The 72,089-nt window shown below is 43.3% G+C and overlaps 1 protein-coding gene across 1 annotated transcript; it reads right to left on the bottom strand.

Annotated features, from left to right (window-relative positions):
- Window positions 1–15,904: 15,904 nt before the first annotated feature.
- On the bottom strand, window positions 15,905–53,240 carry CDC42EP3 (CDC42 effector protein 3). Its single transcript, XM_088477643.1, has 2 exons — window positions 52,912–53,240; window positions 15,905–18,287 (listed from the first exon to the last, which is right to left on the bottom strand). Exon 2 carries the CDS (start codon window positions 18,066–18,068, stop codon window positions 17,298–17,300), a length of 771 nt encoding a protein of 256 aa, XP_088333769.1. The 5' UTR covers window positions 18,069–18,287; window positions 52,912–53,240; the 3' UTR covers window positions 15,905–17,297.
- Between the last annotated feature and the right edge of the window lie 18,849 nt (window positions 53,241–72,089).

Here is a 72,089-nt window from a genome sequence, read left to right as displayed (position 1 = left end):
ACTGCGAGCCTGACATCAGAGTCCTGATGTCGGATCTCGCGAGAGAGCCGAACTCTCGCGAGAGGCAAGAGTTCGCCTCTACATAAGGCGCCAAGTCCCATGTGTCGGCGCCACTTCTCCTGCACGCTCCATACTGCGCACAACTCTGCATGTGGGCAGTCTGGCTGAGGGGGCACTCTGAGTTGCTATATAGGGGAGACACTGCACGCTGATGCTGCGCTATACTCTGCTAATTAAGTGCTGTGTCAAGGGACTCACAAGTGGCTGTGATTGTGTAAGGGGCTAGACTGACTGCAAGTGGCTGTGCGTAAAAAAATAAAATTAAAAAAGGAAATAGTTTAAAGTTTAAAAAGAAAAATAAAATAAAACTTTTTTGTTGCTGTACCCCACTGTGTATACAAACACTGAGACTCTGGAGGCCTTAGCCATCTGTGTATAAAAATACAAGCACCGTGACTTTGTGGGTGATAGCCCTCTGTGTAAAAATACAAGCACTGTGACTTTGTGGGCCATAGCCCTCTGTGTATAAAAATACAAGCACCGTGACTTTGTGGGCCATAGCCCTCTGTGTAAAAATATAAGCACCGTGACTTTGTGGCCATAGCCCTCTGTGTAAAAATACAAGCACTGTGACTTTGTGCGCCATAGCCCTCTGTGTATAAAAATACAAGCACCGTGACTTTGTGGGCCATAACCCTCTGTGTAAAAATATAAGCACCGTGACTTTGTGGGCGATAGCCCTCTGTGTAAAAATACAAGCACTGTGACTTTGTGGGCCATAGCCCTCTGTGTATAAAAATACAAGCACCGTGACTTTGTGGGCCATAACCCTCTGTGTAAAAATATAAGCACCGTGACTTTGTGGCCATATCCCTCTGTGTATAAAAAAACAAGCACCATGACTTTGTGATCAATAGCCCTGTTTATAAAAATACAAGCACCATGACTTTGTGGGCCATAGCCCTCTGTGTATAAAAAATACAAGCACCATGGCTTTGTGGGCCATGGCCCTCTGTGTATAAAAAATACAAGCACCGTGACTTTGCACTGCTGCTCTGACGCTTAGTAACCAGTCAGCTCACTGCAACCTTTGGCCAATAATGGTGACAACAATATTATAAGCTGTGTGGTGGTCTAAATTGACTGTAAATGACTGGAATTTAATGTTATCAAGGGTTAATAACACTCTAGGAAGAAAAAAAAAGCCCAATTTATGTGATTTTAGCTTTTTTTGTAAATTTTTGGAAAAAATCCAAATCCAAAGCCAGTCACCGCAGTTTGGCAAAACCAAACCCAAAGCCAGACGATGAATTAGAACCAAATCCAAATCTGGCAAAAATGGCCCGGTGCACACATACCTCCCAACATGACCCTCTCCAGGATAGCCCTCTGTGTATCAAAATAGAAGCACCGTGACTTTGTGGGTGATAGCCCTTTGTGTAAAAATACAAGCACCGTGTCTTTGTGGGCCATAGCCCTCTGTGTATAAAAATACAAGCAACATTACTTTGTAGCCGATAGCCCTCTGTGTATAAAAATACAAGCACCGTGACTTTGTGGGCGATAACCCTCTGTGTAAAAATACAAGCACCATGACTTTGTGGGCAATAGCCCTCTGTGTATAAAAATACAAGCAACGTGACTTTGTGGGCCATCGCCTTCTGTGTAAAAATATAAGCACTATGACTTTATGGGTGATAGCCCTCTGTGTATAAAAATACAAGTGTGGTACCCCCAAGTTTGTTCCCAAATAGGGGTCCCCCAATATTTTTTTTTATGTATGTACACACATATACTGCAGCCCCATTCCACATAATAGGCAGGTATAGTGAACTTTGACTGACCCTGCTCTCCCTGAACCCCACTGAGCATGTGCAGACAGGGAGGTAGAAAGTGCCCCTTGGTCAGCGACCCATTTAAGAGGGAAAATCCTGCCCCATTTATTGGTCGCCTAGGTGTCCAGGCAGAGATCCCTGTAGGCAGCCTGTTGCTGAGTCCCCCCTGTCCACTCATAGATGCCGGACCGACAGGGAGGAGATTGAGGGAGAGCTTATATAATACCTTCCTCTAGGCAGTCAGTGCTGAGTCTGGGAGGAATTTCTGAAAAATGATTGTCTGTGAGGAGTTGCTGTGGAGTGTCCCTAGATCTGTACAAATAGGGGTGCAGTAACCCCTCTCATTTACCCTGGATTACAAATACTGCACCTGGTATGCTGCCTGTAAGGAGTTGCCCTTGGAGCTGTAAAAATAAGGATGCTATAACTTTAATGTTGCCCTGGATTACAATTACCAGACTTCATATTAACCTGGTAGGCTACCTATCCAATCTGCCAGGAGAGGTGCTCTGATGCTGGATGTGAGTCCCTGGAGGAAGCTTGCCTGGGGATTTGCATAGAGCACCCTGCTTTGGAAGAAGCCCCCTCTGAATAAAGTGCCTGTTATCAGGAGCCATATTTGTAAATCTGCGCATGCTGCGAGAGAAGAGGAGCTGCCTGGGAAGGAGATCTCATCGCTCCATCGTCGCAGGTGAAGCCCCAGCTGAGGAAAAGGTCCCACCAGTTATGAAAACCCTGCTGGCACCCGCACGGGCAGAAGAAAAGACAGCCCCAGAGGAAGAGTGCTTCAGGACCCCTCCTGCTGCTGTGTGTGTTTTCTGGACAGAGCCCCTGTGGAAAGGGATTTTGCACCTGTTGCTCTTTGTAGGATGCCTGCCGGAAGTCTGCAGCTGGAAGCTCTGGTGCGGTGCCTAGCATCCCAGAGTTTCCCTGGAGATCATGAGAGGCTGAACAGCCACTGCCAGGGGTGAGATCATTCCAGAACCTCCCTATACTCTGTCCCTCCACAGCTCCTATCTTCCCTCCATTAAGGCCCTGCCCCTCTGTACACCTATCCTATCTGGGTCCCCTGGGTCTATTGTATTATCCTTTACCTTGTGGCTAACCATGATTAGGCTGGGAGACTAGGTTTTTGTAAAAGCTGGGACCAGTTAGTCTCCCACACAACTGGGTATAGAAAGGGGTCATAGTGTTTTAAATTAGATAAAGTGTGTGTGTGTAGTGATGAAATAGGGGGGAAGTAAAAGATAGGTCACCCCCTCTTTTCCCCAAGAGTTGCAATCGGTGGTCATTTTCTTTCCTGTGAACCTCTGGCTCATGTCCAGGAGGGGACGTGCCTTATGGGTGTCGGCTCATGTCCGATGCCACTGTGGGTGATGTACAAAGTATTTTATGTCTAGCTTTAAAGTAAATGTAATGCCATGCGATATGTATTTGGCTCTGTTTACTGTTTGACTCGTGTGTTAGCTAAAGGGTTGATAGTGGCCCTCCATGGCCGTTTATCTGTTATAATACTCTGTAAAGCTGTTCACTGCTCGCTGTGTTATTATTGTCAATGCTGATTAATATTTTGCTTGCATGAAATGTTTGAGTATTTACCCGTATTGGTGTTGATGTAAATTGATTTTATACACTATTTGGCCCGGTAACCATTTCAAAGTCCATTCATGCTGATGTAATGTATATTGCTTGTTTTAGCCCTGTGTAACCCCGGCTGGCAATTCTGGCGATAGTAATTTGTGGCATAGGCAATTAGGAAGACTGTTGTCCCTATTTTCTCAAGGCTCAAGGACTGTGTTACATTATTGCAAGTGGCCGGTGAACTACTGCTACCAGCATAGCCTCAGTTGTCCTTATTTTCTCAAGGCCCAAAGACTGTGTAAGTTAGTGCAAGTGGCCGGTGAACTGCTGCTACCAGCATAGCCTTAGTTGTCCTTATTTTCTCAAGGCCCAAAGACTGTGTAAGTTACTGCAAGTTGCCGGTAAACTACTGTTTTCAGCTGATGAACTGTATTTTTAAACTATTTGTTGTTACAGCTGGTGCACTACAAGAACCTATCCAACCGGCAGGTGCATAACCCTGCTAGCAGCTAATTATTTTGCATGGACTATTTGTTGTTACAGCTGGTGCACTACAAGAACCTATCCAACCGGCAGGTGCATAACCCTGCTTGCAGCTAATTATTTTGCATAGACTATTTGTTGATACAGCTGGTGCACTACAAGAACCTATCCAACTGGCAGGTGCATAACCCTGCTTGCAGCTAATTATTTTGCATGGACTATTTGTTGTTACAGCTGGTGCACTACAAGAACCTATCCCACCTACATGTGCATAACCCTGCTTGGAGCTAATTATTTTGCATAGAGTATTTGTTGTTACAGCTGGTGCACTACAAGAACCTATCCAACCGGCAGGTGCATAACCCTGCTTGCAGCTAATTATTTTGCATAGACTATTTGTTGTTACAGCTGGTGCACTACAAGAACCTATCCAATCGGCAGGTGCATAACCCTGCTTGCAGCTAATTATTTTGCATAGACTATTTGTTGGTACAGCTGGTGCTAGTGGTGCAGCACTGTACAAATCAGTCAGTACATCACACAAGCACCATGACTTTGTGGGCCATAGCCCTCGGTGTATAAAAATACAAGCACCTTGACTTTGTGGGCCATAGCCCTCTGTGTATAAAAAATACAAGCACCGTGACTTTGTGGTGTCTGTGCCGCTGCGCCGCTGCTCTGACGCTTAGTAACCAATCAGCTCACTGCAACCTTTGGCCAATAATGGTGAAAACAATATTATAAGCTGTGAGTGGTCTAAATTGACTGTAAATGATTGAAAATTAATTTTATCGAGGGTTAATAACACTCTAGGAAGAAAAAAAAGCCCAATTTATGTGATTTTAGCTTTTTTTGTCAATTTCTGTTAAAAATCCAAATCTGAATCCAAAGCCAGTCACCGCAATTTGGCAAATCCAAAGCTGGACGACGAATTAGAACCAAATCCAAATCTGGCAAAAATGGTCCAGCGCACACCTACCTCCCAACATGACCCTCTCCAGGAGGGACAAAATGCTCTGGTCCTGGACTTCCCTGTAAGAGGTGGGGCTGCAGCGCAGTTCAAAAGTCAAATAGGGGAGCCACACCAACTGTCATTTCACACGCTGCCCAATACCACTGGCTGGGACTCACTGGCAGTTGGCGCGACTCCCCTATGTGAATTTTGGACTGTCCTGCAGCCTCACCCCTGGAGCCACCACCAATCATAAATTACCAGGGAAGTCCAGGACCAGAGCATTGTGTCCCTCCTGGAGAGGGTCATGTTGGGAGGTATGCGCACATCCCTAATCTAAACTAAAATACATGAGAATGCAGTCTGTCAATCTACTAAAAGCTAGTACCTCAATAATATAAACCATTCCTCGTGAGTGTGGATGTGCCTTAGTGATGTTACTGTAGGCTAATAACTTAATAAGTTGCACACTAGTTCCACCCTCAAAATTGATTTATGCACGTGGCATAGATGACTGATCCACATTGTCCTGTAGTTTTTCTACTCTGCAGAAGAAATATTTTTGAAGGCTGTCATTTTTAAAGGAAATAATTTTGTGTATAAGATTGGTGTCTCAGCTGTGGTTTGGAAGCAGCATTTTAAACATCATTAAAATTGCCAGATATATGCTGTTAATTCATATTACTAAAGTCCATAGAGTATTCTCTTTTTTGGCACTCTGTTTTCAAAGCTTATAACGCTCATTAATGCTACATGTAGCATTTTCAAAAAACTGCCCTATGGAAATAAATGTAAAATCCTCCAGACTGATGCACACAAGCTGTAAAAAGGTGTGGAATTATAGAAGCAGCATTTTCCCACAGGCAGATAAAAGGCTCCCAATATATGAGCTGCTGTAAATGTGTTACTTGTATAATGCATGAGTCTGAGGTGATTGTGATGTGTACACATTAGTTACTCATCATCAAATGTCTAGAACAGTGGTTCTCAAACTCGGTCCTCAGGACCCCACACAGGTCACGTTTTCCAGGTCACCAAGCAGGTGCACAGGTGTAGTCATTACTCACTGACACATTTTAAAAGATCCACATGTGGAGCTAATTATTTCACTTGTAATTCTCTGAGGAGAGATGGAAAACATGTACTGTTTGGGGTCCTGAGGACCGAGTTTGAGAACCTGTGGTCTAGAATCTCCAAACCCCCAATATTTCTCTTACCATGGACAAGAATACACTCTCCATTGTTTCTTATGTATGCTGCCTGGGTGTCATCCCTTCCACCTTTATCTAGCTCACTCCCACATCTTGTCTCTCTTCTGTCCCTTACTGCTTCAAATCAATGCCAGGATAGAACTCTTTCATACCTTTGCTACAAAGTTACAGATGCTCTCATCATTTCCTGCTTCAGCTGCAACATTCTTCTGTCTGGCCCCCCTCTCACCTACCTCTCGCCACTCCAATCCTCAATACTATAGAAAGACTGATGTTCTAGTCTCACTGCTTCACTTCAGCCTCCTGCCAATCTCTAAATTGCCTTCTGTTCCTTACAGAATTGAACTTAAACTTCTCACCCACAAAGCCCTCAGCCACTTCTCCCCACTCCACATGGGAGATGTACTAATCCTTGAAAAGTGATAAAGTGGCTATTGGGCAATTTCACTGATTCTGGGACATAGATCTACTTTCTTTCTACACTGTCTCTGACACTGGGGTCTATGTACTAAGGACCTGATTCAGAGCCATTCGCTAAGGCGCGATAGGGCGATTGCTGCTCAGTGCGCATGCGTATAATTCGCAGTGCGCGTGCACAAGCCAGTCTCAGCGATGGGGAATTGTGCACTTGTAATACACAGACTGCCCGCTACTTTGAGCGACAGATTGTCATTTGTGGGTGTTAACAGGGGAAGGTGCTTGTAAACGGTGGAGTGGTGTTGCGGACGCAGGCGTGTCAGGTCGACAAAACGCTGTTTAAAGGGCGTGCATAATTAGCAAAGTAACGTCATTGTACACGTCACCTGCATGTATTTCAGCCAGCACTGATCGCAGTGCTTGCGGCAGGGTAAGGCTACCTCAAGGGCTGCGAGCAGCTACGATGGCTCTCAATATTACCAATTAATCCTACAATTCCAGATGACGTGTGTTGCGAGAGGAAAGGGGGCGTCTTTATACACTAGCGAGTGCTCAGTGCCGTAGCTCGCTAAGACATAGAGGGCATCCTTACGCCACACAGTGTTTAATTTAAATATCCGGCCCCTTTTTGCCAGCGAGCGGCCGCATCTTGCGAGCAGGTCTGAATGAGCTCCTAAGCCTTTGAGAGAGGTAAAGTGGATAAGATAAAGTACCAACCATTCAGCTCCTGTCACTTTACAGGCTGTGTTTGAAAAACGGCAGTTAGGAGCTGATTGGCTGGTACCACTCTCCATTTTATCACTTTTCAAGGTTTAGTTTGTCTCCCCACTCCACATCTTCAAACGCATTTTACTCCACAGTCCCTCCCACTCTGCCAATGATTGGGGCCTCAAATCCTTACTGAAAACCACAACCCACCTCCATGTCTTCTCTCATGATGATGTAGTGAATATGCCGGCGGACGGGATGCCGGCCGTCGATATACTGATGTTGGAATCCCGCCGCCCGGCAAAATGCAGACACCTCTGTCCCGAATGGGATCAGGATAACGGCGTCGGCATACCTACCACCGGAATCCTGAATGTAGGATCTGGGTAAGTATTCACCTTAGCCCTGGGAAGGGGGGTTTTAGGTTTACGGATCCTCGGGGGGAAATTAGGGTTAGGCAACCCCTGGGGAGAGATAGTATTAGGCTATGGGGAAGGGGGGTTAAGGTTAGGCACCACCTGGGGGAGGTTAGGGATAGGCACCCCCCCCAGGATAGTTAGGTTAGGGTGCGGGAAGGGGGGGTTAGGGCAAGGCACAATCGGGGGGAAGGTTAGGGTTAGGCACCCCCCAGGGAGGTTAGGACTAAGGGAGGGTTAGGATTAGGGGAGGGAGAGGGGAGGGTTAAGTTACTTACTGTCCTGTCTGGATTCTGCACTGTCGAACTTGCAGCGTCGGGATTTCATACCCAACCCCTCTCATACTTCTTCCCACTTTTAGGATACACATCTATGCCCAATAAGGCTTTAAATTAGCCTTTTAAGGTTTATCTGCTCTTTAGAAAACACCTACATCAAAATCTACCAGTCTCTCAACTAACTACTCTCACTGGCCCAGCTTGCTTCTGCCCACAATCTCACTTCATGTCGCCCAACCCTTTTGTCTCAGCTTCCCCCATCTCCATCACATTGTAACTCTCATGAACAGGAACCTCCTGTCTTTTGGTCTATTACCACCTCCTCTGCCTGTGCAGTCTTGTATAATGCCTTTTGTTGTATACTTACCTGTTATATTTTATGTACTTTATTATGCTTTCATTTCTTGCCACTCTTGCATTGATCCTTTCTGAATATCCTGTATTGCTGATATGGTTTGTATTGTACTTTGCCTGTTAGTCCTGTACGTCATTGTAACACGCTGTATCCCACAGTGCGCCACTGCTGAAATGTGTGACACTTTATAAGTAAATAATAACATGTGGGTGTGCTTTGTTTTCAGTCATTTTCTTCATCCTATTCTAGAGAACTTTAAAAATGAGTCCTGCTATACAAGCACGCCTCCTAATTCAAAGAGGGACTTGTTTTGTGGAGCAGTTCATGTTTGAACCCAACACCACATGTCCATCTTTCCTTTCAAGTTGTTATGATCATTATATACAGATTTGCATGGGTACACATTATGTAATAGGTGCTAAATCACTTCTTACCCCTCCATCACCCAACCCACCTGCTACTATCCATGCACAAGATCTTGCTTCCTATTTCAAAAACAAGATTGATAATATCCGAAATGAAATGGTATGCACTTCCTCAGCCAGGGTCTTGTTCAATTCCGTACCTGAACCCAGTGGCACGTTCTCACCATTTGACCCCACTAATGAAGATGAAGTAGCTACACTCTTCTCATCCTCCTACTCTACTACCTCTCCTCTTGATCCTATACCCTCGCAAATCAGTATAGCTCTGTCTCCTGTGCTCATTCCACACTTAACTAAAATCTGTAATCTCTCTTTCTCTACTGGTATCTTTCCATCACTGTTCAAGCATGCAGTGATCACTCCCATTTTGAAAAAACAAAATTCTGACCCTAACTCTCTCTCAAATTACTGTCCTATCTCCCAGCTACCTTGCCCCTCCAAGCTACTGGAGAGACTTGCCTACACTCGCCTCACACACTTTCTTAACACCCACAACTTATTGGATCCACTTCAGTCAGGCTTTCGTTCCCAACACTCCACTGAGACAGCACTGGCTAAGGTAGTAAATGATCTGGTCATTGCCAAGGCTAAAGGCCATTATTCACTTCTAATTTTTCTAGATCACTCAGCTGCCTTTGACACTGTTGACCACTCTCTTCTCATACAAACACTACAATCCATAGGTCTTCAAGACACAGCCCGTTCTTGGTTCTCAGCCTACATATCTAATCGCTCTTTCACTGTTCGCTTTTCTGATTCTACCTCCACTTCGCTACCTCTATCAGTTGGAGTACCACAAGGTTCAGTATTAGGTCCTCTGCTTTTCTCAATATATACCACCTCTCTTGGCAAACTAATCAGCTCGTTTGGTTTTCAGTATCATCTGTATGCGGACGATACTCAAATTTACCTATCCTCCCCAGATTTGTCACCATCTGTGCTGGTCCGTGTCACTGAATGTCTCTCTGCCATTTCATCTTGGATGTCATCTCGCCACCTCAAACTTAATATATCCAAAACAGAATTAATTATATTTCCACCAGCCAATAGCAGTTACCAACCTGATATCTCTATTACTGTTGACAACTCGACAATCTACCCCACCCCACAAGCTCGCTGCCTAGGTGTGATCCTTGACTCTGAACTGTCTTTTGTTCCCCACATTCAATCTGTCTCTAAATCCTGTTACATACATATAAGAAACATAGCTAAAATTCGACCATATCTTACACAAGACACTGCAAAAACTCTTATACACGCACTCATAATTTCCCGCATTGACTATTGCAATAGTCTCCTTATTGGTCTTCCCAAAAACAGGCTCTCCCCACTACAATCCATTTTGAATACAGCTGCGAGGTTGATCTTTCTCACCAAATGTTCAGTGTCTGCTGATCCACTCTGTCAGTCCCTCCATTGGCTGCCGGTCTTCTACCATATTCAATTTAAAATACTTACACTCACACATAAAGCTATTAACCAAACCACACCAACATACATCTCTTCACTTATCTCAAAATATCTTCCAACCTGACACCTCCGTTCTGCACAAGATCTGCGTCTCTCATCCCCGCGCATTACTTGTTCCAATGCACGGTTACAGGACTTTTTTCGGGCTGCACCCACCCTGTGGAATGCCCTCCCACGCACAATAAGACTTTCCACTAGTTTCCAAACATTCAAGCGGTCTCTGAAAACTCACCTCTTTAGACAAGTTTATCAGATTCCAGGACTGCCCACCTAACCTTTTATAGCTCCCTATCTAACTCTCTTCTTATAGTAAACACCTATCACATCTTCTCTTTCTTCAATTGAACATCCTCCTAACCCTAGGCCAACTTTCCAGTGTGATTGGATTATACAGCCCAACAAGAATATCTGCAATTGGGCTGGACCAATTTGCAATAGCACCTCTCCTTGTGTATCAACACCTATTTCCCTATAGATTGTAAGCTTGTGAGCAGGGCCCTCTTACCCTTATGTATGTCATGTATGTATGTCTTTTACAGCCCAGTATAATGTTAATCTTGATTCAAATTGTAAAGCGCAACGGAATTTGCTGCGCTATATAAGAAACTGTTAATAAATAAATAAATAAATACCAGGGCCTAGTTTCCATCATTAAAACATACTGTATATCATTACATCCATAGCCCATCCATTTTCAATATATAATTACCTAGCTTTCTACCAAGTCACAAATCATTTTCCAGCACCATTTGGATAAATCATATTTGTCACCTAAATCCTATTACCTAAATCTAAGCACTTACAGTATGAGATGATTTATCACATCCCCTCAGTTTATATAGCTTAAACCGTATTTATCCAATAGAAATGTCAGTATATTCTCAATTTTCCAAACACATGGTTTGGTTAATTTAGCAATAGATCCGAGTAAAAAATGCCATGTGATTTCCGTTAGTTGGCTAAATATTAAATGCTCTTTAGCTCCCAGCAATGCAGGAAGGTCAACTGGAAACAGCCTGCAATGAATGTGAAGCATTTTAACCATTTATTATGCTATGTAGTCAGTGTATTGTAAGAACATGTTGCTACAATTCTTGTTTTTAGCTTAGATGATGCCCATAAAATGACCTGCATTGTTAGGTTCAGTTTAAGAGCAAGGTATAGAGTTACATAGACTAAAAAGCAAATTATATGGAAATTTACAAAGGTCATTTAAGTGGTCTACTTTGGTGGCCTCTCCGTTCACAGCTGTTTCACATAATTGAAGGGAACTGACTGTGACCTAGTATTGACAGTTCCTCTGTATGTTATGTGAAGGGGAGTGGCACATCGTTATCTTAGACATGAAAAGACTGCAAATGGCACGGGACATTTCCTGAGTGCTTCAGCAGCCCGTGCTAAAGGCCAGACATTTCTTATTCTTTATGTATTCGTGATATGTTATCAGAAAATGTGAACATTGTTGAAGATTTGATATCTTAATTTGTAGTAATGTGTATATCATCATATTGCGAGCAAACGTTAAAAGAAAATCATGTTTTTATAGCTTGATATAAACGCTGTTTTTAGTGTACTGTAAAGAGAATTTGGTGATGTTACCCATAGCCGGATATTGTGAGATACTGCACATGAAAATGCAAGCAGACGTGTCTTTCTATTATCCTTTATACCTCACAGGAGGGTCTATGTTATTCTTTATAATGAAGCAAAAGTTTCTGATATGCAAATTAAACCATCATCATTTAAGTATTGTTGGCATAATCATTTTTTTTAACTCCTTAAAGGTAATATTTAGTAACTCGACATCCTCCAGATCCATGTATCCATGTATTGGCAAATGTTGTATATACAAGTGTGTATATAATATATATATTTATTTTAGGGGGGGGCAAAGGACTCTCTCTTAGCAGCTTATTGGAGACAAAATAATTTAATTGTAATTGAAGGGGTGATGAGATAGGCAAAAGAAGGTAAACAGAGTCACAACAGACTCCAGCTACAAAATAAATATTTTTTACTCAGATTTACTAATATACTTTTTTTTAATGCTGTGTGTAGTAGATATGTGCGGTTCAGTTCTTCAAAAATCCGAACCCACCTGAATTTCATGAATCCGGAGAGATCCGAGTCGCAGTTCTGATCTCCTGAGGAGATCTGTATAAATCCGAGTTGCGGCTCTGATCTTCCCGCGGTTCGGAATTCCGATTTTAAATCTGTTTTTTGGGTTTTGGATTGCAAAAATTACATGATTTTAGCTGGTTTTTTTTTTTTTTTTAAATTTACATTTTTCTTAAAAATCCCAGATCCAAAACCACTTGAGGGTGGTTTTGCAACTCCAAAACATGAATCCAGATCCAAAACCAAAACACGGGGGTCAGCACACATTTCTAGTGTGTATTGAACCAAGGGTCAGGAACTGTCAGGATGCCACTGACGCTGGTGATTCAGTAATTGCAGTATGCTTGTGGGACAAGAGCTTTAATTGTGTTTAGGAAATGCCCTCTGGACTGGGCCATGGACAAGAAGAGGTTAGTTATGTTTTGATTCTTTAATGATATGATATGAAAGCTGTTACAGATAGGTATACATTTGTGGTTCTTTGTGAAATGGTGAATCAGAGTTAAGGTAAGAAGTGGTGATTATTCTATTTAGGACAACCCTTGTGTATTTGTAAGTGGTATATTCTCTAGTTGCAGGAGAGGAGTAAGAGACACTATATGAATAACTGTGAAATATACTGTTATCTGTATTCCTCTCTGACATCATTTATCATAATATATATCATATATATGGGCTTATACAAGTAGTCATGCCAATCATGTATATTCCCTACAACAGGGGTTCCTACAGTACTGTATGTAATTAAGTACCCTTTATTCTATTAAACTTCTGTCTAATAATCCTACATACTGAGTGGGAACAGAGAGCTGATGGAGCCGCTTTTCCAAACCTCCTACAGATTTTGCCAACCACATACTTTATATACATTAGAAAACGCAGATTATATATAGGAGGAAACATAGGTTGCAACAATGCAATGAAGGTAACATGCTTTGTAAGAAAATGAATTGAATATTCTTCCACCCACAAAATGCTCTTTATGTTTCACTATAACTTCATAGCTGGTGGTATGATACGTCTTTGTGACCAGATCAGATTTTGCAGGTTTGCTGCAGGTTACATTGAGCAACAGTTTATAACTGCTTAATTGTATCGTGAAATTACTATTTTTCTTTATTTGAACGGCATTATACATGTTATACAGTTAAGTTTATCAAAGAATAAAAAACCTTTTATTAATTCTTCCCATAGTTACATAAACTCAGTGGGCCTGCTTCTGAATTGTACGCAATTTTACCGCATCCGTAGCCACACTGCATGCAAGTAAATAAATGCAAATATCCACCAGTATATAGATTTGGACACATATATGCGACCACACTGTCCCCATCCATCCGCTTGTGAAAGTAGCCGTCATCACTATAAGGGCTCATTTCCACCAGCCCTGGGCCTGATTCAGAGATGGACCCTAATGCAATCGCAGCTGGGATTTTGCACGGAAAGCAGCTGCGAAATATGCTAATAGTTCCAAAGCTTACCTGAGCATAAGGATGCCCACGGCTGCTTTCTCATATGGGTACGATGCCGCTAATCTGTGTAAATATCAGTAACATCGACACACATCGAGCGACAATCTTGCCATTGCAGCAGGTCTGACAGCCACAGACTCGGCAGCTCTCCTGACGTGCAGAGGGCTCGCGTGCTGCGTAGGAGATTGTAAGACATGTCTGCCTACTTTTGGAAAAGCATTTCAGGGAGATTGTGAAAGCAACACCTACGAGCACGGCGGTAAAGTGGACATGTACTGATATATCTGGGAGAAGTGCCATAAAACTGACTTATATCCAAATGTAAGCAAGCGCCAAAGCAGTCAGTAAGATCTATTTGTTGATGAAAACACAGGTTCAAAAGTCACGTTAATACTTTTCAGAGCTTGCTCATGTATTGTGTTTTACAAGGGGCTCCATATAAGTGTCCAAGGGAAACCTTTTAAGAAAATACATTTAGCCATAAGGATCATTTTGCCTTATAACCAATACAGGGAAATGGTACTGATTTCAATGTATAAATCCCTGATTTCTATATTTCCCCCAAGTTTAAAAAAGCTACATAGTGGGGGTAAGGTACAATCAGGGAGATTGCTAGACTGTTCAGGGAGACGGGGAGATTGCTGCTATTTCAGGGAGTCTCCCTGACAATCCGGGAGAGTTGGCAAGTTTGTTGTAAGGGCTAATTTATGCACGCTCAAGTAATGGCGTTTTTCTGACCACCCCCCCCGTTACCACCCCCAAGCACTGACAACCTGTCACTCACTTTGCGATAAATTCCTCTGTGCGTCCGGAATCGCAATGCGATCCCTGTGCAGGTGCAGTTTATATGCATGAGCAATGGCAATCGCTGTAGCGTAGTATGTCACATGCAGATACACCCGCAGTCACACACAGAATATAGGCATTTTATTCAGCAGAAGCTGCTTGTGCATTCTGTATGCATCGCTGTGCAAAAAGGACACATTTGAAGGGAAAAATTGCATGGAAAGTCCATCGGCGCTACCAAGTCACATGGCGCTCACGCGTTATGTGTAACGAACGAAGGTTAGATGTATGTGGACACATCTGTATTCTGATAGGCTACCTCAGGAAACAACTATGGGGGTCATTCAGACCCACTCGCGAGCGGCAGTACGCTCACAAGTGGGTCGATGGTCCCCACTGCGCATGCGCACGACGGAGGGAGCTCCGTCGTGCGAATGCGCGAGACCCGGCGAACGAAGGACTTTCCATCGCTCCGGGTCTCGCACCAAAGGGGGCGTGCTGTCGATGTTGATTGACAACACGCCCCCTTTGGTGGGCGTGCCTGCCAGACGGAGGCGTACCCATGGGAACGCCTACCGTCTGAAGCCGGCCCCACTGACATCACTAGTGATGTCAGTGGAAGTGATTTTGGCTCTGATAGAGCCAAAATCACTCCAGGGCTTGTGGTTGAGAAACCCGACCACAGGGTTTCAGTCGCAAGTCCGATGGTCGAGATGGTCAAGACCATCGCGACCATCTTGTTGGACGCTCGTATATGCTGTGGGTGGTGACCCACAGCTATACGAGCGTCCAGGAGAACGCTCCATTTTAAAGGAGGAGGGCCCTGATTCAGAGCGAGCGCTCTGGTCAGAGCGTCCGGCTCTGAATCAGGGCCTATGTGTTTAGAAAAAATATTACCAAATGTGCTCGGTCAGACTACATAAATAAAACGTTATTTCCAGTAGATCAGTCAAAGTACTAAAAAGTACAAACCCCACCTAAACATAAACAGGTTTATACCATAGATTTTACAGCAGAATTAATAACTGGGCTTTTTATATTTTTGATTTCAATTTAATGTCATTGACCTGGTAGGTTTATCTGAAAATAGCCAGCTAGAAAATAGACAATATCAGTTTCTTGCTATATACTATGAGGGAGATGTATCAAGTAGTGTAAAGAGTGGACAAGTGGAGCAGCAACCAATCCATTTCAAGGTAGCTTTTATCAAGTGCATTCTATAAAATGATAGATAGAAGCTGATTGGTTGCTTCGGGAAAATTCTCCACTTGTCCACTGCTTGATACATACAGTATTAGGCACATATTAGCTCTTGAAATAATAAGTATGCCAATTTCTTATATTTTATGCAAAGTCATTTTATTTTTTTTATATATTTAACATTTCCTAACCATAAGAAATGCATTTAAATCTATAATGCAAACAAAATTACAAGTGCTTTCATTTGTGTTCATAAAGTGGCAGAGTTAAATCCAACAAACACTATTTACTGTATTGCAGATGGACTTTATAAGATTGTTTGTATTCTTAAAGGGAAACGGAACCCTAAAAATAAATAAGACACCAGGCTGACGGCTGATGAACGCACAGTAAAGATGCCACTCCTCTTAAATTAAAAGTGGAGCCGTCCTATATTTCTACGATCTTCATTGCAAACATTGTAGAATAGAACCCTGCAAATAATGGACTATTGCTGAGTATTTTTTATCCAATAAAATTGTCCACTTATTCATTAGAGTACAGTTTCCCTTTAACTCCCTAAAATCTATAAATACTGATTTATATTTACATTTTAACCAAAAAGGTAAGCATTTATCATATGTACTGTATGAACGTGAGAAACCAGTGCTTTGTTAAAAAATGGATCAAAGAAGCTTTAAGCATCTGTAGATCTTAGATAAGTGAAAAAAAAAATTATGTAACACATTTTCTTGAACACTCACGAAAATATACAATAACCCTGCAATGAAAATCTGCAAGCAATAAAAATGGTGATGCCATATCTAGAAAATACAAACTTTGCTGTAAGTACAAAGGCACATAAAAGGATATTAAACAGAAATAAATTATCATCATTGCAATATTTTGTGTAGCTTAAAGCTCGGTATCAAATTGTTTATCTAAATAAAAAACACAAAGACACATTACAGAAGCTGATGAAGTTGGTATCTGGAAAATAGTATATAATAAAAAAAGCAACATTCCAGGACACTGATAGAAAAAATACAAGTAGGCAAAGCAGAACTATCTGCAGCCACAAACAGATATTAAAATTTCCTTCAATTGTATGACGTGTACTTTCTTAAACAGTCTAAATCTGGAAACCTTCTTGTTAATAGCACAAAAGTGTTGTCCGATGTCTTGTAAGGTGGGTGATGTTGCATATCTGGAACCCACACATAGAGGGACCAGACTGAAGGAATATGATAAAGTCTATGGAGTTCTTAGGTATACTGTCACATAGAAGCCCTTGGGAAATGCCTCATGTCTGTGGATCTGTAGTTTACCAACCAAGTTCCACATAAATTACCATTCACATAATCTCCGACAGCTTTGAAAAAGATACATTACCACTGTACGGTCTACTTATAGTAACTTCAAATGTACAAATGGATACATATTCGATATTTAAGTTTTACACTCCAGTATTGCTACTAACCATGAAATAAACTAAATATTCCAGGTGCAAAATAGATACCCCCAAAAAATGTAGATGAAAATTGAAGTCTTGCTGATTGCTATGGTTATTGGATGTTACCTGTGTACCATGAGCACTGTAAATAAACTGGTTTATGGCTTATTCTTGTCCATTACATGAAGGACCTCGTCCAAAAGAGAAGGACCCAAGTCAAGATGCAGTGTTAGGAGAGATCCGGCCAGGTCAGAAAGAGACTCCTCTGGTTTTAAATCAGTATTCTCAATTTCACATGGAATATGGCTATCTTCAAATAAGTCAATGCCTTGCCAGTCACTGTACTGTTCAGAGAGACTGGAGGAATGGCTTGACCTTCCATTTGTAGAGCATGATGCTGAACTGCTGACCTTCCATGCACTTCCACTGTCAAACTGATGCCGATTTCCATAAGGTTCACACTTCTCCAGCAACTTTTCTTCTAATACTGGCTCACAGCTAAGTCTGGGTGATTTAGAAGGGCTGTATGAGTCTCTTTTGGAATTAAAAGTCACAGCAGATAACAGGGGAAGGACTAATGCTTGTGATCCGCCAATTGTTGGTAGGGATATTGCATTTTTAAGAACAGGTGAAGATGTTTCAGAAAACATTGAGTCACAAGTGCTGTTTGCCCTAAAAAAATCATTGTGTCCATTCAAATGTCCATTTCTTGGTTTCCCTTGGTTACCAGGCAACAGCTCGTAATTCCCTTGTAGGAAAGAGATATCGCCAAAAACATCATGCTGCCCATCTTTTCCAATGTGTATCGTGTGCCGAAAATCTCCTAATGGTGGGCTGATCAAGTCTGAGGACAACACATCTCTTAGTTTAAATTTTTTACCCTTTTTGGTGTTTCCAGCCTTCAAGTAAATTGGTGTCTTAGCGGGCATCTTGATGAGGTCTGAGCAGACAACACACAGCAAAATGATCAAACTTAAAGATTCTGTTGCAGTAAGATCACATTATTGCCTTTGCTGCTTCTGTGTATAATCTCCCCAACATGCTTTATTCTTGTTGTGTAGTTTTGCCCTTCAAAAACTTGAAGCGATTCAGACTTTATTTGGGAACAATATATCAGTGACTTGTGGTGGCTTCCAAAATAAGAGAACCTGCAAAGGAAAAAAAAAGGTTATTATTAACAAGTTTTTCACAGGTCAACTGTTTCAACACAGTAAATAGTAACAGTACTGACAGTTCCAGTCTGCAGATTAGCCCTATGATGTGGACTCCCTCTGTTGAACAGCATTAAATTGAATGGTTTAACAAGGTCGTGTTGGCCCTTTTGTGACTTCACCATCTTTGAAGTCAATGTACCTTCTTTGCACTCCCTGGGCACATTTAATTAGTCAATATTACGTCTGCATCTTTGTTGTTGGGGCTTTATATTACCTTCAATGAATTTGTTATTAATAATTATACATTTCGACAAGTACACATCTATATTCATGTCAACAACAAAGCAATATGTGTATTTTAGATTTGCAAATCTTCAATTTAGCATAATAAAATGATGTAATCGTAACTGCAAAAAAATCTCCTGTTTTTCTATAAAGAGTAGACATTTCTGTTGCAGCTTTACATCTAGGTGTATAAGAAGTTAAATTATATACATATACAATTAATAGTAATAATGTTTTATTTGTTTAGGGAGGCTGACACAATAAGGACTACATCAAGCACTAAGAATGGTCAATGTTTCGCTGGGTACATGCCATGCGATGTGTGTACCCAGCAACGGCACGATGTGATGGAATGATATATCGTGCCATCCGTACACACTGCATGATGCGGTCTATGATGTGTGGTTCCATGTTGCATTTAGCAGTATGGGGTCATTCTTCACATCGTTCCATATGCTGTGCAGCACAGCAAATGGGACGATGAGATGAACGACCCGTGAACATGCGCACACTATGTGATCCAACTATACAGTATATCATTCCGATCCGCTTCGGAACGATAGATCGTACGAGGGATCGCATAGTGTGTATCCAGCTTGAGCTGCATTAGATACTTTAAAATAGTGGTTCTCAAACTCAACCCTCAAGTTTTCCCAACAGGTCATGTTTTCAGGGTTTCTGTCTGTGGAAGCAGGTGGGATAATTACTGGCCCAGAATAATAGATTAACTCACCTGTGCATGATTAAAAAAGTTCACAAAACATGAACTGATGGTGCTACTTGAGGATTGGAGTTTAGAACCCTTGCTTTAAAATATCCCTAATTTTTATGTGATTTTGATCATTTGCAGCAAACATGTTGTATGCACTGAAGCTACTAGTTAGCAACAGCTGGAAAAGGATTTTATACCAAGGGGGTGATTCAGCAAGGATCGCAATTACAAAGCAGCACGTAGGCAGCTTTCTGCAATTCCATCCTTTATGGAATGACATCCCCTGCTGCATTTGCGATCCCAGTACTGTGACGGAGATCACAGGCTGGGATCACCATCACGATCATCGGTGGTCGATGGTCACGATGGTAGATAGCGCCGGGCCGCCAGCAGCTGAGTAAGCCTCAGCTTACTCAGGCTGGTCGGCTTGCGAGGCCAGGACACTGCATTGGTCAACGCAGTCCCTGGCCTTGTCACTCCCGGAAATCGGGGCGGACATGTCCTCGTTTCCGGGAACGCCGACCAACACCGCACCGCCCTTAAATACCTTTGCCTGTCAATCAGACAGACACTAAATGGGCTGCTTGCGACTACGCAGGACCCATTCTGCACAATCGCAGAATGGGTCCTGTGCACATGCAGATTCCCGATAATCAGCCCCCAACTCATGTATATATCAATATTGGATGACCTAACTCATTGTAACGGCATAACCCAACAATGATGCTGTTTGTGGAAATGGACTGTAACAATACTTTAATACAGTAGCAGAGATGATATAACAACCAAGGTATGGTATGAAAGTGCATCACCATATGTTATTACAAACAGTTTGCCCTGACTAGTTCAATCCCAAACAGGGCTGTACAAGTTTCTAACGCAGGAGATGATTGGAGCAGCCGATGCTAGTGTTAGAAAGTGAAAGTATGCAAGTATCAAACTTTGAATAACAATAATAAATTATTGAGCTGCATGAAGACAACTGTATGTTTCTTCCCTTTGATGGTATAGCAACACGTATGTAAAACAAAAAATCAGGTGGAAACAGATGTGGGGAGTGATGTTCTTTGATCTCTTGTTTGTGAACAGGAACAAAAAAATAAGTTTTTCACAGTTTAGTGTACTTTATGTCATATGAGCATTTTTTGCCTTCAACATTTGAGAAAAGCTCATATGGTCAATTTAATCAACTGACCACATTTCTGTGAAAAGTACATTGAGCAGAGTTTAAATTGTTATACAGTATATCTTACTTGAAACCAAATCACTGTGGAATTTCATGGTAATCAGGTATTTTTAATGTTACTGCAGCAATGTCCTGCCAGTAAGTACAATGGCTGCAGTGCATACTTCATCCAGCATCTATAAAGTGATGTCTAATATATTTCCTCAAATATGCTCTGCAATATGTCTGTGAGATACTTTTATCATGTCCCCTAAGTTTCAAGAGAAGCTTTTCAACCTTTCTAATCACTCTGGTCTACGTTTCTCTACTGAAAATAAGCAACCCCCTGTCAAATACCTGCCCCCTCCCTTATAACATCTTTAAATATTCCCTATAATACTCCACATTATATCCCACCACCAAACGCTCCATTTCACTGTCTATACGTTATGTAGCCATGAAAAAGAACCCAGAAACCCATGAATAAGCAGTGACAGGCAAAAGAAAGTCTCCAGGACATCTGTGCTAGGGTTTGTTGGTGCATATTTAGTTCTGCGGGATGTAGTTATGAGACCGGCGGGCGCGATGCTGTCTGACGGGGAAAGCCCGACAAGGGACTTAAGATAGACGTTGAAATACAGATGCCGATCTTAATCCCGACGCCGGACCACAGAAAGAAGCCAGCCCGAACGAGGTAAGTCCAGGGTTCCCTTAGTGTTAGGCGAGCTGGGGGTGGGGGGTAGGTTTAGGTAGCATAGCGGGCTTAGCATTGTTTTGGGGGGTGTTATGGTTAGGCACCCCTAGGGAGGAAGGTTAGGCACCACTGGGGGGAGGTTAGGGTTAGGCACTAAGGGGGGAGGGATAGGTTTAGGCACAAAGGGGGGAAACGTAGGTTTAGGCACTAACGGGAAGGTTAGGGTTAGGCACTAAGTGGGGAGGGTTAGGCTGCAAGAAGGGAGGTTTAGGGGGAGAAGGGGGGAGGGTAAGTATACTTACCCGACCCCTGTCGGGATACCAACCATCGGGATGCTGCTGTCGGTATTTTGACAGGAGGCATCCCGACAGCCAGCATTACATACAGATTCCAGTTCTGCTAGGTGTACCAGGCATTCAAAAAGTTACACATGTAGCCAATGTAGAATATGTTTAAGATTACAGGAAACAAGTTTTTTTTTTTACATAATTTAATTACTATGAAAAATTAATATTGTCCACATAAAGCAATATCTTGTAACTACTTTGAATAAAAGAACTGTTAAAAAAATCACTGATTTATGGCACGCCAATAAGTAAAGTTTAAACACTGAAGTGTTTATTTGGGAATATAACATATATGCATGCTTGTGTATATATAAACGTGTTGTACTGTAATTGACCGACCATAATTGAATGGTCTAGGATGACATTAAATGTAGTCTAATTCTTAGGTAGTCAGTTATCTCCGCTACTGCTTCTAAATATTTCAAATTGAATCTCAAGCCTAAAGTGTGAAGCAGTCATTAAATAGAATTACACCCTGAAGGAAAAGAAATGGACTTCGGGTACATCCAATTTTGCAAAATAAACATATGGTATTAACAGTAGGATCCAAATGCTCTCTTTACTTACTGGAAACATGATCATTTAATGGTTTGGGAACAAATTCTCCATTACACATGCAGCCAATGTAAAAGTGGTGTAATATGGCAATATCAATATTATTTGTTTTCTACTTTATATAATTATGCTTTATTGTACAAAAATGAACATTGATCATGTCACAGCTGTATAGTGTAGCCACAGAATTGAATTTGAAATTCTATAGCAAGTACATGAAATGTTCTCTTCTATGTGTATTTATTGGACGTAGAGCTGTAAGATAGTGGTTACATTTCATTCCTGCATAAATATAAAGGTCAAGAGTAGAACTGCTGATGTTTCCAAATTTTTTACTAGGTCGCTTTCCAAAATAATTAAAATACTGGTATGAAAAAGACTGAAAAAAATGGAATAAAGAGCTGAAGCTGAAGATTTATCAGGGTCTTGCAGGTGCTCAATCATCAGCAGCCAATTTTTGTGAGAGTAGGATAATATTGTCTGAGATCCTGATACACATATTCTAATTGTTGGGGTAGTTATCAGCGTGCCAACCTGAAAACATGTTTAAGTAAGACAAGTCTATGTACTAAGCCTTGGCGAGAAATAATGTGGACGGAGATAGTTTTCAAACACAGCCTGTAACATGTCAGTTAGGAGCTGATTGGTTGGTACTTTATGCCCATCCACTTTATTTATCTCCAAGGCTTAGTACATAGACCCCAAAGGAGAAAAAATCTTTAAAAAACAGATTACATTAGCGTTCAGTATAAATCAGTAAATAATAATTGAACGGGATAAGTATTTAAATAATACATCAAATAATAATATTAAAATAACTGCAGCTATTCGGAAAGCTAAAAAGATGATTTAAGGGTGTTTCTGAGACAGCTGATCGCTATAATAGCTTCATAGAGGAAAACATGATTTGTGACAACAGTTCATTTTCTGCACAGACATTACGGTTGTCCCTGGGCAGTTTTCTGGTCAATGTGTGTACAAATGACAAGAGAGAACAACTGACTCACGAATCAACCATGACTGAAGAAAATTGAAAATGATGCATGTGACTGAAAACATGTGTCAAAGACACATGACGTTAACATGATAGCTTTGTAAACAATATATAAATGGACATATACAGTTTACATTGGTCACATTGAAAACAAAGCAAAATATATTATATCTATTTATACTTCCCTAGGAAGGGAGGGTGAAAATTTGGGCAATAATTATGCTCCCTCAGACCATAAAAGCCATTGCTTTCAATAACACTGTTACTTGTATCCTCTGAAATATCTATTTCACTGAGATAGAAAAGGGAAAATTAATTAATACTGACAAATAGGAAATTTTCCCCAAAAAAATATAGCATCCCTAAAATGCTTTTTATCCAGTTTCTAAACATCACCAAGCCAAGATTGATTATATCAGAACTGCTGAAAATAGATATTTTCTATTTTATTTTCTTTTTCTTTTTCTTTTGATTTTGATGACTGTCTTCTACTAATTTTTTATGTTATACACCGATTTTGATTTCTGTTTAATTTATTGTTTTGATTTTTTGAGCACCATATGCCTGTATAACCTTATGTAGTTTCCCTTTCTTTTTATCTGTATCCCCTTATTGTTTGAAAAAATTGAATAAAAACTATTGTTTAAAAAAATGCATTAATATATTTTATATTTCTCTCTATTTTGGCAATATCTGCACTTTTCAAGACATTACATTGTACAGAAGAGCAAAATGTTACATTTACGGGTCTATTTACCATTGGAGACAGTGTGACTATCATTATTTATCAATGCATTACATAGTAATACACAATGCAATTTACCATTCAGGGGTTCCTCTGGGGGCTCAATTATTCTGTCCCTGTCAGTGAAGGAGGCAGTTATGCGCATAGTGATTTGACCTATAGGGCATAGATAGGAAATATAACAACATCCTGAGAAGCTTTTTGCCACTTGATAAATCGACTTCCTCCTTCCCTTGTAGGGAACGACCAAAGAAATCGGTGATTTTTCTGGGTTTAACCTCTTGATAAATGGAGTAAAGTGATGACAGAGCCTTAGGCTCAGAGTTTGGACTTATCACCACTTCATATTGGTTGGGTACAGGATGCAGGCAGTCGGGGTCCCAACAGGGTTAGGATACCAACATCTGTCTGGTAAGTATCCTAACCCTTCCCCTACTCCTAGGCGCACCCTAAACATAACCTCCCCTCTAGTGCCTAAATCTAAATCTCCCAGCCTAGTGCCTAACCCTAACCCTCACCCCCTAGTACCTAACTCTAACCCTCTCCCCCTAGTGCCTAACCCTCAACCCCTAGTACCTAACCCTCACCCCCAGGTGCCTAACCCTAACCCTCACCCCTAGTACCTAACTCTAACCCTCTCCCCCTAGTGCCTATCCCTAACCCTCTCCCCCTAGTGCCTAACCCTCACCCCCTAGTGCCTAACCCTCACCCCCTAGTACCTAACCCTAACCCTCACCCCCTAGTATCTATCCCTCATCCCCTAGTACCTATCCCTAACCCTCTCCCCCTAGTGCCTAAACTGACTGGTGTAGGGTTCCGATGCTGTCATTCTGAGCGTCGGCATCCCACACGCCAGTATTTCAACTGCATCCTCTTCATATAGACCACTCTGAACTACTCACCTTGACCTTCATAGGAATGCTGTCCCATCTCTAGACAAAGTCTGTAGATTCTGCAAGGTAGAACTGGAACACCCCTGAGCAAATCACAATTTTGCAGCTACCTTGCTCATGTCTAATTGTTGGCATGCTGGTATGCTGATGATCACTGCTCATTTTTTAGTTTATTCCAAAAAATGCAGCATAAACATCCTACATATGGTAAATTACAATGTTCTTTTGGGCAGGTGATTCAAATTAAAAAAATCTTTTAATAACTTTACTTGGCAAATGTTGCCAACTTCTTATGAATAACAATGACTATAACTACTGGCATGCAGACAAGCAGAACTTCAATTGCTGCTTTATTTTAAATACTACAAGGAAGTGACTCACATTCTAGTTTCCATCTTCCTAATTCATTCATATTAAAAAATAAAACACTGTAAATGCTCTACTGCTTATTACACAAGGAGGTAAAACAATGTTTGGGTAGGATGATTAAAGTAAACTTCAATGTAGGATTTAGGTTATATAGTAGAGCCTGCAGATATTCTGCAGATGATTTTGGGAGCAAAGTTAGTAAAAGGAAATGGTCCAGAATCTCTAATGAAATGTGAACCAATAGTCTAAAAAATATTTAAATCAAGCCTGGGCAAAATTATGGGTTTCTCTATCTATACAGTGGACCTGATGGCAAAAGAGTACTAAAGAGGTTGGCATGGGGGTATCTTGCAAGAATTTGCACTGAGTGTGTGCATATGCAGATTTACATGATTATGGCACTTACACATGCCTACATTTGAGTAGGTGGGATGGGGGTGTTCTAACATAGGCTATGGAGTCTATGGGCTCGATTCAGACCTGCTCGCTAGATGCATTCGCACGCAGCCAGTGTATGCAAATCTGGTGAAATCACAGCAAGGCAGGTGATCGCAAGGCATTAGCATGCCCACTATGTCTTGGCGTGCGATCGCGATGTGTATTTAGATGCCCACTAGCCTGTCTTAAGATGCCCACTTATGCATGTCATCTCCAGGAAGTGTATGAACCCATCGGTAACATAAGAGTACCATTGGATGCATACACAGAAAATTGTGGTTGACCATACCCTACCGCAAGCACTGCGAGTGCTTCAGTGTTTAATTCAACCATGTGACGTGTACTATGCACGCCTCTGAAACGGCGTTGAGACGCTCAGACACGCCTGCGTTCGCACTTCCACTCCCCCATTTTCAAAGACCAACTCCTGTCACCACCCGCAAACACCTCATCCTGTCACACAAGCTAGCTAGGCGCCTATGCACAAGGGACGATCGCTTGGCGATCGCATGGACTGGTTCGCGCACGTGTACTGCGATGCGTACGCATGCGCACATTGCAAACATCGGCAGGCTGCGTGCGAACGCATCCTAGCGAGCGGTTCTGAATCGGGCCCTATGTACTAAGCCTTGGAGAGAGATAAAGTGGACGGAAATAATGTACCAATCAATCAGCTCCTAACTGTCACTTTACAGGCTGTGTTTGAAAAATGAAAGTTAGAAGCTGATTGGTTGGTACTTTATCTCTGTCCACTTTATCTATCTCCCAAGGCTTAGTACATAGACCCCACAGTAACGGTGTGTTCCCGCAATCGGAAACACGTGCAAACCAAGTAACAGATGCAATTATACATGAAAGGAACATATTTCAGAGTGGTCAGGTGATGATAACGGTGAAGGTTGTTAGTTTGTGCTACTTGGCGATTTCTTTTGTTGTTTAGGTTTAAATTATATAGTTGATTGTGTGTTTAAGCAGAACATTTTTTGGAGAGCAACTGTAGAAAACTCTGCAATAGTCACAGTAGGCCTGATTCAGGGGTGGATGCTAATGCAGTGGCGGCTGCGTCTTTTGCTGCAGAGTCTTTATGCTAATGCCGCAGCCGAGGGGAAGCACCATCGGCCGCACATTGTTCGGACCATCGAACATTGCACCAGCCCTAAGGAGGCATAGATTATTTGTTTGAACATGGTCACCGAAATCAGTGCAACTGCGGCAATAGACGTAGTTGCTGAACGCGACACGTGCTAGCCACTCAGAAATGCCCAATGAAATTACCTCACCCTGCGACTATATTAGTTCTGTGGCTTTCGGCAGTAACCATAAGGATTCAAGCACACTGTGGCTTGGACGCATGCGCCAGGGGCGTATCTATAATGGGTGCAGGGTATGCGGGTCCCCGCACCGCACACCCTGCACCCATAGCACACTTACCTCTCCGGAGTCCAACGTCGAAACAGGGGTCCGGTGCTCTAAAAACGACTGGCAAATGGCCACCGCGGCCATTTTCCCACCATTTGCGCATGCGCAGTACAGGGAAAATGGCCACCGTGGCCATTTTCCCGGTGACCTGTGCTTACTCTATACACTCTGGGCGCACTCTAGTGCCCAGAGTCTATAACTCCAGCGCTGGCCACGCACAGCTCAGTGCGCTGCCAGACAGAGAGGAGGGGGCCCGTGTCGGAGACTGCACACGGGCCCCCTCCTCTCTAGAAACGCCCCTGGCATGCGCAGTCTGGAAACATCAGCCGTTAGCGTGCGCATCTGAATCAGGTCCAGTATGTTAAGTTACTGTAGGAAAATAAAATAAAATTGCACCCGATTCACTAGACTCTAGCAGAAAAATACCCAGTGAAGCCTAAGGTGCACATTCCTAATTCTGGGCTGGGTAAATCTACACATTCATTGTAAGTGCTAAAGGAAATCATTCTTTCAGGATATGATTGTATTAGTAAAACTCCACAAACTTCCTCCACTAAATACAAAGGTATACTGACAACCTTATTAGATATTTCACCATTAGTCAATGCTTGAAGCTCCTTTTTCTGCTGAGCAGCCAGGAAATGACCAGTAACTTTGTATACAAGTGACCATTACATGACTCAGCCTTGTGCATTGTCATTACAGAAAAAGAAAATACGAATTAAATGACTTCCTTTCCCCCAGGACCACTAGCTTCTCTGTCAATTTAGGGAACAGGCTTATTTTGGGATTCTTTATGTATTTGCAAATCTGTGCTACTTGCAGGACTGATTTAATGTTACATGCATAATCCTTATTTCAAAATAGTTCAATGGACATGCAACATGGGAAGCTTAAGTCACATAAAATACATTTATTAGGTAAATACGAAGAATTAATTACTGAACATAAGCCTTTGTATCAAACAAATGTAAAAATTAAAGGGAAGGTTATATTATCATTGATAGCTATCAAATGGTTAAGGGGTCTATTTACTAAGCCTTGGATACAGATAAAGTGGACAGAGATAAGGTATCAGCCAACCAGCTCCTGTCATTTTTTAAACACAGCCTGTGACATGGCAGTTAGGAGCTAATTGGCTGGTACTTTATCTCTAGGGCAGCACAGACGGTGTAATGGTTAGCATTACTGCCTCACAGCACTGAGGTCGTGGGTTCAATTCCCACCACGACCCTAACTGTGCGGAGTTTGTATATTCTCCCTGTGCTTGCGTGGGTTTCCTCCGGGTACTCCGGTTTCCTCCCACACTCCAAAAATATACTGGTAGGTTAATTGGCTCCCAACAAAAAATTAACCCTAGTGTGTATGTGTGTGTGCATGTGATAGGGAATATAGATTGTAAGCTCCACTGGGACAGGGACTGATGTGAATGGTCAACTATTCTCTGTAAAGCGCTGCGGAATATGTGTGCGCTATATAAATAACTGATAATAAATAAGAAATAAATCTCTGTTCACTTTATCTCCACTCAAGGCTTAGTAAATAGACCCCTAAATCCTTTGTTTCCTAGGTTTCAACCTACAGCATGGAGGATGATTTCTAAAACGTTGCAGAGGCTTGCAATTGCAAACCACTAAACTGCATGCAGTAAGCAGCCTATTATGTCTGCCACTAACACAGGGAGACAAACGGGGAAATGTAATTGGCTCTGATTATGGAAATACCATCGGCCGGCTCAGTGACCTATGGGGTATATCTGTGACAGACGTCATTCATAAATGTATCGTGTGTACACGTGAGCCAATGCACTGGACGGTATATCATTCATCGGCTGTACGAACAATATCTCATCCAGTATGCACCCAGCAAAACACATTTCCTAAAGTTACATTTTGACTGACGTTGAATATATTAGAAGCTAAATAATATATTGAAAGCAACTGTTAACATAGTAATGTAGAGCAATATAAAAGAGAAAACCTGATCCGTGAGATTTGCCTTTTGCATGATAAGCATATCTCATTGTTTAAATATATTATCCAGACTGAGCAAATGACATAATGCCAAAAAACTGTCAATGTCTGGCTAAGGAGGTCTCCACTCATTTCTTTTCTAATCAAATCTTCCAAAATATTAATACGGTTATATGAAAAATCATTGTTAATGTTTCTGCTGTCTTACGATTCGAAAACAAAATCTAAATACATCAGGTTTTAGAGCGGTTAAAGGAGCCCAATGGCAGACTCTACAGCCAACATTGACCTGCAATTTCCAATAATGATCAAAGTTGAGAGGGTTGTTAGTCAGTACGAGGGAGAAAATGACAGCTTTGACCTGTGTATGGTCATGTTCTGTCAGTAGTAACAGGTTGCAGTAGAGCCAAAAATGATCTAGACGATCAGCTGGAAGATCTAAATGGATACATTTTAGCCACCCACAGAAAAACTATGACTAAGGCTGAGTACACACCTAAAGATTTTCTGTCCAACCATCCAACTAGTTTTGGTTGGAATGAAAATCTGGTAAGGTATGAAAGCAAATGACAATCAGCAATTTGCTCCCAAACGCCGGAAAATGGACAAAAACTGTTGTTTGAACTAACTGTTTAGATCAAACATTGAACAAACTTGTCTGACGACCATTTTTATCTGTTTTCTGGCAATTAGGGGCAAATTGCTGATCATCAGTTACTCCCATACATTACCAGATTTTCATTCCAACCAATCAACTAGTTGGATGGTTGGACAGAAAATCTTTAGGTGTGTACCCATCTTAAAACTGAGCACACATCAGGCAATTATAAACTCGATCAACAGATTATCAGCAAATCGGGACGATATTTGCAAAGTGTATGGCCGTGACCAATCAGCGAAGATCTGACAGTTGGGCATGAAAAATCTTCCAAAATACCCGACTGATCCAATTAGTTGGCCGCATCTGATAGTGTATGCGCTGCCAGGGCTGACATATCCTCTGTTCCTTCACAGGGGAGAAATAAGGAAATGTACCCTCCCGGGGGGAGAGCTGCAGATATCGTGGGCTATACACTGTGAAATATCTCATAGTGGGTGGGATGTACTATCATCAGTTATGCGGTTGCATTTCTCATATGCACCAAACTTTGGAAAGCAAAGGTTTCCACAGCTTGGACCCGGTGGGCAACACCATCCAAAGATGGCGTTGCCCAATAGAAGCCTATGGCCTTCTTATCACAGTCTCCTGTGAGAGGGTTCCAATCAGAACCCTCCCTGCACCCCCTGCAGCACGCGCATCACATGAAACACTGTGTACCTAGCTGTTCAAGTCATCTTATCATTTGGAGGAAATAAACTTAAAAAAATATGAGATATGGTAAGAACTTACCCTTGTTATCTCTATTTCTACGAAGTCCATAGGGTTCCACAGGATACCTTGGGGTATAGGTGTGACGTCAGTCGCAGGGCACCAAAGAGTTAAGCTTTCAGCCTCCCAGGATGCACTAGGTCCCCCTCCTATACCCCGCCCCCAGGCCAAGGCACCTCAGTTAGTTACCAAGCCATAGGCCGGAGGAGGAGAAGGAAGAGAGAGAACAAAGATCTGGACACATACAAGAATCACATTCTCACCAGAGGGAGACGGAAAACCGGTGACCAGAGCAAAGCCCATCTGCAGCACAGGTGCGACAGGGCGGGAGTCCTGTGGAACCCTATGGACTTCGTAGAAATAGAGATAACAAGGGTAAGTTCTTACCATATCTCATATTTTCTACTTCAGGGTCCATAGGGTATCCACAGGATACCTTGGGGATGTCCCAAAGCAGTATCCTTTAAGGGTGGGGACGCTCCTGTGCAGAAAGGAGAATCCGCCGCCCGAAGGAAGCATCCTGAGAGGCGAAGGTGTCAAACCTGTAATACCTCACGAAGGTATGGACAGAAGACCACGTAGCAGCCTTGCAGATCTGAACTGCCGAGGCACCACGTCAAGCTGCCCACGAAGGACCCACAGACCTAGTGGAATGAGCCTTCAGAGAAGGAGGGACCGGTAGGCCTTCATGAAGATAAGCTTCAGAAATAGCCATACGGATCCAGGCTGCCAAAGTTTGCTTTGAAGCAGGCCAACCCTTTTTACAGAAGCCATAGAGGACAAGAAAGCGTCCGACTTCCTAAACAAAGAAGTGCGGTCCACATAAGTCCTTAAGGCCCGCACAACATCCAAAGAGGCCTCACCCACGGAAAGACCCGGTGAGTTAAAGGCCGGAACAACTATTTCCTCGTTAACCTGAAACTGGGAAACAACTTTGGGGAGAAACTCGGGCCGAGTGCGGAGCACTGCCCTGTTCCCATGAAAAAAACCAAGAAAGGGGGTCTACAAGAAAGAGCCCCTAACTCAGAAACACGTCTGGCTGAAGCAACGGCCAGAAGGAAAACAGTCTTAGCTGTTAGCCATTTAATATCCACTGAGCCCAGTGGTTCAAACGGCGGTCCTTGGAGAGTCCTCAGGACCACAGCCAAATCCCAAGGCGCCACAGGTGGAACAAAGGGCGGCTGAATACGGAGAACACCTTGCATAAAGGTGCGCACATCCGGGATTGTAGCAATCCTACGGTGAAACCAGACAGATAGGGCCGAAACCTGTACCTTCAAAGAAGCAAGGCGAAGCCCATGATCTAGTCCCGCTTGCAGGAAGGCGAGAATCCGAGACAGACGAAACTCCCGCGGTGCATAACCTCTCGGTCGACACCACTGGAAGAACGTATGCCACACGCGATGGTATATCCTCGCGGAAGACGGTTTCCGAGCTCGTAACATGGTACACAGCATAGAGCTGGCAAACCCCCAGGACCTCAGCATGGCCGTCTCAACAGCCACGCCGCCAAAGACAGCCGAGTCAGGTCCGGGTGAAGACAAGGACCCTGAGACAGAAGGTCCGGTCGTAGCGGCAACCGCAGAGGACTGTCCACGGACAGACCCTGAAGGTCTGAGAACCAGTGCCGTCTGGGCCACGCGGGAGCTATCAACAGGAGCGTCCCTCCTTCCTGTTTGAATTTCCGGATTACCCGTGGAAGAAGGGAGACCGGAGGGAACAGGTATGCGAACCTGAACGTCCACCGGACGGACAGAGCATCCACCAGAGACGCCCCTTCGTCTCTTGTGCGAGACCCGTACACCGGCAACTTGTTGTTGTGCCGGGACGCCATGAGGTCGATTTCTGGAAGACCCCACCTGTCCACCAGTAGTTGAAAAACGTCCGGGTGCAGGGACCATTCCCCTGGATGAACGTCCTGGCGACTTAGAAAGTCCGCCTCCCAATTGAGCACTCCCGGGATGAAGACCGCTGATATGGCCGGAAGATTGCGCTCCGCCCAAACCAGGATCCGAGAGACCTCTACGAGAGCCGCCCGACTGCGAGTTCCTCCTTGCCTGTTTATGTAGGCCACGGTGGTAGCATTGTCCGACTGGACCTGCACCGGGTGACCCTGGAGAAACCGCTGTGCCTGCAGGAGAGCATTGAAGACCGCACGGAGTTCCAAGATATTTATTGGAAGCTCCGCTTCTGTCGGTGTCCACCTGCCCTGGAACAAGTGTGGACCCGAAACTGCTCCCCAGCCTCGAAGACTGGCGTCCGTTGTCAACAGGACCCAATTTGGAACCCAGAACGGACGTCCCTTGTTGAGGTGGGTCATCTTTAACCACCACGCAAGGGACAGGCGAACCTCCGGGGTGAGCACAATCGTCTGGAACTTCAGAGACTGAGGCAGCCCGTTCCACTTGGACAGGATCAGGTGCTGCAGAGGTCTAGAGTGAAACTGGGCGTATTACACCATGTCGAACACCGACACCATGGAGCCCAGTAACCTCATCGCCGAGTGTAAGGACACCCGGCGGCTGTGCAGACAACTGCGCACCCTTGACTGTAAAGCAGAGATCTTGTCCTCCGTCACGAAGATCCTTTGCTGTCCCGAGTCCAATAAGGCTCCAAGATGCAGAATCCTCCGAGACGGGATTAGAGTGGACTTCTGCCAGTTAATTAGCCAGCCGTGCCGTTGCAGCAGTGCAATGGTCAGGTCCAAGTGGTGTAACAGGAGCTCTGGAGATCCTGCCACCAATAACAGGTCGTCCAAGTACGGCAACATGCGGACTCCTTGCAGCCGCAGAGAAGCCGCCATGACCGCCATAGCGTCCTGTATGTCCAATGACACCATGTAGTCCCCAGGTTCCAGCGCCAGAATGATGGACCGTAGGGTCTCCATCCGAAACTTCGGGACCCGCAAAGACTTGTTGAGTGCTTTGAGGTTGAGAATCGGACGATATGACCCATTGGGTTTCTGTACCAAAAATAGATTTGAATAGAAACCCTGGCCCCTCTGGGAGAATGGAACAGGCACTATAACTCCAGCCTGGAGCATAGTGTGCAATACCTTCCGCAGCTCCGTAGCCTTGTTCCGGTCTGATGGTAGACCCGTGGTGAAGAATCGAGCCGGGGGTCTGTGCCGGAAGGAGAGGGCGTACCCGTGAGAGACCACCTCCAGAACCCAAGTGTCTGTCGTAGTGAACGACCAACACCGGGAGAACTGCAGCAGGCGGCCTCCCACCCTGGGATCCCCCAAGGGGAGACCCGGACCGTCAGGCCGCAGGCTTGTCATCTGGCTTGGGGGCCGGACGTCTGGTACTCCATGCCTGTTTCCGGGGCTTGCCCGATTTCTTAGGGCCAGCCTGTCGAGGAAACGACTGTGGTTTGGGCCTGCCCTGGGCCCTAGATGACCGAAAGGACGATGGTCCAGAACCAGAAGGAGCAGCGGCCGACGGGAGACAAGCAGATTTGGCTGCCGCCAGCGTGGCCACAATCTTATCCAGATCCGGACCGAAGAGAACTTCTCCGGTAAACGGCAACGCTTCCAGACCTTTCTTGGATCTGCGTCCGCCTTCCAGGATCGCAGCCACAAGGTGCGACGAGCAGCTACCGCTGCTGAAGAAATTCTAGACACCAGAGTACTAATGTCTAGAGCCGCCTCGTTGATGTAGGTGGCCGAATCACGGAGATTGCCAATCAACTCCGCTTGTTCGGCCGGACAGTCGGATTCAAAAGAAGCCTCTAATGAATCCGCCCAGCGCTCCATCGCTCTGGCAACCCAGCAAATGGCCATAGCCGGCCGTGCTGCCCCCCCTGCAAGGGAATAAGCGGACTTCAGGCAGATTTCTACCTTGCGGTCCGTAGCATCCTTAAGGGAGGACATGGATGGCATCGGCAATGTGGCACTACGGACAAGACGGGTCACGTGAGAATCCACCTGTGGAGGGGATTCACACTTAGCAAAATAATTATCCGCGAACGGATAAGCCACCGCCAGGCGTCTCTGTGGCTGGTATCTTTTGCCAGGTTGTTTCCACGCCTCCTCTAAATGGTCCACCAACTGACCCGAAAGAGGAAAGACTGTGGCATCGCCCTTCACATCTTTGAAAAAGGCATACTTAGATTTAGCCGCTGGGGGAACTTCGTCCTCAATCACCAAGGCTGTGCGGACCGCCCGAATAAGTCCAGGAATATATACTTTGGACTTAGCATCAGCGTCCTTAGTATGGAAAGGTTCCTGATCGTAAGGATCCAGAATCTCCCCATCATCAGACGTCCCTTCGTCATCCTCATAAGGAGCGGACAGAGACGCCACCGGCCTTTTATGAGGCCGCATCACAGACTCCCCTTGCAATACATCCGACAAGTGCTGTAAAGAACTCGTCAGGGAGTTAACCCACGCTGGCTCCTGAGAACCCGGGAGCGGGGAAATAGGGAGACTGTGGGGTACCACCAATTGTCGTGGGAACCCCTGCATGGGTGACGACACCACAGACTGCTGGGACAAACCCATCGGAGTAAACGCGGGCTGCGGAGCTAACTGGCCCACTAAAGCTGTTAACGCCTGAGCGAAACAAGCCCAGGGCGGCTCCTGTACCGGTGCTGTAACCGTAATAGGCCGCGCCATGGACAACACTGCCGGCAAAGGCCCTCCGCGCTACCCTCCCCCTCCGCTAACGGTACTTTGCACGTGGTACACTGTAGCCGGAGGGGAAAATCACTTTCAGACATGATGGCACCACGTATGTGACCTCTCTCACCAATTAAGTATTAAATAGGCGAGAGACCACCCTGCAGCACCGCACCGCAAGGGCTTTAGCAGAAAGAACAGGGACAGTAATAAAGCTGACAGTTTAGTGAAGAATAGTTACAGGCAGCGCTAGCACAGTCACATACAATGCAGAGAAATAACAATTCCTGCACTAACAGCGCTGATCACTCAACTACACAGACACAGGGCCTGGTAGGACACAGCGCTGCATACACAGACCTGAGCCACAGCGGAGGAGAGGTATGCGGGGGGACCCAGACCACGATGCTTCCTTCCAGACTTCCAGCAGCGTTCACCATGCGTTGCAGAGAAGATGGCCGCCGAGGAGCAGAGAGAAGCTGGCCTGGGGGAGGAGCGCTGACACAGGACCAGTCAGCACAGTGCAGAGAGGGCTGTGTGCAGCGGGGGAGGCGCCGGCTGTGAGACAGGGAAGGCGCGCTCCCCTGGCATGCATTTAACCCCTGGGACGCCGCAGCGCTACCGCTCTGCTGCGGTCCGCTGTCCCAGGGGGTAGTGGAAGCGCAGGTTGGTCGCCTGGCTCCACGCTGCAGCCAGTCCCCAGGGAGCCCCCTGCCTGGGGACTTAGGACCATGTGATCAGCGGGGACCCACCGCGGGACCCCGCTGCTTACCTCTGTCCCCCTTGAATCCGGCCATGGTCCGGAGCATCTGGGGTCACCGCTAGCTGTGACCCCAGACGCCCACCAGCATCCCCGGATCAGTACCGGCGTTCTGGTACCGGCGGGGTGTAGGGAAGACAGCATGGACGTCAGGACTGACTGTCCATGCTGTTCATCCAGTTGTGCAGCCACAGCTGCATGAAGAATAAGCTTCAGGGGCTCTTCTAGCCCCCACTCCAACAGGTGCACCCGACTCCGGCCGGGCACCAAACTAAACTGAGGTGCCTTGGCCTGGGGGCGGGGTATAGGAGGGGGACCTAGTGCATCCTGGGAGGCTGAAAGCTTAACTCTTTGGTGCCCTGCGACTGACGTCACACCTATACCCCAAGGTATCCTGTGGATACCCTATGGACCCTGAAGTAGAAATAACAGTTTTTAATAATTACTCAAACACCTGAAGCTGCATCTACCAATATCTAAATTCAATTTAGACATTAGTTATATGAAATCTAGCAAAATAAACAAACCTTCTCGTAAAAGACACACTAGTATAGATTGTGGCAAAAATTAACACTAAAATGCAGTGAAACAATTCTAATAAAAGCCTGAGCAGTATAAAAACAAGATTAGTGATAACATTTATAGCATTTGTGTTTCCATAGAAAAAGAAAAACACTTACAAGACCAAGCAAAGTAAAGTATAATTTACAGCTAAGCTTCAATAACCAATATAATCCCCAGCCTAACACCCCCATAATTCTTTTGAAACTTGGCAGTACAAACCTGCAGAACACACATATAAACAATAGCAATAGACTGAAGACATGTTGTCTTTTAGTATACTTATATTTTACAGCCTGGTGTTACTGCCAAAATATTTTCTATATAAAACAGCTAAATCTATTTTGGAAATATTTAGCGACTTGCAAGCAGTAAGCAGAGCACCGAGATTATAGGCCAAGTTCATGGTAATTTAATAGTCCAGTTTAGAAGTGAACAGTGTGGATGCATAGGCTTCTTGTAAGATACTGACATGATCCTTATTCATTATCAGTCATTGACCAATAATTCAGACAGATTCACCTTTACTGATTGTAGGCTGTATATGGGAATTGCTAATAGCCAGAGAATTGGACAGGAGCACAAAATGGACAGATGCACCTTATATAAGCATAGCCAGATCTGTCCATACTAGACTTTTCCATATATCACGTAAATCCTCATAACTCTGCTGGTCAGCTATAAGAGTGAATTGCTGAATGACAGTGTGTTTGAACATCCTACATTTGCAATATTGCAGATAAAGTCCATTTCTTTATAAATTTTCTTGTCAATTTAGGAAAAATCAAAAGAATTTCCCCATTTTTCCTTCCCCTTACAGGGAGCCATCTTTATCATATTCTCCCATTAGCATAGAACACTGTTGACAACAAATAATAAAGAAATAAAATGAGAATATTGGGAACGAATGGCCAGAATGACTTATATGGCATATTCCACAGACTGTGAATGAGTGCCGCTATAAAATTGATATAATTAATTATACATATACAGGTTGAGTCTCCCATATCCAAATATTCCGAAATACGGAATATTCCAAAATACAGAATTTTTCTAGCATGACTGAGATAGTTTTACTTTTTGATGGTTCAATGTACATAAACTTTGTTTAAGGCACAAAATTATTGAAAATATTGTATAAAATTACCTGCAGGCTGTGTGTATTAGATGTATATAACACATAAATGCATTCGGGGTTTAGATTTGGGTCCCATCCCCAAGATATTTAATTATGATATACAAATATTCCAAAATACGGAATATTCGATATCTAAAATACCCCTGGTCCCAAGCATTGGAGACTCAACCTGTACTTAACTGAAAAATTAGTGGAAGAAAAAAACTGCATAGCATGTTTCTGGGTTTAATGGGTCATAATGGAATACACAATAATGTGAGTGAAGCGACCAGTATAATATAGTCTGGTGCAGATGAGTAAAGCGGCTGGGAATGTCAGGCATTTTAAAATGTAAGGTCCCATAAAGTAGTTGTAGGGATGGAAGATAAACACTGTGCCCGAGCCATTGCATAGTGATTCTGCCCTTTCCAGACTATCACTTCACCTAGTACACTCATTAGAGGGATCACTGTTCCCTACTCATTCATTATGTTTGCACGAAAAGTTTTACTGATTAAAACAAAAAACAAACAAAAAAAAATATATATATATATATATGTTTATGCATGGTCCAAATGAGTAAAACAAAGAGGTGAGATGACTTAAAGTTACTTAAAGGTTATCAAATCCTCATTTTCATAATTTTTGGGATGCAATGTCTATTAGAGAGATTGAGATTCCATTGTGTATTGTCATTTCAGCTATCGTTGCTTATGGGAGGTCTCCACATGTTGACTGGAGCCTCCAAGGGTGACTGGGGTTAATGGTTTATATTTTTATAAGAAATTCAATTTAAACTGAACAGGTTTATTGTTTATATACCTCATAGCGTGATATCCACCATAAGTATTTCATTACAATATCTAAAATATAAAGCAAAATTTACATCAATGTAAAAAACTAAGGCAGAGACACTTATGGTATAAGAATCATCAGGAATTCTCATGAAGAATCTTTACATTTAACTTTAGCACATGATATGCCCAATACATTGCCATCACTTTATAGGTTTGTATATGTATTACCATTAGGTGGTTGAATTGTTTGCTGCTTAAATTTAAGTCCACTGTAGTTGTTTTGCGTAGCTAACAATAGAGCATTGATTTCAATGTATAAAATAATAAGTTACTTATGTGCCCTTATCCTCATTCAGTCTGTGAACCATATTGTCTTTAGTTCAGCACTTGTCAATAGGTTGTCAGCATGTTGCGCTCTATAACATCCTTCTCCGCTAGCTAAGATCTCAAGTGGTGTTTCCCATCACGTACTCCCGTCAAGATTATGTGCATTTACACGATATGAAGATATTTATACAGAGACAGCTTCCTGTTTGTCAAGCAGCTCCCCGTGGAAGTTTTTTAGCCTTTGCCATTGAAAACAGATGCTTTTATTTCACAAAAACACTGAAGTTGCATAACAAAACAAGATAGTGCTTAGGAAGAGCAGGCAGGATGCCAACAGACGCTGAAATAATCAAGTAACTTAAAAAATCATTATGGTATTTCATGTCGTACCAGGGGCATTTTACCAAATAAATTGGCCCATGAGCAAATGTTTTCTGCAGGCCTCTTACTCATGTGCAGTAGAGACCCTTGGCTTTTGTGCCGGCACCAACATTCTGAAGACATTAGGCGGTATCAAATTAGTCCCAAACATTGTTCGGGCGCTAATGGGTACCCCAGGACTTTCCAATTAGCCCCTGAAGTTCAGGCCAACGCCGGCACTTGTGTTTTCGCCCGAAAAGTCATATTTCTTCGGCCGAACAAATAGGATACTGGGATAAAAGAAAAAAAACGGTGGAAAAATCCCCATTTTTCGCCCCCGGAAATATATCGGGGCTAATTGGATATCCCCCATTGACTAAAAAATAGCACTATAGCCAGTCAAGTAAACTAGTAAGAAGTCTGTTCTGGGTGCAGCGCGGGGCTCCCCTTGACGCAAGGTTCCATATGCACTGCACAGACTGCACCTATTATAGATAAGCCACTGTTTCACACTTTATTGCTACAGATCTAAGGGCCAGTGACTATTGCCAACAGTTTGCTGATGAGCATAGTGAGACTGTTAAACTGTGATGCGATAGTCATCTTCAGGAAAATGATAAGAATGGACATACAGTATTGGGGGGAAATCAATTAGCCGCGGTACTTTACCGCCAGCTAATTGATCCCCCGGGCTAAATCAATTAGTCCCCCAGACTCTGAACTTATCGGGGTCGTGGCCTAATTGCGGAAGGCATGGCCACAGCCCCCTTAGGGAAAAAAATGGAGCGCGCTGAGATGGGGGGCAAGGGGCAAATCCAGGGGGGGTGCTATCAGTGTGATCGCACCCCTGCAGAGAAGAGGAGACTGCTGCTGCTGCTCAGAGGCAGCAGTCTCTCTCGTCCCACTTCAGCCAAGCACACAGCAGCGTGTGAAGGCTGCTGACAAGATGCAGGCACCATCAGGGATTTTTTTTCTCCAGCCCGAAGGCAGTTGAAAAAAAAATCCCCAATAAGTGCAGTATTTTCGCAGCCGCGATCACGAAAACACATGGATCTGGGAACTTATCCCGGATTTTATGTGTTTTCACCCAAAAATGGCAATTTTTTTATGCGGTAAAAACGGAGGGTAATTGAATAAAAAAAATGCGGTAAAAGTCCAGTTTTTACTGCACAAAAAAAATTATCGTGGGCAATTAAATTCCCCCCTTACTCTAGTTCGCTCCTGTAAGATGGTCAGATGAGGATTCATAGTTACCACAAAGTGGTAAACCTAAATCTGGCACATGCAAAAAGGGAAAATGTAATCATAATCCCACACCACCAAGTATTTTGTACAAATGCTAATGAAGAATTATAATGCATCCTCCTCTTAAATACAAATGTTGATGACTCAAACATGTGTCAGTTGTATGTAATGTAAAGCAAACTGTGTTTACAGGTTCCTGTGACACAGACTCAGAAAATTAAATGAGATTAGTCTATTTCCAGAAGCTTCTGATGAAGTTACACTAAGCGATGATGATGAAGCAGAAACAGTCAGGCAATAAGATGCCTCTGATATTAAGGCGACACATGATAAATGTACAAACAGATTGCCCATTCTTTCAAAGGCACGACTCCCCCATATCAGAAATATTATACTGTGATACTTGCATGGTTCACAAGGCATTATATAATAAAACACGCACTATGAAAAATTATTTTATATAGTATATGAAATTTCAAATATTCAATAGTCATATAGACATGATTTAGCTTTGTCTAATTAAATATAGTTCTGTAGAAAATTAAACATTCCATGACACTGACTGTATGTGCGCCTATCATTAAGCATCTTGATTGCTTTTATGACGTGTTTGTTATAACCCGCTGGTGTGAGGTTACAGCAGGTTGTTATTGCTGTTATTACTAATAAAGTGCAAAACGCATAGCAACCAATTAAATATTTGTTTTTATTGAATAACTTGAACTAAATCAATCACATAATTTCCAATTAGTGTAATAGGTTACTGTATGTTTGTACATACTGTACAGTAACTCTCTTGTTGTGCGATGGGTGGAAGCCTGCGCTGTATATAACACAGTGCACAGCCTGCGTGACGAATGCAATTCTATCTAGTTGGTGAACAAGATCCTTAGGTAGAACCTATGTAGTAATGCTAAGTACACAATGTGCAATAATCTGATTTATCAGCCAATATTCGGCCCAATTATTGCACAGTTCACAAATCCGTCAGATCGGCTCCTGATATCGGGAGTGCTGCACAATGTTAGACTGTCCCGAAGAGCCAACGTTGTGCAGCAAAATGCAGTGTGTACAGACAGAATGGGATTGTATTGCCGGTGGCTGTTTAGCCGCCAGTTCAAAACTCAACAACGCAAGCTCGGAAGGTGGAAATCCCGACAGTGGAGGTAAGTAAACCTAATCCTCCCCTCTCCCCCCCTAATCCTCCCTTAGGGGTGCCTAACCCTAACCTCCCCCCTAGTGCCTAACCCTAACCTCCCTCGTTAGTGCCTAAACTTAACCTCCCCTCCCTGCTCCCTAGACCTAACACTCCCGGGGGGGGGTGCATAACCCTAACTTCCCCCCGGGGGTGCCTATCTCTAACCCCCCCTTCCCCTAGCCTAACCCTAACCCTTCCGGAGGGGTACCTAACCTTAAGTCCCCCCTGGAGTCCCCTAACCTAACCCTCCCCCCCGCGTGGCTAAGAGGAGGGGCGGGCCGGACCTACCTCGTTCGGTTCCGCGTCGTCCTGGATTCCGGCGTCGGGATTATGATAGGCGTCGGTATCTCGACGCCTATCATACATCCCCCACCGGCACTCTGCCGTCGGGATTGTAACCGGCGGCCGCATCCCTGTACGGACATCGTCTGACAAACTGCACGTAAAGAACATCATCTCAAGAAATGTACTGTTCATATAGGAACGATAATGGTGTAGTGCGTATACAGGAAATCAGATGTTTTCTGGATCATTTCAGCTGTCAGAAGACAAAATAGTCGATGGTTCCTCCTATCTTCAAGGTGTGTTCCTAGCTTAGGAACAAAATAAATAAAAATAGCATTATAGGATCTGGTAACAAGGTCCACTTTAAATATCTGTTAGTAATTTGTAGACTTTTTTCGGCACACCGTAGCATAACTTTTTATTTCCTAGGTATTAAATAAAGCAAAGTGAATACAATGCAATACATTTCACAATACAAACCTAGAATGCAATCTTCTTGCATCCTTAAAGAATACAAAACATGTCTATTTTACTTAAACACAAATCTATTTTCACACAAACATAGGCCAGAAATAATTGAATGCATTTTTTTCTATTTCATTGGTGACCTGTGTGTCTAGCCCTAATTTATGCAATGTAAACTACTCTAATACTACCCAATATTGTAGTTACTATTTGGTCCAGCAAACCACGAATAGTGCAGCCATGTATGAAAGCCCTGATTTAGATCTCCCACCCGTGTAACACTGTCCTCTCAAAATCCCCGGTGACAACATATGGTAACCTGTCTGTGCCACTGACCAAACTGCACATTGTAGGAATGTGATCATCAAAGTTAATAAGTTAATACAGTAATACAATGTAATGTTCAAATTACATTTGGTTCTACAAATTTCAAAACTATGGTACTTTTATGAATCATTCTCCTTTAAATTGTGGTGTCACACTGGCAGGGCTCGATTAAGGGCCACATGGGTCTGGGGCTGAAAATGATCAAGAACCTATAGTTGTAAGTGGAGGAGGTGTGGCCAGTACTATGTGGCCATTTACATCCCTACACTATCAGTCCCCCACGGGGAGATGTATCAAATCCTGCAGAGAGATAAAGTGGAGAGACATAAAGAACCAATCAATCAGCTTCTAACTGTCATTTTTCTAGCCCAACCTATAAAATGGCAGTTAGAAGCTGACTGGCCGGTTCTTTGGGCCTCATTTATCAATGAGTTATATCACTCAAAACGAGTGATAAAACTCCTTGTGTATGATAATGGTGCTCCAGCCAATCAGCTCCCAATTGTCATCTGTTTGAAAAATGAGTTAGGAGCTGATTGGCTTGAGCACCATTTATCATAGTCAACAAATTTTATCACTTGTGGTGAGTGATAAAACTCATTGATAAATGAGGCCCTTTATCTCTCTCCACTTTATCTCTCTGTTGACGGGATGCATGACGCATTGCATTCGGGATGTGATGCATCTCGACACTCTTTGATGGATGCCGGTGTTCATTACGACAATATGCATGAAAAAATTCACAAAGGTCAGCTCTCTTGGTAAGAGCTGTCCTTTGCAAATGAGGAGCTTCCGGGACTATGACCCAGAAGTCCCTCTGGCGTCCTTCTGCACATGGGCAAAAGGATGCACGCGCCACAGGGGGTGCTGTGAGGGATCAGTTTGGATCCCTCTCACAGCACTCCCCGAATAGAAGCCCATAGGTTTCTATAGGGTAATGCAATCAGGAAATGGTGTCACCCACCGCATCCAAGCCCTGAAATGCATCGCTGTCCGGGGCATATGAGACATGCGGTCAGACCCGCATTTTGGGGTTTCAATCGAATCCCTCCTAAGGGGAGCATACCAATAAAAAGCCCATAGGCTTCGATTTTGTAATGATACCTGAAGTACCTGTTAGTACATTTGGGTAATGCGGTAAAACCCACGAAAATGTCATTTTCGGAGTTTTGAAGCATTTTCGCCTTAAGTACAATCCTTTGCTAATCTTATTTGTATTTACTTAAATATATTGGGGAACATTTATGAAATTTGTTATACACCTAACTGTTCCCAAATATAGTTCTTCTAAGAACATCCACTTTCCATAAAGTTTTTTTTTTTTTTCATTTGTTAAACTGTACTAAAAAAATAAAAAAAATCTGATTGGGTGATGCGGGCAACACTTCCTTATCTATACAGTTACCTGTAGAACCGATTTCACCAATGTTGAATTCTTCCCACATAGGCCTGAAGACTCCATGTTACACAAGTTCTGATCACACATGCTGTATAGAAAATATGATCCATTTCAATATGCTATTAGCGAGCACACCAGCCAAATTTCACCCCCTCAGCTATGCTGAAAATATAGTTATCTATTGAAACTCAGTGTTGGATTCTGCGTCAACCATAAATATTTCTGCTTTAATAAATTACTTCTCCAAGCATAGAAAAGAATGAGTATAGGGTGTACATTCATAATTAATTTATCCTGGCAGCAAATGTGCAGAGTTCATGGAATATTAATTAGTTTTTTATAAAATATGTATCAAACTCAATACTCTCCACAATTCTAAAAAAAGTGGGATAATAAAACACAGATGTGATTTATGATTAGCCAAGTGAACAGTCCCAAACAGAAAATGCAGCATGTCCAATATAAAGCCGCCAAGATATGTTATACTGTGTTATAGCTGAAGCTTGGCCAGTGAAATTTCCTTATATAGTAGCTGTACATGGAATGATTTACCTAGACTCTTCACTCATGGGTTTTGTAACGCTAACAAATCCCAGGTGTTGCCCCTACATAAGTAACACTCAACTGTTTAAGGTCTGGATTGTTGGGTAGAATTCCATACTTTCATTAATGACATCTGTTGAGAGAACACTCATTCCCTCTCATTGTAACTTTTACTCTAACGTTGCCTTCTTTATGGACATAAAATCAGCATTTTTGTTCACTGGAGCCACAGCATGCATTGCATCCCTATTTTGTGAAGATTACATACAAATCAAATAACCTCTAAATCTGCCTAATCCAATCTGGAACATGTGACATTATAACCTTTTGACATTATACAAGAGGATTTATAGAAAAAAAAAAGAGAAAGTGCATATTATTTTTACACATACTTCGGGAAATAATATATCATGTTATTTATAGTATGAACAGATGCAATCAGGAAGCAAACTGAAATATTTTAACTATGAGCTGAAAAAATGTACTTTATTTGCACATACGTCATGTTTGTGTGCGCTGCTTGGCTGATCCCATTAGGGACATATTGTATAGTTTAATAATAGAAATATATGCTTTAAAGTTGTAATTAAACATAAAAATAAAAGTTGATCCAATGTGAAAATTAGCAACATTCACCAACATAGAAGATACCTTAGCCACATTCATACTGTATAGGAGCATACACACGGTCAGATTTGTCAGATCTGTCAGATGCATGATTGAACGATTTGAACGATTTGAACGATTTTACCAAAGATTTCAACGATTTGAATGATTTCTGACTGCATTAAAACGAATGGAGTCGTCCAAGTTTGACTGCAAACACATCAGATGTCAGATATCGTTATCTGACCATCGGGAACGCGCATCATTCATCGTTCAGGCATGTCAGATATGTCAGATTTTCCTTCAGATATGAACGATTGAACGATTTTTTAAATCGTTATCGTTCAGATCTGAAGAAAAATCCGACCGTGTGTATGCACCATAAGTGATAGGTCTGTCGTGACTTTAAGCAATTGTCCTCTATAGTCAGTCAGCCACTTTAGGCAATACAGTACAAAGGGTTCATACCCACTGTTATTGATTAAATGTGTTGTAATATCGTTTAATGCTAGTAAAATGCATGTACTGTAAGTAGCTCTCACACTAGCAACCACCGTTTATAGTGTCGCCAGCTATATGCCAGCCCACATGTGCTCTGAGGCCCAAGTCTTATCTCTGCAGAGTAGAGGTATCTGAGCAAGCACAAGAGAAGAGGGTGCAGTACATGCACAGTGAATACTCTACCGCGCATTTGCAGTGAAGCGTTGAATGGTGCTTTATGGTATATGCGCCGATTCCAGCAAAAGAACGCCAAACTATATTGCCTGCTTGGTAGGAATGGCCACTGGGTGCACAAGTGCAGTCAACATCGGAAATTCATGCGTAAAGGTGCAGTGAACACCACTTACACTGCATTTAAGTAATGCATCATCAATTGAGTATCAGAAGGAGGCAGGAGATGCATGTGAACCATCACAATCCCGACAATACATGGAAAAAACATTTCCATTGGGTTGGGAACATTGATGGTTACCATCCATCGGCTTCTGATGTCCATTTGTACTGCTGAGAAGTTGGAAGGTATGATGCACTCACTATTCATGTGTACAGCAATTTAAGGGTTATTTTATGGGAGCTGATAGGGTTTGGCTGCAGGCCAGTGCTTCCGAAGTGCTAGGCACACACTCAGGAAATGTAACACACCCTTATGTGGCATGACAACACCCACCTTTGTGTCTAGTGGCTGTATACAAAATAATGAAGTCAATCAGTTCAATAGAAAACAATGAAATAAGTGAGGCACATCATGACTTCAGTCATTAGGCACTGCTGCAATGCAATTTAAATAAAATTGGATCTGCTCAACAAATGGTTGTCTCCACATTGTGTGTTGGTGATAAATGGCCTAACTTAAGCTGGGTAAACACTGAACAGATATATCTGCAGATGATGGTCGTTCATACACACTGAAAGACCATCATCTGTCTCTAGCCGCCCTCCCTGCGGCCTCTGCTGCAAGTTTACAGGCACTCTGCAGGCCTGCCTTACACACTGCCCGATGGACAGATATATCTGCCATCGGCTGTGCAGCAGAGCTGACGCGATATGTCTATGAGCGACGTCGTTCACAGACTTATCGCTGGTACACACTGGCCGACGGGCACCCGATATATTGGCCACTCGATTGAACGACCAATATATCTGTCAGTGTGTACCCATACCAATAACTACTAATAAAAAGGTGATATCATTAAGGGCAGCATACACATAAACCCTGTAGGAAATGGGTTGCTCAATGGAATACCACTATCCATATTACAATATATGGAAGCATACAGTAAAACCTAGTACTGCATGGTACTTTTAAAATCAGGAAGGATGTAAATGTGACTCCATTGTCACTGGTCTGGTCAGATACTGATACGTCAGCTTCACTTCCCATTCACAGCATTTCTCCAGGATGTTGTTTAAACTAAACAACATCCACCAGGAAATCCTGTGTTATGTTCACAAAGCTCAGTGTTTACTGAAAAATAAGGTGATATCATTCCCTAATCTGACTGTGCTGCGATTTTTTTAAGGGAAAGTCCTCCAAGCTGTAGATGTTAATTGTTAGGTGACAGGTGTAATATAATATAATCATAGATTATCATATTATGTATTCCTCATTTCAAGCACGTCCAACTGATACATTTAAATGAGGAAACTAAAACCAAGTGTAGGTATTACCTGCAGCTCATCTAAAAGTACCCCTCAATCTAAAATACCAGTTAGCTTATAAATGTGAGCCTTTAATACAGGGGTGGGCAATAAGCAGCCCCCCAGCTGTTGCAGAACTACACATCCCAGCATTCCCTCCCACAGTTTTGCTATTTGGCCATGCATCAGCTTTGGAGGGCCGCTCAGTGCCCACCCCTGTTCTAATAACTTTCACACAGTTTCCATATATATATTATCTATTGGGTGCCACAAGCATTGCTACGGTACCTCACTGTGCTAGGGCCAGGACGCAATGCCGATATTTTCACAAAATGTGTGACTGTTTGCTATTGCGCATGAACAGCGATTGCATTGCGATTACTCTCATACACAGGAATCACTGGCAAAGTGAGTGACATGTAGGCAGCATTTGGGAGTGGTAACGGGGGGGTGGTTAGAAAAACCCAGCCGTGTCAGACCATCTGAATGCCGTTTCATTGGCGTGCATAAATTAGCCATTGCGATCGCCTACAGCGTATGAGAGCTCTCTGAGTATCAGGAGAGCTGCAGTGTTTGCAGTGTTAGCGAGGTAATTTTCAATTACCGCAAACACTAAAGCTCCCCTGATATGCAGAGATTTGATATGCCCCATAGTGATCCTCACTAAGAGGTCTATTCATCATCAGAGGCTGGATAGATAATTAAGTATACAACTCACTGCAACAGTGGATACATACTACTGGAGCAATCTAGTATTAATCGGTGCAGGGACAGCGGCTCAGCCGACTGCGAATGCGTGACCTGAGTTCAAGCGTACGCACGGCCGCAGGGCACGCAGTGCAAAGGTGGCAAAGGGATCCAACCGACTTCCTTCTCAGAGGAGGGAGCAGGGCTTTGGGGACCAATGACATCTGAAGAAGGTGTTTATTCCCACAAGCAAACTCTGAAAACTTTTTTGTAGTTTGTTGAATTCTAAGCAGCCCCGTTATTAATAACATGCAGAAAATAGCGTTTACGCATATGTAATGGATCCATAACGGATAATAAATAGGACCCTACTAACCCTAACCGTACCCTCACTCCTATCGTTTACATTACCACAGCAGGTTATCCTAACTCATAATACATAACCTTCCTAGCACCTTCCTCCCCACTGCAGCCCATCTAACCATAACATACCTGCAGTGTATCCCTAACAAACACTTGTAGGACATTTGTGAACCATCAAGCATAGCTCCATCACTGTAGCAGCCTAATAGTCCATGTGCTAATGTACAGAATGCTGGCGGTCGCAATACCGACGCCTTAATCTCGATGGTTGAAATTACGACACCTGCAGCTAAGTAAACTAAGCCTTACCCTAACCCTACCCCTAACCCACCTTTCTTGCAGCCTAACCCTACCCCTCCGCTCTTACAGCCTATCCTAACCCTTTCCTCCACTAGCCTAACCCTAACCCTTCCCTCCACCAGCCTAACCCCTAATCCAAAACCTAAGACTAAAACTTACCTTCGAGATTGCGGTCGCCGGCATTGTCGAGCCGGCTTCTGACTCTTGTGGGGATTCCGGCGTCGGTATTGCGACCGCCGGCATTGTGTGCGCTGGGATCTGAACTACATCCCGATTGTAGAGATAAAAGTAATTATGCACTAATAACATATCTCTCTGCCATCATCAGTGAAACATTCTACAGATTTAGCTTAGTTAGGTCTTTTTTTAGTCTCTTCATCTCCTAACAGTATAGTGAGAAAAATGGCACATGAGCCTCCATGTGTTTTATCAGGTTTGCAGAGATGTTCCCCATGTCTCATCTCATAAACCGTAAAAATTTAGACAATGGGCATGACCATTCAAATGAACAGTTATTAAAAATAATACTGGCACAGCTTCTTCTTTCTGCCCTCTGATCAGCAGCAAGCATCACGATACACACCTACTCCTCCCTTCACACCACTAGAAATAATCACAGGTCCAAACGCAGTAATATAGTTATAGCACTCATGAAGTCACTGATATTATGACATAATAGATTTCCAGAAAAATGCAGACTCATTTTAATTTTAATCATTTTAATAATGAAACCTGACTTAGAGGTAAAATAAGTTATTAGCTATTTCCACATGGAGAAGTAATACATTTAGAAGATCAAGTCTATTGAATTGAAACAAAGACACTATGCATATCAGTGACACACTCAGGGGGGTTTCTGAGTACCTAGAACCCCCCTCCCTGACTACCACAATCGGAGCCCCACCCCCTCACGGTGTAATGCTGTGCCATTTTGGCTTCACCCCCTTCTATATACCTACAAATAGTGTCAGTATGTCACATAGGGGAGGGGCCTAATGACACAATATACCAGGCCTGGCCCCCAACAAGAGCTCCGGCACAGGATCTTTTCTCTGAAGGTTAGTGTAAGTGTGAGATATATATAAATAATCCCCCTTTTGCAAATCCATTGTCTGCCCCTGCATTCCTCCATCTGTAATATTTACAATAAGTCTGCAGACATGCTCCCATATCCAAATATTTTTGTTCTGACTAGCTATGAATGCTATAAACATTTACTACTGGTGCTCACTAAATACAGAAATGTGCTTATTGTGTCTGCTAACATATTAAAAGAAACAATGACCTATTTAAAAAAATATATATTCTTTATCGCTGCAAATTGCAGCAATAAGGAATTAAGTTTGGGGAGCTATTTATCAATTTGCTCTCACCAGGACAGTGATAAGAACCCTTCCCAGAGTAAATAGAAAAATTATAGCATAAGCAATCACTTTACTGCCGGGTTTGTACCCGGTTGATTTACTGCATAGAGCCATAGACTATCAGAAACTGTGAAGAGTGTCTATGCCAGGGATGGGGAGTATCGAAGGACCATCTCCTTCCAGATGATCAAGCCTGGAGAGCTAGGCTTTTCGATGCTTAATATATTGGAGAAGACCACAAAACTCATTAAAAAATATGGGTACTGCGGTATTCTGTGATACTGAATGCAGGAAACAGTTTTGATATCTCCCATGTTCAGCCTTTAGTAAATTGCAGATATACTAAAATCATGCTGATTCCCGCTTGATAAATAGACTCTACAATAGGTGAACAGAGGAAAGTACGGTACATGGCGGATACAGTACAAGACATACTAGGTAGGCTCTAACAAACAGGGCCCTCTTCCCTCTTGTACTCCTCGCCTGCTCACATTGATACCTTTAAGCTGGGTACACATTAGACAATGTGTACCCAGCACGATCTCGTGAGCGACGGGACCCGGAGGGGGTGCCGGCACCGGCAAGTGCATACACATTTGCCAATGCCGGCAGCGGCAGAGCGACAGCAGGGGGTAGCGGGGGCCATGCTACATTCGACAGCATGGCATCGCTAGAGACATCCTCAGCTCTTTCTGCATGTACAAAAGATCTGAGGATGTGAGGGACGACCAGCGGCGGGCGCGCCTCGGCATCGTGCGTACACACTGGACGATATGAACAAATTGACGTTCCGATGCGTCGGAATCTGCCAAATCGTTCAAGATATCGTCTAGTGTGTAGGGGCCTTAAGGCTCAGCAGGCAGCGCTAGCTCTGTGGGTACTGTGACTGCATATTAAACAATGTTTATGTAGCTTGTATCCCATGTCCTGCAATGTTTCGTACTGTAAATTTTTTACATTTCTTTCCTCTTCTATTGTGTGCACTGTTTACGCTTACATACTGTGTAAGGCGCCATATAAATGACAAATAATAATAATAATAATAATAATAATAATAATAATACGTGAACAGAGGGAAAGTATGTGGCAATTTTAAGGAATTGGCTACACTATCCAATAAGTCATCTCACAGCACCACTGTAATCAACATAAATGAGTTCCATATATTATTAGTTTGATGAAAATTCCTTTCATTTACTCATGAACTAATTGGGACTAAAAAATGTAAACTGCAGTAACAGACATAGTTTATAGGCGTCTCATGTAGCCTGCTTCTATATGATACAATTGTCTGTCTGCAATTAGTCAAACATTAATAGATGTAAATCAAAGATAAAAGCTATACCCATCCATTATCTTTGAACAAAAAGCTTTCCAATTGCAGACCAATTGTAACACACTATAAGACAAATGCCATTGTAAGATATATAATATATATATATATATATATATATATATATACATGTAAATGAATTATGCTATCTTAATGCTAATTACATATTTGCATCAAGACCAAGTGACATGTTTTGTATATAGATAGGTTTTACTCTGCCATAGAAGAGTACTGACACTACCTCATTACAGAATTATAAATAGATGAAATGATGATGACATAGTAGTATATTGAGACGTACAATGCAGAACGCATTGCAGTATGCCATACATTTCCAGTCTTATACCCGGCAGACTAGATTCTTTGCGTTTCCACTGCAGTCTAATTATGGAAAGGCTCAGTACAATTCAGCACTAAATTATTTTACTTATTGGCAGTGGTTTCCCTTGGATGTTGTAAATGCCTGTAAGAGCTGAAGCTTGCAGTGAAAAGCAGAGCGCTCAGCAAAATCTGGCAGTTAGAATGTGAAGCAGGGCATGTGCTTAGTGTAGCATGCAGATAAGTGAGGCCAGGATCTGATCTGAAGTGTGTATTTCTGTCCTGCACAGGCTCATTAATGAAATAGTCATTACAACATCTGCAATATGTGAATTGCTGTGTCATCTCTGCTACATATTCCTGATCATTAAAGCTGGTGTGAAAAAAAACACAAGCAGTGACCTTTTATCCCATGTTAGAGGGCAATACAACACACATACTTATATGGAGTGTTGCTGAATGGCATTCTCTGTTAGCAGGTCATCAAGACCAAATGACTACACTATAGCGGCAATATAAAAAGCCTGTGCATAATGTAATCAAAAGACAATAATATACTATATAGATCCAAATAACATCTCAACTTTAAAATGTACATATGTTGTTTTGGGGGGGGTTTAACAAAGGGGGAAAAAAGAGGACAATGCCAAATTAGACGTTCTCTCATTTAAACACACTTTAAACCCTGCCATACACCAAATGTTTAATTTACATTAGCAAGATTGAACCGTTAAATACATAATATATCATCGGCTTGTTCACACCTGTCTGCTTTTTTTTATTATTTGCACTTTTCACAATGCAGAAAAAAGGTGAAATAGGAGTCGTGGCGCCATTCCCAGCATTGCGTTCCAACACGTTAACGCAATGTTTACAATTTTAGAACATGGTATGACTTACTTGTCATGAATCAACCCACTCTGCCAATACAATAGAACGTACAAGGCGTGAAAAACGCATCATTAAAATGGGTGTAAATCTTGCATTGGTTTTCATGTGTTTTACCCATTATCCCGGCACATGTGTGAACAAGACCTAAACGCCATTCCACCCTAGATGCACCGTAACACAGCAATATTCCATTATACCCTTTACGGAATTCTTCTGCACAAAATGCTAACATTGATCCAACACATTTTCATTTAAAAATATGTATATAATATAACCTACATCTGAATACAGAAACAATTTTAGGGGTAAAAATGACAGCTAGCATTAAAACTGCAGTGGAAATATTTGTCGACTCACCAATAAAAGAACATTGAGATCTCTATCATTTGTGCTGAATAGTAATAACACAGATGTTAAATGCTAGTACTGTCAACACAGCATTAATTTAGATTTATGCTGTAGAGAAGATCAATAGAAGGGCTAAGCATAGATGTGGCTCAGCATAAATCTATCAATACACAGGGAGCTATGCACAACCATCTCTCTGCTTTCTGGTTCAAAGGGGGTCACACACACAAACATTAAAATACACACATAAGCACACACAAACATATACAACACATGCAGATGTCATTATTCTCAGAGTCACTTACATACCTCTAGGCGCAGTCTGGGGATTGTTTCACGTCCCTGGTATGTGTTTAATCACCACATGTAAATCCTGCAGCCCAGTGCAGATCTATAGCCTCCTTTCACTGTGGATATCTGGGACATAAAAACGCATCCAAATGCAGCAGCAGCAGCAGTCTTTGCTTCTTGTCTGGCAGTAGCGGGTGAGGCAGGAGGAAAGAGGGCAGCTGCTTCCTTCAGACACCTCCCTTCTCTACACGAGCCATAGGCACAGCAGCAGCATCTCTCCACCTGTGACAGCTCTTCTGAAGCCACCTCCCAAGACGGCTCCCAGATGACTCTTGCTCCGGTCAAGATGTGTGGGTTTTGTCTAGTAGTGGGAGGGAAGCTGCAGAAAACTCATTGTCATTAATTCATTAAAGAGGATGTGTATCTGGCTGTCTCCTTTGTGTGACTGAGGCTGCAGGGATAGTAGGTGATGGGGAATGTGGGTGTATCAGCAGCATGTCACTGGGACGTATAGAGCTTTGGTGTTTGGGATGGATGGTGATATTGAACTGATTGCTTGGTGCTGTGGTGCATCCACATGGGCTTCTTGACTTGTATGGTACTTGTTTTAGGAATAGTAAAAGAAGGAGGAGCAGGGACAGTGGCAGCCTGTGTGCTTATTCACTGCCCTTCTGTTCCATGCTTTTAGTGGTGGCAGATTCTCCCTGCACTTAACCCAATCAGTTCTGGAACACTACATAATAATAATAATAATAATAATAATAATAATATCAGATTTGGCTTTTAAATGATTTCCAAATAGTGAGATTGCTCATTTTGCAGTGCAGAATTTTCTTGTTACATTGGTCTGAACAGCATCTGAAACAATCCCGGATTTTGTACATCAAAGGAAAAAAAGATTTGGAAAGAATGTCTAGGAAAAGATGAGCCTTGCTTCACATGCAAATAATTTCACCAACCCAAAAGGATTTGCTTATGGAATTCAAGCAGAGATTTTTACAAGTATAAATTAAAAAACCTTCCTTTGATGGCGAAGAGACTGGTGCAAGGCTACAAGCTTACAGAACTGGTACAATAGCTTTGTAACTTTACAATGCTTTGGTGGATCTACACACACTTCTTGTTGGTACAATATAGGAACAGCAGTATCTAGAAAAGTGGACAGTTGTAACTAGCACCAGTTCCTGCCAAATAATTTCACTTAAGGCCCCCATACACGGTGCAATATAGCAGCCGATCCAATGGATTGGAATGATATCGCTGCTATATCGTTCCGTGTGTGGGTATGATATCGGCCAGAGGGCCTGATTCAGAGCCGCTGGTAAGCGGCCGTTCGTTCGCTCCGAGCGATGTTCGCACATCTGCGCATGCGCATGGGTCGTTATGCGCATGCGCCAACCAGTCATTGCGGTCGGAAATCGAGCGCTCGCTAAATAGCGAGTGCCTGCTAATTTGAGTGACAGGATGAGGCGTTTGTGGGTGGTAACAGGGGAAGGTGCTTGAAAACGGGGAGTGGTGATCGGAACGCAGGCGTGCCAAACGGTCAAAACGGGCGTTTTAAGGGTGTGCATAATTAACAAAGCAGCGTCATCGACCACGTCACTTGGTTGTTTCTTAGCCTGAACTGTTCGCATGATTGCGGTAGGAAAATCCTACCACAAGCACTGCGAGCAGTTCAGACGCCTTTCGATGTACTCGATTAATCAAATAAATAGCGGAGATGACTTATGATGCGAGCGGCCAGGGGGCGTCTTTACAAAATAGTGAGTGCATGTTTTGTTCGCTCGCTCAGACATAGAGGCGTCAACAGACCGCAAAGAGCGAACGCTCAATTTAAATAGCCGGCCCCTTTTTCTGAACGAGCGAGCGCAAATAGCGTCCGGCTCTGAATCAGGCCCAGAGCGCGCTCCCGTGGGATCGTACATTGCTCCTTACAGATCTTTCTAAATGTTCAGTTGATCTGGGGGAGCGATGTATAATACCATGCAGCGCTATGAGGGGGAGGGGAGTGCAGGCATATCGGATCGTCTGTCACATTGCAAGGTGCATATCGCATTATGTATTGGAGTCTTTAGGGGCTCATTTATGAATGATCGCATTTGTAATGCAATCTGGGCATGACATACCTGGCCATGATCGCATTGCAAAATGTGAACACAGCGCCGGGATGTATCATCCGACACATGCAGGGACAGGAGCTCCGAACGGGCCTGTCCCTGCGATGTGCTCGGAGTTCTGTCGGAGCTACTGTGCATGTGCAGTCCTGCAGGCCGCCATTGCCGGGGGAGGGATCCTACGGAACCCTCTCCCAGTAAGTTTTGCGATGTGTAGCCCATTGGCTACAATGGACTAATGCCATGATCAAATGGTGTTAACTACCGTGCCCAATATCCGGAATGCATCGCATTCCAGATGTTGGTAAATTTGGCAGCATAGCACCCCCCACATAAACCTATGGGGAATGCGGCTGCCTGTGGGAATGGATGGATCGTGGCAAGTATCAGAGATATCTGCTGCAGTCCCTCTTTCATGCATTTGGGGGAAACTTAATATTTGCGGTTAACCCCCTAAAATGGGTGTTTTCGGGGATTAAGCCACAAATATACAATGATAAATGGGGCCCCTTAGTCTGGAGCGTCAAAGTAAACTTGGAACAAAGGTAAATACCGCGCTCTAACCACTATATATTGTGTTTGTCCATGCATCTAATAAAGGCTATAAGGGATGATCTTGTAAATCTTTTAATGGTTAATCACAATGTTAACCTCAGAATTTTAACACATGTGGATAAAAAATAATAAATATTAAATAAGTGACTTAATTTGACACATACAATACTGTACACATTGACAGAATACAGTAAATGATAATTTCCAAGCATCGCTTATATCAAAGTAAACTTGATCGGTTCAATTTAATCAGTATTGTTGATGGTACATACATGAACTCCATGACAAGTCTACATTTCAACTGTAAAATACATACAAATCTGTATTTTTTTTATTATTTTAAAATGCCAAAACAGGTAAAGTCACCATTAGCATCCTCAAATGATTAATATTCTGGTAAGGGGTTTGTTGATTTTAAGTATTGCAACAGTGTTTTTGTGAATGCCAAGACACCTGTGGACACACTCAGGGCCTGATTCAGATTTGGGAATAGAGCAAGTAGCTGACCATGTTGCAATGTAAGGGGTGCAATTACATACATTTTTTTTTTGCATTCTGATCACAGTTGCTGATGTTGTGTGAACTTCAGTTACTGGGATTCATTAGTGAAAGTAAGCACTCTGCAAATTCCGTTATAGGGAGATTTACTAAGCAGTAGTTTGCAAACCACCACACGGTTTTAATAGTCAAACCACCAGATTACCATCAAACTGCACCTGATGTGTGGCATACGCATGCAGCTTACCACAAACTGGGTGTAGCTGTGAGATGGGTTTGGGATACGGTCATGAGGTTGCCTCTCACTATGTGTACAGTGAGTATGCCGACCTCACCAGGGGCCAGGATCCAGACGGGTTTAATGCTCCTTACAACGCCTACCTGGTTCCTTGGTGGGAGAGGCAGCAGTGGGGGACTTCACAAAGCTCTTTCCCTTCCACCAATGCTGCAGCTCTCTATCGCTTGATACCTGATCCTCTGCCTCTCACCAACACAAGAATGTTGATCCCTACACTTATGTGTTGACCTCGACATCTTCTAGAATTGTTTTCTTCCACCAATCAACATTTCTGCTGAATTTTTTTTGACTGGTCTTTACTCTTCAAGCTCTGCCATAGGACTTAGGCCACTCACATCGGCTAAAATAAGCTTGAGCGAGGGGGCGGGACAAAGTTGGCCAGCTGATTGGCCTGTTTACGGTGTGAGCTGACTGTTTCATCAGTGACGCAAAATTTTAAATGGCCTTTTACTACTTGGCAGAACTTGAAGCTTTTTAAATTCAAGCTCACAAAACCGGAAGGGCCTCAATTCTCAATATATAAATCTCCAAAGATGGCGGCTCCTCCTAGAATAGCTATAGCGATGACTCCCTGGTAAGTAGTCCTCTGTCCTCACTGCTGAGCTTCACTCCAATTGGCCTCCCCTCCAACCTGGGGCTCTCCTTAGTACTGTAAAAAGTGCACCTTCCCTGTCTTCATTTATGGAGATCTTTCCATATAGATGAAAGCAAACCATGTCTTTTCAGCTAAAAACTCAGTTGTGTTAGAAACGTGACTTCTTACTGTGTGGATTTGATTTGTTTCTCAAAACTCGTGGGATTGTAACTTTACAGCATCTATAAAAAGCTTGCCACTTCCTCGTTATCTCTTTAGAAGATGACAGTTTGATAAGTATTTGTAAATTATACTCATAGTTGTCACTTATTTGTTTGTTGTCCTTACAGTTTGCTCTTTTTTGTACTTTAAGTTCTGTTTGTGTTATTTTTGCACCTTTTGAGTGTGGGAGCCGGCACGCAAGAAACATGTGCTCCCTGCTGTCAGCCACATGCCGCCAGGCCCGGAGTCAGGACAGAGGAGGAAGGTTCCTGCCGGCAGGGGTGTAGCTGGTGGAACTCGTGCTCCATCCAACTTCAATCCCAGGGATGGACAGACAACAAGGGCAAGATAGCCAGCCCTGACGTCACAGCCTGTATCAGGTCCAGCTGCCAAAGAGCTCTGGATAACTTACGGTGCCTGAGAGAAATAGACGGTGCGTTCCGGCTGTAGAGGGTAAGAGGAGCGTACAGCACCTGGGGGTGAGTGAGACTGGGGGAGAGATTCTCACCTAGCCCCTTACCCTAGTCCACAAGAGTCCCTGCATCTGGTGTGAGGGTGCTCAGGAGGAGTCATATCCATAGCCACAATATAGTAATACTGAGTATTACTTAGCATGTGACCCAGTGTGTGTTCTCTTCCTACCCACCACTGTATATTATTCATGTTCTCAGATATACTCCATATGTTATTAGGCTGCACAATCTGCCACCATCCCATCATCCTATTCTTAACTGTTTCCCACATTGTGGTAATAGGACCTGATTCAGAGATGGATGGAATTATAGAGTTGCACACAAGCAGCTCTGCAATTCCAGCTGTGCAATACCGTCCGGCTGTGCAATTCTGTCCAGCTAAATTGCTAGTGCAGCTAGTGACTGTAAAAAACAGACACCTCCTTGCCGCATCTCAATCCCAGTGCTGCGACCCAGGTTCAGCCTGGTTCACCTTACAATCACTTTTCCTTTGGTCAGGCTGAGGAAGCTGATTCTTACCGCACTGTAACCGGGTCCTGGTCACTTGCAAAGCCAGGGAATCTGTGTCTGGCCTCCTCCCTCCCTGAAAATGTGGGTGACACGCCCCTGTTACCTGGAACCGTGGCTAGCAACGTCCCCAAAACGCCCCCAAAATGCCGCAGCATATCAGTCATGCTGCGGCTTGGGGGGATCTGCAAGCGAGGTCGTAGGACCCATTCTGCACATGCGTAGAAAAGGGTCCTGCGCATGCGCACACCCCAAATCATCAGAGATGTGCACTAACCATCGGATTAGCATACATCTCTGAGTCAAATTATAGACTGCTTCAGTTTTGCCAACTTATTTTCCAGTTGCACTCACCTGAGGACTGCATTTGGTGGTTGATGTTTAAAAAATAATTTTTCTACATTTAATTTCAAAGGGGGGAAATGCAGTTGTACAGTTAGTGGGAAAAGCAATGAAGACGCTGCCAGACCGTACAGGAGAGTCAGGTTGGTGTGTGTACGTGTGTGTGTATCTGTGTGTGTGCGTGTGTGTGGTTGGCAGAGCTGTAACAAGACTTTCTGGTGCCCTTTGCCAGAGAGAATTGCCCCCCTCCACCCCATTTTTTTAAATAGTGACATAAGATAGTGCACCTGAAAAAGGGCCATGGCTTCATGGGGAAGGGCCAGGCAAGAGATAGGGGTACTCCTGGGGCAGCCAGGAGATGCTGGGGATAAAGAAGAGGAAGCTACAAGGGAGAATGAGTTTGAAATAAACAGGAAAATTGACACAGGTCGACATTACCCTGGTGGTTGGGGTTCACCAAAGGGCACCAAAATCTATGCTCGCTTAACAAAAAAAGTAGGCACAGGCTAGCCCTGGGTTCTGGTACAGTAGTTGCCAGCTTTTCGTGTTGTGGGGTGGTTTTTGAGAGAGGAAGAAGAGTGGGTGCTAGAGCTGGTGGGGGCAGGCAGTGTCTTGCCAGTTAGAATTTGGAGGAGGAAGTAAGGGAAGCAGACCAGGAAATGGTAGCTGAGGTGCAGAGGAGATAGGGGGGTGATGATAATGGCCGGCTGGCCAAAACTATCTCTGTAATATCTGTTTCTCCCATCCTCATTAATAGCATAGTAGAAAAAGATTTTGGGAAGTCAGGAAGATGCAAATTCCAGTTGTGGAACAATGATTACGATGCTAACAATGAAGTAGGCCCATTAAAGTGTAGTGTGGCACAATGCAAGAAGCACTATTCTGAAATAAAGAGGCACCAGAAAGGAAAAATGTCTGATGAAAGGAGATCTGCTGCTGCCAGGGGCATTGGCTCTCATCTGCTTGTGGAATACCTCTCCTATGAGTAAGGCCTGAGGCGTAACAGTGGACCTGTTGTAAGGTATTTATTTATTAGCAATTACTTATGTAGCGCCAGAATATTTTGTTGTACTTTACAATTGGGAACAAAACAGTAATAAAACAAGACTGGGTAATAACAGACAGACAAAGAGGTAAGAGGGTAAGTGGCAGTGTCAGTAATCCAGCACAGCAACATGCTGGGGAGTATAGCTATAACTTTAAACTGGATGCAACCACAGATGAAGATGAAGTGAGTGCAACTTTAAAAAATGAATAATGTACAATGACAGCAACATGTGACCAAAATAGAAACCTTTACCCATATGTTTACATTACAGGACCATCATGGCGACATGCTACAGTGACTGCAGCAGCACAATGTGGAACAATCTGACTCTGCACCTACAAGGGGAGATGGGGACAGCGTCATCTTAACTCTCCTTGTTGTTGACAGTGATTCTGCACCACCTGCTGCTGATGAAAGCCAGAAAACGCAGATTCAGCACGAGGCCACTCGTTCCCCCTGTTATTGATTTCACAGCTGCTGTTGATTATTTAATTTGCATCTAAAGGGACATTATGCATGACCGAAATTGTCAAATGAATGCCAGCTCACAAAGGTGCTTAACATACAGTAGCATTTATAGAAATGATTACAATTTTGAGATAATAGACACACATTTGTTATAGTTAGTGAGACATTGCAGGTATTATCAGGACATGGGAATTGTATTGCTGCTGTCACCTAGTTATGCCATGAGGTGTTAGCACATGTACGATACCTCTTGTGCTTTCTTCCACTGAGGCTAATATTGCCATCACTACCTCTGCATCTGTCACAGGTCTTCCTCTAAGAGGAAATGTCAGCAACATGGCTGGAGAATCTACAGGCCAAAGTACATAGTGTACATCCAAGTTGAACAATCCTCTTACATGTGAAGTATACTTACCTACTCTCCCAGAAGATGCGGGAGACTCCACATTTTTCAGATTATCCCTCAGACCCACAGTAGACTGGGTGGATCTCCCGAATCCTGACCACTTCCTAGTGAAGTGGGCAGGATAGCATACCTCCCAACTTTGTAATGTTCCATATCGGAATTGCCGCGCGCCTCAGGGGCGTGCTCCAAAAAAGGGGGCGTGGCCTCGCAAAACGTCACTCGGGAGGCGAGACCAACATCCACAGAGATGCTGGGCGGGCAGCCAGGGCTCTCCCTGAACAGTGAAGAGATGCTGTGCGCATGCGCAGAGCAGTGGTGAGATAAATTTCCCCCAAATTCCCCCCACCGTGGGACACTGCGGCCCATGGGTGGGATGGCGGGACTATCCCGCCAGAAGCGGGACAGTTGGGAGGTATGCAATAGGGAGATAATTCTGGGGATTTCGGGTCTGGAGGGAGGGTGCAGGACTAAAATGATGCAAATCGCAGAGTTTTAGCCAAGCCCCCTTCACATGGACCCAAGATTTGTGACATTTTGTAGCAAGCAGGGTGGGGCGTCATAACGTACAGAGGGCCTGATTCAGACCCGCTCGCGAACGCATACAATCTTCAATTGTGTTCGTAGTTCCATAGGTGAAAATACGAGTTGCACTGGGCAACCTATTATCAAAAGGAAGAGAAGCAAGATTACATGGCAGACATTGCTTTCCATATTGAGCAGCAATGAATTGTGTGTTTAACGGGCAAAATGGGAGCTGCTGCGCATGTCCACTGCAAAAGCTTATCCATATTTTCATTGCAGAGCTTTACCAGAGTTTATGTGATAGATGAGGACCCAGCATAGAAGAGGTAAGTAAGTAAATGTACCGGTGACACTTAGGAGCTCATTTAGACCCGTTCGCTAGATGCGTACGCTCGCTTCCAGCGTATGCAAATTCAGCAAAGTGACGGCATGTCAGGCGATCGCACAGCAAGGCATAAGCACGCCAACTATGTCTTGGCATGCGATCGCTTTGTGTATGTAGACGCCCACCAGCCTGTCTTAAGACGCCCACTTGCGCACGTCATCTCCACGAAGTGTATGTAACCATAGGTACATCGGGTACCATCGGAAACGATCGCAGCGCTTGAGGTAGACCCTACCCCACCGCAAGCACTGCGATCAGTGCTGGCTGAAATACAACCAAGTGACATGTACAATGACGAATTTTTGCTAATTATGCACATCCATAAAACGATGTTAAGATGTCCAGACACACCTGCGTCCTGCACATCCACTCCCCTATTCACAAGCACCTTCTCCTGTTACCACCCACAAACAGCAATATCTGTCAAAGTAGCGTCCAGTCTGTGTACTACGAACGCACGATTCCTGGACGCAGTGACTGTTTCGCGCATGCATATTTTGTCGCATGCGCAGACGGGCATCAATCGCCCATAGCGTGCGTCCGCCGCTTAGCGAAGCAGACCCTTAGTTCAGAGTGGCATAATATGAACTGTAGGTATTAAATTGTATGTGGCATAATATAACCTAGAAACACTCAGGACTTGATTCAGACTCGTTCGCTAATTTGCAGAAGCTCGTTGTGGGCAATAGTCTGCGCAGGTGTATATGGCAAAATACGCATGTGCGAATCAGTCACTGTGATTAGAAATTGTGCACTCGTAGTACACAGACTGGACGCTACCTTGAGTGACAGATAGTGCCGTTTGTGAGTGGTAACAGGGGAAGGTTCTTGTGAAAGGGGGAGTGGTGCTGTGAACGCAGGCGTGTCTGGGCGTCAAAATGCAGTTTTATGGGTGTGCATAATTAGCAAAGATGCGTCATTGTACACGTAACTTGGTTGTATTTTACACTGAAGTGCTCGCAGTGTTTGCAGTAGGGTAGAGTCAACCACAAGCTCTGCGTTTGCTTCCGATGATCCTCGAGGTACCGATGGTTACATACACTTCCTGGAGATGACGTGTGCTAGTGGGCATCTTAAAACACGCTGATGGGTGTCTACATACACAAAGCGATCGCATGCCAAGACATAGTGGGCGTGCTTATGCCTTGCCGTGCGATCGCCTGCCATTCCATCGCTTAGCCAAATTTAGCGAACGGGTCTGAATCAGGCCCTCAGTTCTGAATGGCATTATACAGTACTGTATGAACTGTTTGATGTTGACGTTAATTTAAATAAAAATCGCAATTGACTAATGTTTATGAGACAGAGTGGAAAACTGTCAAGGTCACACAAGTTCTGGAGAGAGGTTGGAACTGTGACCACCCATTACCAAATGTCTATTTAGCCTATGCATAGTTCATGAAAATGGGCATTGGGCAAGATTTCAGCATTATTTTCCACAGGTTTCTCCACAAACTTTTCCCTTTAGTAATGTAATGTTTCCAATTAGACAAAATGTGCCCTTATTAGTTAATAGTAATGACTAACAACTTGTATTTTTGCTTTGTAGTTTGCAATGTGACTATATTTTATTACCACAGCCACACATGTATAATTGAATTGTGGTACAAACTATAAAAAGCTGTAATGGTACAGTGCTGCCTCAAAGGTTATAATTTATGTGACGTCCGTTTGGTATTTTTAAATTCTGTTATTCCTTACCTTCCTGAGCATGCATAGCACGTGGTGGCGGAGCAGCCTTCCACTCAGCGGCTGCTGCTTCTTAGCAAGAAACAATATATTAAAATGTAAATATCTAAGTAACATTTCTGGTGTTTGCACATTTGTTGTGTTCTTTTATTAGTAATAAAGTAATCTTGAAATAACTTAATATGAAATTGGAATAGAGTTGAGCTCTATACATCATTTTGTTTAAAATGTATAAAATCACATAACAGTTTTGCAACTTGCTTAACTCATGACAATTTGCATGGACGCAGTATGGCCCTGCTTCTGAGATGGATGCTGCAGCGCACGCATGCTCGTCATTTACAGTTATTGCTTCTGAGACTTTAGGTAACTACTGCTACAAGACCTTCCTTGGTGTACATCTGTTCGTCTGCAAGTGCAAGGACTGAGATGCCCACTTTGAGCGTCTTCAGATGCTCAAATACCGCTTGGTGCGTCTTTAGAGGCTATCGAAACTTGCATGAGCCCCATGCTGGGCGCAGATTCTCCGTCAGAGTATGGCCTCCTATTTGAACGATTTTTTGTCTGAGTTCGCAACCACTTCAGCGACACACATGCGACACGCCCATAAGATGGACCATCTCCGTGCATCTGAATAGCCACTGCCCAGGAATGACCAGCACATTTCTAATACATTTTTGATACCATGCACCTTAATCACATTTGTGCCTCTGTGAAGTACGGGAGACATGGAAGAAACTTGGGTGTAAGTTATTAATTTATCCAATAACTTTGTCCTTAAATGTATATTCTGATATTGGACTATCAGAGAAACTTATCACTGAATGTCTGACTACTTCTGTGCAGGAAGAGGGTATATCTACTAGCCCAAAAATGTTATGTTCTGGTAGGGAGTCAGGACAGATTTTGACTCATTTATAGATAAGCCAAGATATCTATCATTTATAGATATAGATAAGCCAAGCTTGGCCAAGGTAGAGAGAGTCAGATCTTAATGACTGATTAATATGTCAGATTGGCCATGTAGATGGAGTCCTTTCTGATGGAGACACCACTGCTTTCATTAAAAATGGGAAGGTATAAGGTGCTATTTAGAGTCTGAACAATACTACAGTCCACTGAAACCTGTGGTGTCTACTAGAAAATGCTAAAGGCGCCTATGGTTGTAGTGAACTGAGGGCCTGATTCAGCATGGATTGCTATTCTGCTTATATGCACGCAATGCACTTGCTAATAGCGGTGATATGTAAATGTTTGCATTCGCATTGCGATCATAGCCTAACATAAGGTCGCCCACTTCCCCTTACTCATATCCGTATACTTTGGCAACATAGTGAAATAATTGGTAACATCGAGTAACATTGGACCCACACGCACAGTTAAGGCAGATCAGACCTCACTGAGGAATTGCTTACTTCAGCGCACGCTATGAGGCCTCAGGCTGCGTATGGTATCGCAGTGGCTAATTTATGCACACCCCAGCAAAGCCATTGAAATGCACTGGCACGCTTGCGTTCGCACGACTACCCCCTGTTCCCACCCACAAACAGCACTTCCTGTCGATCACTCTGCGATGGGTCTGTGTCGCCACTGTGATCGCAGCGTCTGGTTCGCGTATGCATGCGAAGTGCAAAATAATCAGCCGATTGCGTGCGTATTAACAACTGTGATCCTTGTTGAATCAGGCCCTGAGACTGAATGGAAAGCTTCCCTATGGAATCGGTATGAAATTCCCGGCAGTGGCAGCCTGACAACTGAACAGATCCCGGCAGCGGCAGCCCTACAGCGCTGGAAATCCCGATCGTCCTAAGGTAAGTAATCACTAACCTAACCCCCCTAACCCTAACCCTCCTTAGGGGTGCCTAACCCTAACCTCCCCCCCAAGTGCCTAACCCTAATATCCCAAGTAAGTGCCTACCCCTAACCGCCCCCTTCCCCGCTGCCTAAACCAAAGTCCCCGGGGGGGTGCCTAACCATATGTCCCCCCTGGGGGTGCCTAACCCTAACCCTCCCTCCCCCTAGCTTAACCCTAACCTCCCGGGGGGATACCTATCCCTAAGTCCCCCCCGGTTGTGCTAAACCTAACCCTCCACCCCCGCGGCTGTCCGCTTGCGGCGCCTGTCTCCCGGCGTCGGGAAAATTACAGGCATCTAGATATAGACACCTGTCATTTAACCCATGCCAGGATAAAGCAGTCGGGAAGCCGGCTGTCGGGATTATGTCAGCCGGCTTCCCGATTGCATCCCCTTCCCTATAGGTGTATTTTGAGGCATAAACAATTACAGGTCAAAACAAAAATGGAAATATGAACGATTATATTATGTATCAATCTGAACCTTATATTTTGCATGTGTGTATTAAGTGCCTTAACATTTTGTACTGATCTAAATGACCAATCTTTTTATGGAAAATAAATGACTCATCCAGCCAATAAGGTTGATTCTAGCAACTCTATCTTCTCCTACTGCGAAGCTACAGACACAATTTAGTAATGCAGGAGCAACCTGATGAACCCAAAGCGATCTGCGTCTACCACATTGTTCATGTCAAGTGTCCAGCTAATCCCTTTACTCTAGCTGTGGCCTGCCAGGGAGCCCTTCACAGCCCACTCCACTCCCAGTCTAGAACTGGACTAAGGGAAGAGTGGGCTTCCTGGGATCCTGGGAGTGAGGGCTGCTAAAAGTTTTCAGCTGCCATTTGCAGAGTTAGACATGTAGTACTATAGCAGCCAGCAGAAGCAACAGGTGTGGAATACATACAAATTACCGGCGGTCCCCTGGCCGGTGTTTGGAATCTCGACACCAGGGGGCCGGCAGAGGAGGAAATCCCGATCGTCTAAGGTAAGTATACACTAACCTAATTCTAACCCCCTAACCCTAACCCTCCTTTAGGGTGCCTAACGCTAACCTTCCCCCCCAGTGCATAACCCTAACCCCACCTCTAAGTGCCTAAACCTAACCCCCCCTTCCCCCACCTAAACCTAAGTCCCCCCCCGGGGGGGCCTAACCCTAACCCCCCCCTTCCCCTAGCCTAACCCTAACCTCTCGGGGGGGTGCCTAACCCTAAGTCCCCCCCCGGAAGCCCTAAACCAAACCCCCCCCGCGCGGCTGTCCGCAGCGGCGCCCGGCATCACTTCGATCGGGATGCTGGGCGCCGGTCTCCGGACGTCGGTAAAATGACTGGCGTCTACATCTAGACGCCGGTCATTTCACCCTCACCGGGATATGACAGTCGGGAAGCCAGCTGTCGGTATAATGTCAGCCGGCTTCCCGATTACATCCCACAGGTGTGATGCTGTCCTCTCTCTCTGACCACCTCACACCCGGCAGCATGTGCTCCCTGTCCTGCTTCACCCAGGCAAGTGGCAAGGAGTTGGAGATCTGGTCACCTGCCGAGGCCTGGCTGGCACATGGTAATGGCACTTTCCTGTGCCTACTTTCAGCAGGGTCTGATGTTGTGTGGCCTGGGCATTGTGCATGGGGAACTGCCTGCATGTGTCTGGAGGAGCGATGCATGCATGCAGTGTGCCAGGCAGCTCTGCTCTCATCATTGTTCCCTACTGTAGACTGTTACTTTCTATAGACTATAGATGCATCTAGCATACTTTGCATTGTACATGTACATACACAGGGATGAATGTATTAAGTATCAAAATGCCGTCAAACCTCTGAAAACTGCAGTAAAGAAGAAAAAACCTGTAAAGGGGAAGAGTAGGGATTAGAAAGGGGAGGTGCCAGAACAGAAAAGCTGAGGAGTCAGCTTAAATCATTAAATTGCCCAACCCTCCCCCCTTCCTAAAAGAAAAGTTTAGATCTGCCTCTGCAAACAGTGTGGGTATGACTGTGAGCCCTGTATAACTCCATAAAACCCATTTATCATCTTGGATTGTATTGCTTTAAAGGCCAGCTAGACAAACTTGTATATGTCAGACTTCTCATTTACCTCCCAAGAGCAATAATGTATCAAGCAGTGAAAAGAGACAGGTGGACCAGTGGTGAAGTTGCCCAAAATAACCAATCAGTTTTTACCTTTCATTTACAATGTAATTGACAAATGCTAACTTGAAACTGATTGTTTGCTGTATGCAACTTCTCAACTATTCCACTTCTCCAGTATTTTGACTGCTTGATACATCAACCTCAATGCGAGGTATATATAATTAACCCGCTAGTGCCCCCCTGGCCATCTGTGTATTGTTGTACTCTCCTTCTCTTTTGAAGACACTTAGGACATAAGGCCTGATTCAGATCTGGACACAAATGCCATCGCAGTGGTGATCTCTCACGCATCGCAATTGCGAATATATGCAAATGACGCACTCACCGTCCAATGCTTAGAGACCCCCACTGAAAGCATCTCACATCCGCCGCTCATGCACAAAAACAGAAACATCAAATGCAGATCAAGCACCCATCAGCCTTCTGAGGAAGTTTAAGCTGTGGCAGACATAGTGGGTTTCAAGACACGGAAAGGGCTCTCCTGCTGCAAGCAAGAACACAGTGGCTAATTTATGGACTTTCAGAAAACAGTGTTTAAGTGGTCTGACACGCCTGCATTTCTTTAGCCACCCCCATTACATCACCAAATGCTGACTACCTGTCACTCACTTTAGAGGGATTTGTGTGAGCGTAATTCGCAAAAATATACACCAAAAGTAAAGGCGCCTCCCAGATAAACACACTCCAAAATGGATAGGTATAGCACTGGTGATATAGTTTAACACCTATGGTGTGACACACAGATGAAATCAAATAATCACCATATAATTCAGTAATTAAATAGTCCTATCCGACAGTCAGGGAACAAATTTATTTTCTTCACCTTGTGATCCTCTGATTTGTAACAGATCTGAATGATAAGCCCACCTGCCCTTATACTTATTGCAGCATCATGGGTAGATGGAAAGACAAACAGGAGAAGAACATTGTAGTGTAGAGATCTTTTTTAAAAGATAACATTTAATTATACATTGCACTTACAATTAAACACATGTAAAAACAGCATATAGTACTCCACCGTAGCACACAGCAACCATCAATAGGGCGATTCTTGTTTTCCTAGATGAGAACAGGTGAACTTGGTTCCAAATACAAAGTTCACTATAGGAACAATCTCACACCATATTCGGCCGGTCACCTGGAGTCCATAGAGCCTTGCTTAACGCGTTTCTGACTTTATTAGTCCTTCCTCCATGCTGTACTCCCATCCTCTCTGCTGGGGTCAGAGGAGCATGTGCTGAGCTCCACCAATCAGGGCTCAGCACACGCTCCTCTGACCCTGAGTGTCACCAGCATAGAGCAGCAGGAAGGAAGATCTGGAGCTGCCTCCTGCTCTGTATCCCGGACGCACCCGTCCCTTTCCTAAAGCGGGTCTCTCAAAATCGGGAGAACCATGTTGCTACAGAGACTGGCTAGGAAGAACTTATTGTTCTCCCTTTAGCCTGAAAAAAAATATTATTAAACGCCTGGCGGTAGATGGGCTGCACAGCACCCCAGGGAAACACTAGTGTAGACTGGCTTTGGCAATTCAAGAGGGGCATACATTTTTTGCCTATTTAGGCATCTCTTTGTGATTTTTTCTTTCTCAACAGGTACATTTTGTCCTCATATTAAATCATATTTGCTCAGAATAGTCTCTGGAGTGAGAGGTGTCTTTGGCTGTAACTCTTAGGCTAAAAAAATGTATTACACTTACCTAACAGAAGGGTTTTTTTTTTCCCCTATCAATAACAGTTCAACTGAGGAAAATCACTGACAAGAGTAGAAAAAGTTGTCTGAGGGGCAGGCTCCAGTGATCACATGATCGTTAGCTCAGAGAGTATACATTCAGCCCCACCCCGTAGGTACAAGCTACAGTAAGTGAAATGTATTCACCTTAACTTGTTACAGCAATAATCAGGATTGCTCACGACTCACCAGTTGTTGCTAGGTGACAATCTTCAAACAATTATGAGCCTATGGGGAGATGTATCAATCCGTGAAAATAGTAGAGAAGTGGACCAGTGGAGAAATTGCCCATAGTAACCAATTAGCTTCTACGTATCAATTAATAAAATGTACTTGATAAATGCTACTTAGATGGTGATTGGTTGCAATGGGCAGCTTCTCCACTGGTGCACTTCTCAACTTTTTTCACTAATGGAACCAGGATCATGATACTAAACACACCAGCAAATCTACATCTGAACAACTAGTAAAGAGCCAAACTTTTGGAATATCCATGTCAACCCCTTTGAGATGCTGAGTGAAACCTTAAGAGAGCTGTGCATACACTAACACCCTCAAACATTAATAAACTGAAACAGTGTTTTATGGAGGAATGTGCCAAAATCCCTCAAATATGATACAAGAGAGTCTAACTCATGCAAGAAATGATTACTTCAAGTTATTGACTTTAGGGATGGTTCTACTTCTGAATTATGTCTTTTTCATATTAAGTCTAATTTTATGTTTAATATATAGGGGTCTATTTACTAACCAGTGTTAGGAGACAGAGTGAAAAGTGATAAGAAAGTGATAAGGTGTCAGTCAATCAGCTCCCAACTGTCATTTTTCAAACACAGCCTGTGAGATGACAGTTGGGAGCTGATTGGCTGGTACCTTATCACTTTCTTATGACTTTTCACTCTGTCTCCTAACACTGCTTAGTAAATAGACCCCATAATGTGAAATCTATGTGTAATATGTGGCAAAAATTTGATTTAACACAGTATGGACTTAGGGCCTGATTCAGCAAGGAACGCAACTGCGAATGCAATAGCGATTACGCACGCAGTTCAACTACGATAGTATGCTAATACATTGCGATTGCAATGCCGCTGCTGCACTACATAAGGACGCCCACTTTCCTTTACACACATCTGTAATATTTAGCAAGACTGAAATGCAGTGGTACGCCTGTGTTTGCCCGATCACCCCCCTGTTACCGCCCACATACAGCACTTCCTGTCAATCATGCTGCGATGGGTCTGTGTAGCCACTGAGATCGTAGTCCCGATCTCAATGGCTAGTTCACGCACGCACACTGCGATGCATACGCATGCAATTGTGTGCGTATTAGCAACTGCATTCCTTGCTGAATCAGGCCCTTAGTAAGGACTAGACAATTGTTAATTATGTCCAGAGAGCTAAATGACACAGGATATATTGGTAAATACAGTAGTGATCAAATTAAACTGGAATTTACACAAAGTTGCAAACTATGTGATCTGTCAATAAATCTATCTAGCTACAGATAGAGCACATATCTATTATATGTTTTATATATGGTATATGTTGCTGTTTGGAAACCCTAGAAGCACAGTGATGATGATGCCCCATAATTTAGGTGCGAAATGGGTTTCAATATTTGCACTTAACAGTTTAACTATAGTATCTCTGAATAGTGCCTGCAGCTTCAGTTATCAACACTGCAAGTGTATATTGTGGGTTTTGGTGGCATTGTATAGTAATTTATATTTGAGAGCACAGTCTATACACATAATTGTGACTTAGTGGAATGTGAAGCAAATGAGCTCCACGCTATTACTCTTAATTGTCATCACTTTAGTTGTTTGCCATTCAAATTTGTCTGCGAACACTTCACTGGAAAGAACAATATCAGTTATTAGAGGTTTGAGGAACACCTTCAAAATTGCATGTAGCGATGGGGCCATAATAAGTGTTAGCAGAGCTGCCGACAGCATATGTATTGCACACCTATGCAATGCAGACCTTTTAATATTATACTATTGTTAGAACTATTTGGAGAGCCGCTTGACACACTTACTTCACAGTTACAGTCATGAAATATGTCAAAACTGTTTTTTTTCTTGGCACTGGCGCAAGTAACATATAGTACAGTACATGAATCAGCTGCATTCCCCATGGTTCGTACTGCACTAACGTTGAATTGTTTTACTGTTGTCTATTTATTTTATTTATTTATTACCAATTATTTATATAGCGCACACATATTCCGCAGCGCTTTACAGAGAATATTTGGCCATTCACATCAGTCCCTGCCCTAGTGGAGCTTACAGTCTATATTCCCTATCACATGCTCACACACATACACACTAGGGATAATGTTTGCTGGGAGCCAATTAAGCTACCAGTATATTTTTGGAGTGTGTGAGGAAAACGGAGTACCTGGAGGAAACCCACGCGAACACAGGGAGAATATACAAACTCCACACAGTTAGGGCCGTGGTGGGAGTTGAACCCACGACCTCAGTGTCTACAATGAAGTATATAATTGTTAAAAAAAAACACATTATATATCAACATGGATTTGGTGATTTGTATATATTAAATAAAACAATTTCAATAAATAGTTTATTACATTTTTTGGACAAACTAGATTAGCAAAGAAAAAAATTATTGCAAACCTATGTTTTGAGTCCTGATCCATAGGTTAAATTGCAGTACTTTGGGTGCACTGTTAATCATAACCAAATCCATTATGAGTATATGAATACAGGTGGGCAATCTACACTATATGATTCCTATTCATGATTATGAATTCTAAATAGCATGAGTGAAATTATAGGGAAACAATAAACATTCTGAATGTTATGTCTCAGTCATCATGCCCAGGTTATGTTTCACAATCCTTCATTTCACTCTATTTGCCAAATTATGAACAATTTGACTATAAGTAGAGTAAATTTGTACCTACCTGGTCATACTTTAAGCCAAACAACTGGATTGCAGTAAACACATGCCTTCAGGTAATCAGATTTGTCTACCCTGATCCAATCAGATTTGGATTTTACAGAACCAGGCTACTCACGCTGCAATATTGGGCCAATTTGGTTGAAAACTGTGTTTGGAAAGCATATAGTAAGAACTGAATAATCACATGTATTTGGTCTTTTTCTACTTGTCTACTACCACCTATACTGATTATTTAACATTGGGACAATTCCACATCCTAGTTTTACTAGTTTATTATCAATTACAAATAACATGATCTTAAAGTATAGTAGAGACAGCCATTTTGTGTGTTAAATAAATATTATGAGAATGCAGCTTATGAAGCACCTTACTCCTCAGTAATGTTTATAGTTCCTAATATACACATTATAATGGAAAGACCCTGATTCAAATTTATGA

The sequence above is a fragment of the Taudactylus pleione genome, unplaced genomic scaffold (assembly GCF_031769625.1).
Source record: "Taudactylus pleione unplaced genomic scaffold, aTauple2 ptg000201l, whole genome shotgun sequence".
Classification (NCBI taxonomy): domain Eukaryota; kingdom Metazoa; phylum Chordata; class Amphibia; order Anura; family Myobatrachidae; genus Taudactylus; species Taudactylus pleione.
The sequence above is the reverse complement of the archived record's forward strand: the minus strand, read 5'-3'. Positions and strand labels throughout refer to the sequence as shown.

Excerpts from the sequence above, each read along its gene's own strand:
- CDC42EP3 (XM_088477643.1), bottom strand. The coding sequence starts at position 18,068 with ATGCCCGCTAAGACACCAATTTACTTGAAGGCTGGAAACACCAAAAAG.